We start from the raw sequence: 72,089 nt of genomic DNA on the forward strand, positions 1-72,089 counted from the left end.
CTTCCCCCTGAGCACTGCCAAGGCTGCTTCAAGCACCACTGGGGCTGCTGCTGCAACCCTCCCTGTCCCCAGGGCTCCCCTGCAGCACCTGGAAACCAACCCCTTCACTCCAAGCACTACTGTGGGAGAAGATTCCACCTCTGCCTCCCTCCATGTCCCTGGCACTCACTCTCCACCTGCCTCCCAGCTCTGTCTTCCCCTGCGAAAATTTGAATTTGTGAATCTGGAGTTCACAAATAGCGAGGGTTTCCTGTAGTCATCGTTCATGGACCCCTGGGGGTCTGCAGTCTATATCTAAGGGGTCCCCCTGAGATATAGACTGCAGACCCCCAGGGGTCCAGGACCACAGGTTGAAAACCATGGCACTAAGCCATACTTCTGGCTTGTCCCCTTCCTTCTGGTCTCATGTATTTCCTACATATCTCTTGCTTGTGGTTGTTTAGGGAGCCAGTTTCAAGGTGCACTAGAGAAGGACTTGTAAAATAGCAGAACTGTGGTATGGTGGTTAGTGTGCCATACCAGGAGATCAAAGCAATTCATATTCAAACCACTAGAGCAGAGCAGCTAGAGCCCAAGTCCTCTCACTTTCTCACTGAGTGTGTTAGCCACTGAAGGCAATGGATGGGAAATTTCTCTTCTTCTTCCTGAGTGTAAGTCCCTTTAGTCAGGGGTTTTGGTTAACTTCATTTCATCTGAGGCCACTAGGGCATCATATAGCCACAGATGTGTTCAGGGCCATGCATCTAGGAACAGAATTCCTCTGAGTGAAAAAGTCCCCAAAAAAGCAGGTAAATGACCAAATAATGATTACTTAGACAACCAGGAAAGTATAGAATGCCACCCACATTGTAAGCTACCGGCCTTAGTAATAGTTAAGTTATGGTATAACTTGTTATAAGTTATGTTTTAAGGTAAGTGATACAATATGGAGATTTTCTTCCTTTTGTTCTAAGAATTTGAAAAAGATCAACTATAGCATAAAGGCTCACATTCCAAAAGATCCATTCTGGATTCTTTTTATATCTAATTGTTGAGTTTTAAATCAGCGTCATGATTTAGCGGCTTGATTCATGATTCTTGATTGCTTCAAAGTTGAAACTGCAACCCAGTGATTGAGACTTGTTGGAACACACTATTAATTGTAACTCACTGGTTGGGAAGAAAAAGCATTAAAAATTCCTTTAGCAACCAATGCAGTGATTCTCAATGAGGTTACCACAGTACTTTGGGGTGCCTTGAGATCCTTTCAAGGATGCCACAGAGTGCCATGAAATGCTTTCACTACAAAGTGTTCAAATATGATTCACCAGATAAACCCAGAGGCTGTGTCCAGATGAGCACAGCCGTACAGTAGGTGGCATGGCAGACAGGTCTGCAGCACCACATGCTTCGTGTTCAGTTGTTCTCTGTGCTGCAGAGAGAATCAAAAAAAGAAAATGCTGAGTGGTGCATGCAGCAGCAGCATGCACTGCCCAAAGCTTGAGCTTGGCTGGCCAGAGCCATGCTCCACTGCTGGCCAGGCTCTATGTGGCAGGAGCAATTTAGCTGTAGCCCTGGGAGATTCCCCAGGATCCCAAGTAAGGCTGCAAGGGCCAGCCCAGTGCTAGTTGCCCCCATGGAACCAAACATCCACACACTTCTGGATGTGGCCAGAGATTTTAAGTAGGAATCCATAGTGTCAAAAACATTTTGATATGATAAGGTCTTTCTGAGTTCTATTCTACTATTTTTCTAGTAGAAAAAAATATTAGTAGCAGTAAAAAAAAAAAAAAAGTAAACATTGAGAACTATCGTATTCTAGAGGATGCCTTGATTCTAAAAGCTTTGAGAACCACTGATCTAGTGATCTCAGGGGAAATAATACACTCTTACTCCACATCTGGCCAACATCTGGCAGAGCAGAGACATTAGAGGCATCTCCTCAGCCCTTGGCAGCAGTACTGTCATGGAGATGAGTGTTGTAGACAAATGGAATAGGTAGGAGAAATGCTGAATGAGGGAGAGAAGGGTGCAGAGGTGGAGGGAAGACCAAAAGCACCTCTCCATAAGAAGTCTTTAGATCTTTAGACCTTTCCTGTTCTAATGGCCAAATAATATATTGGGAAATAATCTATGATGCATCCTTTCTACTATCCTTTCTTGTCTCACATGATCATGGGCTATAATGTGTCATCAGAGAATAGAGAAGAAATCCTTAGCAACTGATTGACTAGCCACAGGCCACTTGAGGTGATCCCAATTACTAAATACTTAGAAGCATTCAGGATGAACAAGCTTTTAAATCCCCTTAATCTAACAAAACTGTGCAATTATGATTACTGCATAAGCAAGATGGATAAGAAAAGCACAAAATGTAACATAAATTATTTGATCAGATGTAGTGATGAGATATTATGGTCTTAGAATAACACCTATCTCTATCTGGAGTACCTTATCTAAACAAATATTGAAAGCCTCGGTTGAAAAATCTCTGTTTAAACAAGCTCTATAGTCTGGGATATACCAGCACCTTTAGCTGCTTTATTTTGATCTTATTCCGTATAGCTTTTTAACATGTTTGACTATACAGAGATTAGACTGCTGCAGAAAGATTGATGAAGAAGCTGCATCAGAGAGTTTCTGCCTTATTTAAGCCAGAGTCCCCACACCAGCTATAGAGTTCTCCAAAATGAGGTCAGCCAGAGGCCAGATTGATCCTGAGGAAAGTAGGAAGCTCTTATTACCATACTTAAAATAGGATATTCTTATGGAACTGTAATGATCCATTTTTAGTTTCTTCAAGGTCTACAGCAAAATGTAAAACTGTCACAGAACTATTTTTAGATTATATACTAATAGCTGTAAATTGTATCTAACTCCTATTTCAGGGACATTGTTCACTGGAGGAGTTTTGCTTTCACCTGACATGAAATGATACATTTTGGGACAACAATTAAGGGTTCAATCCTTCAGATAAAGGATTTTTTGAGAGGCAGAGAACAAAAAGCTAACAATCAATAAATGTAACAGGTTTTTAAATTAAGAAAATCAAAAGTTTTTTGTACTTTTTCAGGTAGTTACATAGAGAATTGTCATATAAGAAGTCTGAGAGAGAATATTTGCTAAATCTATACTTTATAACCAATTAGAGAGTGAATAACTCTTTATACACTCTCAGTGGGTGAGCACAAACTACCTGCAGTGAAGAATCCTTATTGTGATGTTTTATTTCCTTTGCAGTGCTTCTAAATATATTCATTTGTCACCTGAAATACTGATTTACCATCAACTGAAAAAAAACAGGCTCTGATAAAGGTATGATCCTGAAGAAAAATTTCTTTTGTTCACTGGTTTGTGATGGTTTGAATAGCCAAATGATGACAGTTTTGTCACCTTGAATTCCATGTTGCATTGATTTTTACACTCAGGTACATACACACGCACAAAAAAATTAAGGTATTTTTAGATGTTTTAATGCTATATTTAATAAAATTCTCTTAGACCTCCGGGAGATAATGCATACATGCCATTTGTCCTGAAATATTGGCTAGCTTTTCATAATGACATGTGTGGCTACAGGAGGTGTTAGAAACACTGCCAGCCTGACACCTGCTCTAAGCAACAGACTCACCCTAATGTAATTTAATAAGATGTCTTTTGTTATTAAACCCAGACTTTTGTATTGCCAGCCAGACCTCTGCTGAGGTGGAAAATAGGTCCCAGAGGTTGTTCTCCTTTCTTGCACCTGTAGTTATTTTTAGGGGCCTTTAATATTTAAAAGTCTATTACTAATTTCAGTGTTGCCTGTACAAACCTGCTTTGTAGTGTTGTTGCCAAATTATCCCTTGAAGGCAAGTGCGGTAAATAATTTCTCAGTTCTGTTCCTAGACACTTGCCAAGGTCATTATCTAGCTTTCCCAGAATCCCTCTATTCTGACTTTGATTGTGAGTGGTAACTAAGAAACAGTTATGAGATGCAATCACAAGCTGTGGCAGTCTTATCAAAAGCTGAAGATGGTCCCATAGCACAGTGACGATGCCAGTGGCTCAGCTGCTCCTGCTTCCTTAATACTTCATTTATCTTTCGATTTGGTCAACCAACAGAGCAGCAACAAGAGCAAACATAAAGCAGGAAGCCTGAAGCAGACATGACAGCCAGAAAGAAAGGGGAGAAAGCCAGCTGGCTGGAGTTGATTGTAAAATCTCAACATTTAACTTTTTAATGTGTAATTATTCCTTCTTGTATGATTATATTGTGGTTCTCATCTCTGAAATTGTCAAAATAATTTGCATTATTTATATGTATGTCATTTATCTATAAAAAGCTTTTCTAGGATACAACTTACAAGTTTCAAGTTCAGAAGCAACTTTGTTTAACATTGTAACTTTATTTTTTTATAACACCATCAGAAAGGACTTTATGCATATAGCAAGTATTAATGAATTCACCCTCAAAAGCTTTTGGCTTATTCCAACACTTTTGCTGATCGGGCAAATGAAGACAAAGGTGTCAAGGTGAAAAATTTCAAACGTGGCTGACAAAGTCAGGCACTCAAATCCATACAAGGTGCCTACGAAGGCTTACATTTTGGACGTAATGGGAGAAAAAAAAACATTTATTCAAATTCTCATAAATAGTGGTGGTAGATTGCTGAAAATAATATAGACCTCTTAGCTCTAGTTCTATGCTTTGGTCACTATGCTTTGGTTCAATGACTTTGAATACTAATGTTATCCTAATTTCCATATAGTTGGGTATTTTGTAACTTTCAAAAATAAAGTGAGTCAGAATTGCCTTACTTTTAAAGCATTAAGCTAGTGCTATGGAGGACACAAGCCATATTAACTTATGAATTAGCATCTTATCATCCCTAAAATGGGGAGGGGGGAGCCACTGTTCAGAAATTCACAACAGGATTTATAAGTGCAGTCTAACTGCATGATTCTGTTATGATACAAGTTAACTGGATTCCATTAATTTTGACCCTGAATTAAAGACTTAAATTTGCAATAGTTCTATTCCTTTTTTATCACTACAGAATTACACAGAAGGGTAGGAAGCAGACTGCATGGAGCTGCCAGCTGCTTTGCCTGGCCAGAGATGGAGTGTGGGGTGGGGTGGAATGGTACCCCCTTACCTTGGGGGCCTGGTCTAGCTCCCCACATTACACCAGCCAGTGTACACCAGCCACATTACACCTGGGGAGGGGCAGGGGCATGAGGTGAGGGGCTTTCATCCCTTCTCATCCAAAATGTACATCTCTGGCCAGGCAAACCAGCTGGCAACTCTGTGCTGGCTGATCCTTTGCCTTTCCTGTCCCTTCACCTTCAAGAACACCACCTGCTCCACCAAACTGGGATCCAAGCAGGTGCAGTGTGGTATCACAACATCCCCAGCAATGCTGAACACCCTCTCACTTGAAACACTGGTTGGTGGACAGAACAGATGTTGCTAGACAACCTTGGCCAGATCCTGCCACATTTGTCTGCGGTTTGCCCAGTAGGCCAAGGGGTCACAGTCTAGTGGCTCCACAGCCTTACATCCTTGGTGAGATAGGTAGCCACTAAAGACTCAGAACTACCTGCCCGAGGCTGGGGTCTGGTGTATTTGGACCCCAGCATTGAAGCCATGCCCTTGGCCCACATTGGCAGTTGCTGGCATGGAGGAGACTGGCTGGTGCTGGTGCCAGTGGCAGTGCTGGTGTTGGGATTGCTGTCACAGGAAAGTGGAACCCCCACTCCTACATCCCCTTACCTTTGAAATTCCGCCTCCCTGACTTTGTTGACCAGCACCCACATCCAGTGATCAAAGGTTTTGGTCCTGCCAGTGCACTGGCTCCCCTTCACCCTCAGGTCACACATGCCTACCAGCGTATGGACTGTACTGGACTGCAAGAATTCCAGCTGTCTCCTGATGCCCTCCTTCAGCCGTCTCACCAGTGCCTGCACATCTGGTGACATCAGACTGCCCCAGCCAGGAACATCAGTCCCCTGGAACATCTCCATTTGGTTCTCAAGTTCCCTCGCTACAGGAATCACCTTGCTGAGGAGGGAATTGCCAGCACTAAGGGTCTCGATGGCCATGAGGAACGGTTTAAGGACCACCAAAATCTGGGAGATGGTCCCCACTCAACTCTGTTCAGAGGGCTACTAATCCTGATCTTCCCAAGCGAGTCCATCTCATGGATAGCCTTCTGTTGATCCATCAGCCTTTTGAGAATTGGGTATGTGGAGTTCCACCGAGTCTTCACATTGTGAATGATTTTGTGTAGCAAGATGTTCAGCTCTGCCTGTTTCTCCTGCAGCATCATGCCCCCCTTGATGCTGCGGTGGATGTAGCCCACCACCATCCTGCATTTTGAAATTAGCTGGCTTGCAGTACTAGCGGTGGCAGCACCATCACTGGTAACCCTGTCCCCCTCCAAGGCATCCCTGACTATAAGGTACAGCCTGCATGCCATACTGTGGTTGCCAACAAAGTTGGCATCATGGACAGCCTTGACTGTATTGTCCCCATTGTCAGTAACCATGAACCCGCGGATGACCTCGGCTTATGCAATGAGACACCCTGGCACCATGTAGTTCATGGCCACCATGATCTACCTTGCTGTGTGGTACTCATCCAGCACCTCGGCTTGGAGGAGAGTCCACTGACAGCCTGGCTGATCAAACCAGTGCCTTGTGAGGGAGAGGTGGGCCTGATCACCACCCCAGCTCTTCCAGATGTGAAGTGCAAGGCTACCCATGGCCCTGGCTTGCGCAGTTCCTCCCTCAAGTACTCCCTGCATGCCTCATATAGGGTGAGCACCACCATCCTGCTAAAGGTGGTGCATGCGGGCACTTGGTAAGATGCAGACACAAGCACCATGAGCTGCCTGAACCCTGGATGCTCAACTAAGGGGAAGGGCTGGCTATCCAGAGTAAGCATCTGGGTGATCTCACTGGCCTTTGCAACACACCTTCCTTTCTCTCCACCTTTCCCCTACCTCTGGCCTGCCTCTGCTTTGTGGGGGACGGGGGCTTTGGATTAAACAGGGGACTTCCCTTTGGGCACACTCACACTGGTTCCAAGATAAGCAGGAAGAAAGGCAAGGGGGTGCTGCCTTCTGAGATGCAGCAGCATTGTCATGGTGGCAAAGTGTTTCACGTCCTTGCCCTGGCTGATCTGCCTTCAGCAATGCTGGAAGATAGCAAACCTGGGATCACCTGCCAGCTCAAAATGCTCCCACACTATACTACTCACCCATGTCTGGGTTGCGGGTGAGGATGCTGCCCTATCCCCTTCCTCAGCAGGATAAGGCACAACAGCAGAAAGACTAGGAAGCAAGCCAGACAGCACAATACCTTTCCAATGCTGTTGCTCACTCAGAACCAGCGCACAAAAGGCACACCAAGCCTGCAGACAGAGGCTTTTATGTTGTTTCTATGTCCCTCCCCCAGACACTGTAATTGGAAGAGAAGTCAGATAGATATCATGCTCTCTAGCCAGCTAGACATGTCAGTCCTTCCCACCCTGCCCCCCACCCCGGTCCCCCTGGCTCTTCTAAGTTTCTGTTCCCTAGAAACACAGCCCTCTGAATCTCTGAATTGCCAAATCTTTTCTGAATCTCTTCTAAATTTGGAGGCTCCAATTTGATTCTGAAATGTTTAACCTTCTAGCAATTCAATTCAGTTTCAGAGATTTGACCTCTGAATAGATCCACATCATCTCTGAATTGGATCACAATATCAAGCTTTGCACAGCCCTAATATCAGTACCTATTCCTATATTTTAAATAAACAAACTGTGGGGAAAAATCTTGATACAGATAGTTGCATTCAGGTTGGATCAGGGTCTATGATTTAAGAAAAATTAAAATGAAAAAAACCCTGATTTTTATTTAGAATAAAAAATATTCCAGCTTCTATCTAATAACCTCTTCAGAGATATCAGTATACGTCTCTGTATTATAAAGTATGTATATGTGTCCCGGGAAGCAAAACAGTAAACAGGACTTACCTGCAGCTCTGGACAAGATGCGCATGAGGTGGAGGGAGGAGCCCGCGTGGCTCGTTAGCCACCTTTTTATTCAATTACACCCAGCTGGTGATGTCATGGAGGGACACCGACCACCAGGAATAAAAATGGTGGCCGCAGCTGTGTAAGGGGCGGATAGCCCCAGTGAGGAGCGGCAATCAGCCCCATCGGCAAGGGGAGTGTGTGTGACAGCGATGGCAAGCAGCGCAGAGCCAGGAGAGCCGGCAGAGACATGGATGGAGCAGAAACAGACCCCTCAGCTGGAGACTGCCCCGGACAACGTGGGAGCTGAAGGCACGGCTCTGGAGGATGCAGCGGGAAGGAAACTGGAGAGAAGCGCAACTCACAGGTGGGGTGCCGGAATGACGGCATGCAGAGACAGCTGCACCAAGGAGGAGAGACCCCAGGAGAGCCCCAAGGGGGTACAGTCAGGGTGGGTATCACTGCCAGGCAGCTGGGGTACCGAGCAGGAGGAGGGACCAGGGGAAGAGAGTGGCCAGGGACGGGCCAGAAGGGAACCGAGGAGGGCTCAGAGCAGACTGCTTAGCAGATAGCGAGATGCTGAGTCGTCACAATTTCTTTTGGGGTTGTTTTGTTTGGTTAACCCTGGCAAAGGGAGAGAGAGCTAGGGGAGGTGTGTCTGCAGATTGAGGCTGAAGGGGGTCCTCAGTGAGGCTAGAGTTTTCTTTGGATTCTCCGTTCCTTGAAGGGAGAGGAGTAGGCGAGGAGGGCTGTGGGGCCAAGCTTACTGGTGATCGCCATGACAGGGGGTCATGGCCACTTAGGGGAAGGCCTGGTGGTGTCATCCCACAGCTGGGGAAAAAGACCAGCAGAGGAGGGACACACCGAAGGTGGTGTGAGCCTGGGGTACAGGGGTGGCAGAGCCCCATGAAGTGACTGCCAAAGGATCCTGGGCCATGGAGTGTCCCGCGAACTGACCCCTTACACTGAGGAACATCAAGTCGTGGCAGGATATAATGGGGTTGGGAACATGGAGAAAAGAGAGCTACTCCAACATCGACAAGATCCCAACAGGTGTTTGACATCTACCTGCAAGGCTAAAACCATCCAAGAATGGGTAATCGAAGCCTGGCAGACAAAATATGTAAAGTCCAAGGGTGGATACAGAGGGTATGTGCAGACATTACACTGCGGTCTAAGTGAATGTAGATTGATCTAAACTCCTAACCATACAGAAGTTCAACACACATAGACCAGTCTACAAATGGTGCAACCAACCTAGAATGGACCTTGTTCAAGAAACACTGAATTCAGATCAATTCAGGTTAGACTGATGTATCAAACATTTGGACCATTCTCCTATTGATTCAAGTTAGCTCTGGCTGAGTGTGCAACCTCTCTCCCCAGCTCTGCCTCCAGCCTCTAGCCTCCAATCATCTGTAGGCAGGCATGGAGGGAAACCAAGGCATCTGTATCCCCCAGTGAGCCCTGGGACTTTGACACAGTGCCATCACATTCCCTAAACCCCATCACAAAACATACATGAATACCCCAATAGTGAGCATGACCAGGGGCATAGAATCCCTTTCTGAGGCATAGCACCAAGGACCCTAACTTTAGCACCTGCACACTACATCTCAGAGGGCAGACCCAGGCACCGTGTGACCTGAACACCAACATAAGGATTCCCCACACCCCCCCGCCCTTAAGCAAGGGTTGGTGTAGGAAGCTCACTTACAGAGAGTAAGGGAGTCAGGCGCAAGAACATTGGGCATGGGCATGCACAGAACTGACCCCATGACTTCTTTAACTTGGCCACTGGTATGTGAGCCCTATGCATCTGGGGTGCTGAAAACATTTTTGCCCCACAGCTACAAGGCTCCAGAGTACTAGGGATGGGGGAAGGGGAGGGGAGAGAGGGGGACACTGAACATCCAAGCTGATGGAAACTGAATGCACAGGATCAAGAAGAAAGCTCTGATACCTAAAGATGTGAATCGTACTGTTGTGTGCCTGTCCATTTGTGGTGGCGGGGGAAGGAGGGGCTGTGGGGGGAATGATGGGCACAAACAGGGCCTGGGTGTTGTGGGGGAAGTGAAGAGCAGGACTAGACCTGGGAGGGATGCGGGGGAGTGAGGAGTAGGGCCAGGGCTAGGGAGTTGTGGGGGGAGTATGGGGCATGAGCAGGGCTGGGAGGGTGTTGGGGAGGGGAATGAGGGGCACGGACAGGGCTTGGGGGCTGTGGAGGAGGAGGTAGGGGTGCAAGTGGGGGCAGTGGCAGAACTGAGGGGCAGGACCAAGGCTGTGGGAGCTGTGGGTGGGGGGGAGTGAGGGGCATGAGTAGGGTCAGGATGAGGGTACTCCATCTGCCATGGGTGTTCCACTGTTATTATTCTGACATCACCTTGCTGCCTACCTGCCAAATGCACAGAGCACCTTCTAGCCCCCCTGACTTCCAGAGGTGGGGCCTGGGGAAAGACATGGCTCTGACTGAAAGCAGCCAGCTGGTGATTAACCATCATTCTGTGACTTCCTGATTGGAGGCGGAGCTGGCAGGGAGCTACAAGAAGCCCCTGGAACTGAAGAACAGCCCAGAGCAGAAGGTGGTGAGCATCAACTCTCAGAGAGGTGAAAAGCAGTCAAGCTGCCCATCAGTTTTGATACTTATTTGGGATGGACTGTTAGGTATCCCAGGGGTGAAGCCCAGGGCCTTTGGTACAGATAGGCTTATGACTCTGCGAGGGTTTGAGACTATAATAAGGCATATGGAGGCTTAAGGCAGGAGTGTAGGGTATGGAGGAGCTCCCAATACAGATCCTTAAGGGTTGAGCTATCAAATCTTATCTCAGCAACCAGCAGAAACAATTCCTCCTATTTTTTTACAACAGTCATGGCACATTAGATAGAAAGAGGACAGGAATGTACTAGCCTGGACGAGAAATGCACAGGGACTCACTCCCCTCTTCAGGCTGCTACAGGCCTGAATCACCGATGCACCTATACCCTCCTGAGGTTGGTGTAGTGATGGAGTGACACCTGCTTTATGAGTCCCCCCATGACAGGGAGCCAGGTACTGGGAGAAATGTGAAGCCCCCAGGGGGAAGGACAGGGTGGGGAGCAGGTGGGCCATTCCCACATCCAGCAAGGAAAAGAGGTAGCAACACAATGGTGCCACTCTAGCACAAAGCCCTCTGTGTAAGCCTGTCTCCAGAAGGTGAATCCAACCCATTCACTTTTTTCCACCAGTCCACCCCAGCTCCTGGGGAACAATTAGCCACTACACGCCATTCCCATGGTCCCAGGCTATTTTGGCTGAAAACCTCAGAAGGAGGTGAGTCTGGTGCATGGTTGGATGGGTGTGGGGGCCTGTAAATCGCCTTTCCCTACCCATTAAAATGCACAGCTCTATGCTGCTAATTGCTAAAGAATTTTCTGTCTTTCAGCACTGCACACGCTAGCCATCCCCCTCCCTCCCTTCCTGGAGTCTACCAAGGTGCCAAACTCCCCCGAGACTTGGGTGATTAGTAGGCCACGTCATACTCTATAGGAAAATAACTGTACATGATTCCCACCTCCTTGACCTCTTTATCTCTCAGGACCATGCTCAGCTACTAGGAGAAGCTGCCTAGAGCATTGGTGCTGAAACAGCTCCCCTCACCTTTGCACTTACGGAAAGGCACTAAAAGCATTTATTGAGTTCTTCAGACAAAGTTTAAAAAATAGGTACAAGTGCTGTACTCTGCACTGCAGCCTGTTGGCAGTGCCATGGGGCCACTGTCAGGGACAGGAAATAACATGCAGCTATGAGAATCACCAGAATTACAGTACAGAAGGAACCAGACAGAATTCTTCCTTCTCATACAACCCTTCCCTCTCATTCCTTCCATCCCAGTTTAGACAGGCACTGATGTGATGGCAAGAGTCTCACATGGAAACCATTATCTCAGATGACCCAGTCTTGCTGCCAGGGTGACTTCCAGGTCATGCATCTAGAAAGATTTCCAATTAGCACTCAACAGTCTTCCCACCCCATCTTCCATCTGATCCAATCCTTGGGGAAATTCTGTGGAAGTCCGGTGACTCCAAATTTCATGGCACAGGCAGTCACTGTACTGACACCTCAAGGCAACACTCCCCCCACATGGCTGTCCCATCCCAATGCTGGACAGCACCCCTACCAACCCCAACCCCTGAAAGAGAAGCACCATCACCCATTACTAGTGCATTCAAAGCACAAGAATGGGGATGGAAAGCTACAGGCAGCACACAACAGGACTCTTCTTAGGCAGCTGGGGTGTGGAGAACACCACTTGCTCTGCTCAGGTCATGATGGGCTCAGCATCCTATCAATTGTTGTGGGGATCACAAACTTGTCTGTGGGTGTGAGCTCATCATAGTGGAAATAAAGGTAGCACATGAACTAGACTCTCAGGTTGAACAACAACATGGGTTTCCCCTGAATGTTTTCAAAGCTGACAGCCCTCCTCCAGGTATTGCCAGGGAACAAGTCAGATCCCTAATAATAAGGGAAGGGACAAGGGTGGCATAAAAAAATGTAATTGGGTGGTCCTGGAGTGTAATGCCCATTCTTCATCCTCTGGGAGAGGGGGAATATGGCAGGATGGCCTCCAGGGTTGCTGTGAACTCCCCTTAGCATCCCTGCCTACCGTGCCAAGCCTGGGTCTGAATGCATCCTCTGTCTCGCCCGCCACATCTTATTGGTAAATATTTAATGGGAGGCTGCCTTCCTGCCGTCCTTGGCATGGGGCCTGCCTTGCTTTACCGGGTCTCTATCTGATGTGCTCTCTCCCGCCTTGGGTCTGCTCGATCTGTTCACCCGCCCTGAAGCTTACTGCGTGCATGCCCTCTCCGCAGCTCACTGTGCACTCACTCTCACCAGAGCTTCTCAAACAGCTCACCCACTTCCGGGGCTTTTTCCCCTCACCGACAGTGCCCCACTGGGGCCTGTCTCTCTGTGCTCATCCTGCTTTTGCCCACCCATGCTGGGGCCTACGCTTGCGCTCCTCGCACTCCTCACCTGCACTTGGGCCTGTGCTTGCGCTCCTTGCGCTCAGGGCTCAGGTGGCCTCAGCCTTACCTGGCTCCAGACCCTTTCTAGGGTCCTATGCCCACTGGGCTTCTCACGATTGGGGCTCAGGCAGCCTTAGCCTTACCTGGCCCCGGACCCGCCTCTTCGGGCCTATGCCCCACTGGGGCTTCTGCCTACGCACAACACTGAGCTCTTCCCGAAGCCGCCCACACTGGGCTGGGGTTGGGACCCCCCAAAATGCAGTGCCTCCTGTGGCACTAGGAACACCCCCACCTTACAGGGGAGCTCCTAATGAGGCCTCCTCCACCTCTATAGTCTCGCCTGGTCCTCCGGTTCGTAATTACCACTATCAACCCAAAACAGAAACTCAAAGCCCCTCAACTAGAACATAAATCTTAAGCCAACCTGGCTAACCTTCTCTCATCCCTGTCAGGGTCCTCTCCACCCTGTAACCACACACTAACACACAACACCACCCTGCTAGCTCTAGCAGAGCTCTCGCTCCTTAGGCTGCCAGACGGGAACTGAACTCTGGCCTCAGCATCCTCTGTTTATAAAGGCCAGGCCCTGCTCCCTTCTGGCCAGCTGACACAATCAGTTGCTTTAGCAACTCACACCTGTGCTGCCGTCTTGAGTGGCAGCTAAGCCCATGTTACCATTATCAGTAGCAGGCACCTTAGTGCCCTGCTACAGGGAAATTGTGGAGCATGAGGGCATCATGGGCCCACATCTGGCAGCCAATTAGGGGTGGCCCAGGTGCTTGGGTGCTCTCAGAAGTCTCCAGAAGCATGGGGAACCCACAGAGTATTCTGGGAAGCATGCAGGAGTCTCTGAGTGTGCCTGAAGGCCTCTGTGAGTGCAAGATATGTGTGCCCCCTCCCTGCAAGAATAAATGTGTATACTGTTTTCTCCCAGTTGAAACTACATTGTTCAGAGAGAATTGTACAAGCTAGACTGATTCCTCTCACAGCCTTTAAAATGTCTGCATGTGGCCAAAGAGTAAGCGGAAAGGTGACTTTTGTCTTCTGTCTTCTAAACATATTTTCAAACAAGGATTTCCTTTTGTATATCTCTGGTTTTGTCTTTTGTTATTCTTATTCTGACTTATTCTTGTCAATTGTACCATCCAACTGAAGAACATGATTAACCCGTTTTTTTGTGGGGGGGAGGTCAGTCATATGAAATAACTTACTTCAAGCACATATTTTTAAAAAAAAGGTAATTCTCATTCAATACACTTTTATTAAGCTCTAAAAATGTCTACTTTCTTCTAATACATTGCATACCCATTAGTCAATAAACTATTAATATTTTGTTTCATGTAAAATTACTTTCCTGCTGGTTTTGCTGCTCTGGAACATATTTAGGGACAGATGAAGACCTTCATGAGAGACAGTTAGTGGCACAAAGCCCAGCTAAGACTCCAGCAGGAAAATGTGTATGGCTACAGTCTTCCATGACCAGATTATAACTACTGTTGGTGGGGGTTAGTTTCATCCAGTCCTATTATCATATACTTATTTTCTCAGTTTGTGAACAATAAACTGATGTAATCTGCAAGCCAATCAATATTATTAACATCTCAATCCTGTCTCCATTATCTGTCTAGTTTGCATCCTTTCCCACCCTTACCTGACAGATAAAGACTAAATACTTCCTAGAGAAAACAGTAAGCATATTTATTAATTTAACAATATCAACCACTTCTTTTCACACATCTCATTGCTAGACTGGAGATGAACCCAGGTATGATGAAAATAAATTCACTGTACAGGACTAAAACTTTCTATGCTCTCTCCGTTTTCTCATTTAAAGAATATTTTTAGGAATCACCCGCTATGGTTCAGGGGAATGGTGTAATTTTAATTACTCCAAAAGGAGGAAGATTCATTTCTCAAACTAGTCCACTACCAAAGATCTGTCAAGTCTGTGTTCCTTCCATATACCTCTCTGTCTCTGCTAGACCTTTTCCAGGGAAACCATTTAGGGATTTAAAGGAGAGAACAACAACAGCAACAACAAAGACTTAATTTAGCCTGGACCTTCTCACCCTTGCCAGCTTCCTAAATACACTCAGAGCAGTAGACACAGGTTGCTTTGGAGGAGCATTATAATTACCAAGGCAAAGGAGGCATAACACTACAAAAGTAGGGCCTGCATTGGTGATCTTCTTGATTTATATTCTTCTGCCTTTGGTGATAAGCAAGGATCCTGGTTTTCCATTTCCCACATAAAAAGGAGAAAAACATGGATTTCCCCCTTTTATCAGAGAAAATGCAGATTTCTCCTTTTAGCAGAGAAACCTGAGGATTCCCAACCTTTGCAAACAGCTCTTCAGGCTGGTTGAGCTCCAGCCTGCAAGATCTGTTTGTAAACAGGGCAGGAAATCTCCAGCTCTGCCTGAAGGGGAAGGGTGAGGGGGAAGGGCTGGGCCTTAGACTCTCAGTCAGCCATGGTTCACCTCAGCTCAGCTTCACTCTTTGCTCCTGGAGCCTGAGGTCAGTGGGGCTTGCAGAGGGTTGGGATGTTGCAGGTCAAGGCTGGGGGGTGGGGGCAGAAGCCTTGCCCCTACCTAAGCAGGCAAAGCAATGGGGGAGCCAGCTCCATGCTGCTTTTACTGCAGCTGCCTGAAGTTGGGGGGCAGGGAGTTTCAGACTTGGGTCCCTGGCCCCATAGCCCTAGCAGCTGGAATCCCCCTCCAGCAGGGCTGGGGGGCAGGGGCTGTGGTTTGGGGCAAGAGGCATGAGTATGGTGGGGGGCTGTTGTGGGAGCAATGAGGGGCACCAGCAGGAAAAGGGGGTCATGGAGGGTGAGTGAGCATTCAAATTAATTCAGGAACAGATTCAAAAAAGATCTAGTGATTCAGTCATAGATTAAATTGGCAGCTGACACAGCTGCCTCCAGCTGGTAAGTCTGTTGGGGTTGGGGGAGGGAAGGGACAAGGGGGAGGGAGGGATTGAGGCTGGGACAAGCTGCCCAGCAGGGGTGGGGGACCATGTTACTCAGGGAGAATGGTAGCAGAATGTGGGATGCAGGCGCAACAGTGCTGGAAGCAGAGCAGTGCTGCTCTGCTGCCCAGCTGGGGACAGGTGGGTGAGGAGGGGGAATGTGGGTGCAGCTTGCTCTGGGTGGAAGCAAGTATCCTGTATTGTTTATGAAGTAGAACACTTACATGTTGAGTTATACTCTGGAGAGGAAGGAAAAGTGTAATCTCATCTTAAATATCAATCCAGTTGCTCCTCCAAATGTTATGATTAGGGTGCAGTCTGGGAAAATGTTGGGCATTTTCCTACCTGGTTAATGAACTTTCCAAGAAAAGTAAACATAGAATCAGTATTTAGCACAGAATAAAATCTGCTATCTTTTTATGTCTCTGGAATAATGCCTTGGATGATTATCATCAGAACCCAACCTAAACTACTCATCTACTAGGCTGTTGTTATCCCTACTCTGTTGTATGTGTGTGAAACCTGGATGACATAAACAGAAACACCTGAAAGCCTTGGAATGTTACATCAGAAAATCCTCCATATCAGTTGAAGAAAAGAATGAATGCTATTTTTCTGGATTAAGCAAACCCCTCCAGCACTGCAGTCATGTCTGTATGGCACCACCTCCATTGGAGAGGGCATCTCATAAGGATACTTGGCAACCAGAATTGCCTTACTCCCAATTTGCAAAAGAAGAAATTCAAGGGCCAGTCTGAAATAATGCAATATTAACATCAATATCTTGATGATTTGAGCACTGAATCATCCTTAATGGTGCTGACGATTTTCCTATTTACTGGAAGACTGCCATCCCTTGTATTGAGGGATTGCTGCCACCACCAATGATCTGGGAAGAGAAGAGAAATAAAATCTAGTCCTGAATGAAATGCAAGAATTTCTTGGGAAAAATTAAATCAGAAGTAGCAAGAAAGTTATTTAATGCAATTGATAAAAAGTGATGTACTTTCTGTTGAAAATGTTGCCATATTTTCTTCTTCAAAGCATGTAGAACCTCTGGGTATTTATACATGTGGTCCAGGAGTGGTGGGGAAGAGGAGCACTCCCAAAGCTGCTGTAATTAAAGTGCCCAGAGGATCATGTGTATCAGCGTCCCTGTGCTGAAAAATGTCAGAAAGGGTACTTTAACTAAAGCTTGTTCAATGAGGTTTAGTTAAAGTGCCTCTGCTGCCATTTCTCAGCATGGGGACTCTGATAAAAGTGAAGTTGGAGTCTGCTGGAGTGCAGTAATTACTACACTCCAGCAGACTTGATTAATTCAATCTGCTCTGACCCACTGTATTTACAACACATCAGAGCAGCCTTGCTACACATGTATAGGTGGCCCCTGACTTTTCTTTGGACACTATTTTGAGGGTGAGTAAGAAGAGAAGTGAGTAATAGAATCTGGAAAGATAAGGAAAAGTAAAACTCTATTAACTTAAAGACCAGATTCTGCAACTTCTACTAGTGCTGAGTATCACCTGTCTTTCCAGGTCCATTTTGGCTTCAGTGGGAATATTTCTGGAGTAAGTTGCTATAAAGTGTTAATAAAGATGAAATAACCTGTTCTTTAATTACCGTTTGGCTCTGCAAAAATAGCAACATTTAGCAGTTCCTATCACCCCATGCACGATGTAAACAAACTGTCAGGTGGGATGAGATAGCATAGCTGCATATAGGATTTACCTGTGAATCTCATTCAAATGAGATACAGAATGTTACACGGGTGACTTAGATGTCTAGACCTTGCATAAATGTCACTTACGCATTTCAGCAGCAAAATAGAGCTCTGCACATAAAGGTGAAAAAAACACAGAAGCTGCACAAGGTCACAAAGTGAGACTATTCCAAGTTGAAAATATGACCTAGCTTCCTGAGCACTATTTTTCTGCTCACTATAAAGTGCAAATAAAGTAGAGCACCTAACTCTTGTATGTACCTTTGAAATGTGTCCCCTAATGTTCTAACAAATTATGGATCTGACATAAAATCCATCAGGAGTCTTTCCACTGTACAGTGTCAACTTGCTCTGTGCAGATGATTCACATCTGAAAGGCTTCTGTTTAAGTTAATTTGTTTTGTGTTATTATGATTAATTTTTAATAACTAAGGCTTCTTGCAGACGTTAAAAAAAAAGAAAAATGTTTTTTACCAGAAGCAGCAGCAAGTTACTTCAACCTGGCTCTGCACCATCTGTATAGATCAGGTGCTAAAGCAGGGCTTTTTGACACTTTTAGCTAAAGCTGACTTAATCATCTATTTCATGACAGCACCAAAAAAGCCTCACTAAAGTGACCGATCTATATAGACATTGGGTGAACCAGGTCCAACTAAGATGCTGCCTCTTCCGGGCATGCACAGGACTCAGCGCAGGAATGTTTAAAATAAACATTATTGTGGGGGGAAGGGTGTTCACTGGAAGCAGCCTAAATGTTCAGTCCTGACTCACTGAAGTTAGTAACTCTTTGTGTGGCTCCAGTCCAGGAAAACACTGTAACCTAGCAAAGCTCTTTAAGCACACTGGCAGTCAATACAAAAACTCACATGCTTAAAATTGAGCATAAGTCTTCATGGATTGGGGTACAAGAAGAGCAGGATATTGATGCATCACCTGGACAAAGGAGAAGAGGTTGATATAATCTCCTTGGACTTCAAAAAAGCCTCTGACTTGGTCTCCCATTAAGTTCTCATGGTCAAACTGGGGAACTATGGCTTTGACAATCTCATGGTCTGATGGCTTGGGAACTAGCTCTGTGGTCAGACCCAAAGAGTGATAGTCGATGGAACTGTGTCAACATGGTGCACAGTGACCAGTGGCATCGTCCAGGGCTCTGTACTTGGACCACTACTCTTTAATATATTTATAAACAATCTGGATTCAGGTATCAGAAGTGGACTGGACAAATTCACTGATAACACCAAACTATGGGGAAGTTTCATCCCACTAGAGGATAGGTTGGTGATTCAGGCCAGCCTGGATAGGCTTGGAGGTGGATGGATCAAAACCTGATGGCATTCAACAGCAAGAAATGCAAGGTGCTCCACCTCAGGGGGAAAAAAGTCTACATCATACTTATAGACTCTGCAGTGCTACACTTACTAGCACCACAACTAAAAGGTACTTGGAGGTCATGACTGACCAGAAGATTAACATGAGCCACCAATGCAATGCCATAGCAGGCAAAGCAAACAAAACCCTGGCTTGCATCTATCAATGCATCTCAAGCAAGACCCAGGAACTCATCCTCCCACTGTACTCAGCCTTGGTGAGGCTGCAGCTGGAGTACTGCATCCATTTCCTGGCTCCACAATTTAGGAAGGACATGGAGAAGCTTGAGAGAATCCAGAGAAGACCTGCACACATGATCAGAGGACAAGAGAACAAGTCTTATGAGGAGATGCTGAGAGACATGGGACTCTTCAGCCTTGAGAAGTGAAAGGGGGGACTTGGTGGCAGTCTACAAGTATATAAGGGGTGTGCACCAGGAACTGGGAGAGCATCTGTTCACTAAGACACCCCAAGGGAAGACAAGGTTTAATGGTCACAAAGTCTGGAAAGACTGTTTTAGTCTGGATGTAAGAAAAAACTTCTTTACCACCCAAGTACCCAGAGCCTGGAATAGATTCTCCACAGAAGTGGTGCAAGCACCAACTCTGAACACCTTTAAGATACACCTGGATGCTTATCTTGATGGGATCATTTGACCGCAGTGGACCTCCTTCTCCTTGGGCAAGGGGCTGGCCCAAATGATCTTGCAAGGTCCCTTCCAGCCCTAATTTCTATGAAATCTATGAAATCTATAATGCACTGTAATCCTTGTAATAAAGATTATTCTTGCTAAGGAAATGCTTAACATATGACAACCCTTTGTGGTACTCCTTGTGCAGTACTGTTGTTGAAAAGGAAACTAAATTTATATTTGCATCAGCTAGAAAAATATCCCTGAGAAAGCAAAAGGGTATTTTTTTTTATGTGTAGCTCTTATAACACATTAAATAATGCATAATATTTATTTAGTTTTTAATATACAATGAAGCATATTTGTAATATGTTTTAATGGAGTATATAAATTTCAATTCTCTGTACTGTAAAATGTACACAAAATGTCCTCCTTCTGTAATAACACTCTGCAATAATGTAATAGAACTGTCAAAATTGGAAACAGTGGAGGATGTATTCGTAAGGATTTCACTATTGCAAATCAGGTTTTTCTGGCTTGTACCGCCAATCTCTTCTGGATTTCTGCCTGTCACTGTTAGAAGAATTAAATCTATCTGAAACTCATTCTCTGCATTCTGAAGTAGGACTCAGTAGAAATAGAAACTAGTCTTAATTCTGAACTCTCTTGAAAATCCTTCATGGCAATGGAATGACAGTTGTACCAGTCTAATAGGAATCCTGCATATTTCTATGTTTGCCGGCATTTCAGTGAATGAATCTAAAATAGGCATAAATTTACATGCAGATTGGCAATCTCATACTAGAGAACCCTTTCTATTTTATTCTTGGATGATTTGTTGTTGTTGTTGTTGTTTAATACTTCATAATTTAGTAACCTTTATAACAATGAATAACTGCATCTTTGGTAAGTCTTCAATTAAAAATATTTTACCATAATAAACTATTTAATAGGGCTCCTGCCTGAGAGGCCTTGTGGCTTCAGGAAGGATGTCCAGCTCATCAACTTTAGAGAAGAAATGCCAGGAACAGAATTCTAAATTGTACATGACTTTCATTGACAAAAGCATTTGATACAATCAGTTCAGAGGGCCTTTAGAAGATCATGGCAATAATTGGTTTCCCAGAGAAATTCATTGCAATGGTTCAGCAATTCCATGATGGCATATTTGCTTGCATTGTGGATGATGGTGAGTCATTTGAACCATTCCCAGTGACCAATGAAGTCAAGCAGGGCTGTGGCCCCAGCCCTCTTCACTATGAGTTACTCTGCCATGCTTACAGATGCCTTTTGTGACTGTGACACTAGGATTGACATCAGATACTCAGAACTGACTTAGGATTGACATCAGAACTGATGGCAAGCTCTTCAATTTGAGGAGACTACATGCCAGGATGAAGTTATAGGAAGTGATTTTTCATGAACTTCTGTTTGATAATGACTATTCCCTGAATGCCAAATCTAAGCCTGCAGTGAAGTATGGACCGTTTCTCTTCCACTTGCGAGAATTTTGGTCTCACCATCAACACTAAGATAGAAGTGATGCACCAAACTACACCAGGAAAGCCTCACATAGAACCTACCATCACAGTAAATGGCCAGACCCCCCAGGCAATGGACAAGTTCACCTATCTTAGCAGTACACTGTCATGTGTAGTTTACACCAATGATGAAACCAATGCCAGAGTTGCCAAAGCAACCATGACATTTGGCAGACAAAAAAAAACGGATGGGAGACCAGAAGCATTAGTCATTAAATCAAACTGAAGGTCTGCAAAGACATTGTGTTGTTAACTCTGATGTATGTGTGCAAAAACTGCAAGAAAAAAATCCTATATTTTCTTTAGGCAGAAAAGGTTCCTTGTGTGAATCTGATATCTTTTATTAGACCAACTTAAATAGCTGGAAAACAATTATTAAGCAAGCTTTTGGATTCAAAAACCCTTCATCAGGCTAAAAAAGTTTCAGCAATTGGTGTGTTCTCTTCCTGGATAGAATGAAAAGTAAAGAAGCCAGAGGCTGGGCTGGTATGCATACAAGACAAGTAGTCAGTGAAAATGTAGATTGAGAAGTCAATGGGTGAGAGACAGGTGTGGGGGGTGGGGAAGAGAGAGAAGGGGGATGAATAGTGGAGAGTTACCTAGGGAGTCAGATGTCAGGCAGGTTATAATGTGTCATAAATCCAATGCGTATATTCAGTCCATGATTTTTAGTATCCAGGAGGTTGATGAAGTGGAATTCAGAGTCTAATCTCTGGGAAGTGTTTTGTAAGTTTCCTTTGAGGATCAGGACTTAGAGATTGGAAAGACAGTGGTTTTCTTGTGAGAAATAGGCCCCCACAGGTAACTGGGTATTCCTGTCTTTGATAGATTTCCGGTGTGCATTCATTCTGGTGCGCAGTTGTTGTTTGGTCTCACCTACGTATTTTCCATCAGAGCATTTAGTGCATTGGATGAGACATATTACATTTCTGGAGGTGCAGCTGTAAGATCCAGGAATGCTGATGGCTCTGTTGTGGGGTGTAGTAATTGTGGGGGTGGTGGAGATGTGTTGGCATCCTACACCCCTATATTTTCTTTGTTACTCAGCCAGGGATTTCCTGAGAATGTACAGAGTCTCCCTCTCTTCCTTTATGTCTTTTTCTTAGGTTAGATCTGTCATTGGAGGTATGTGTCAAAGAAAAATCTTTGATTTCAGCTGCCGATGGCAAAAAGGTCAAAAGGTTAACGTAACATATTTCGTCATCATAGTTCCGTATTCAGCCCTCCCCCAGCTTAAATGTAAAATACATGCACAGTCATTCTTGCATGAAATCTGAACAGAAGTAAGAAACACGCAAAGTCTGCTCACAGTTATAATTGGCAGTCCTGTAATTATTCAAGCCTGGTGTGTTGTGATTGGCTACTTGAAAATCTATAATTTTGGAAAGATTTCCGCCTTTTGCGGAGACCTCCACGCACACCCAGGAGACATAGTCAGCGGCCTGGCCAGTTGCTGACCCCTCCCCACCTGCGGCGAAAAAATTTCAGGTCTTGTATCTGAATTTTTGTCAACTCGTCCGTTCTCCAAGAGCTCACGAACATCTTTAAATCGAAGTCACCTGTACGCTTTGGTGAAAACCTGCACCAAGCAGTTTATGACCTGTGCAAAAAGAAAGCACGTGTAAGCTGAACTGAACTTCTCCTTTCTCACCGTGTAACCACGACTTCTTTCCTATGCCGCAATTCTTCTGTGGTGTAAGTAACAATAAATCTTTAACCAAAATGCATTTAAACTCCCTGACTCCTCTCACTTTTCCACCTGTATGACCACCGTATCGTACCTGCATCCAGCCGGTCGTGCCGACCCAGGCTCGCAGGTCAAGGGTACACCGGTCCTCGGATGCGACAATATGGAAGAGATATATAATACAATGAAGTATGGAACAATTATATAAAGTACCACTGTCACATCCTAAAAAAAGGACTTCAGTGTCACCATTCATCTGTTCTGCAGTACATCACCAGCCCATCTAATTCACTACTTATTTGTTGGTGTATACCTATACTGAGGTACTTCAGGGTCTCTACTCCTTTTAGCCAACTGTAATTTCTTCTTTTGACCAAATCCTCTATCTCTTTGACTACACAGGCATAATAATTGAAACCACCTCTGAGCCAGAGATTTTATCTTGTACTTTTCTATTCAGAAAATAAGGTTCTTTGCCTATAATTCAATGTAGGCCATGAGTAAGAGAATCTCATAGTTACTTGTGGATTCCTGCAGAACAGAATGTGTAGGAAGTGTGCATAGATAGCACAAATATGTACTAATGAACTACCACTGACAAATGTTATGGGATGCCCATTATAAAAAGAAGTAAATTATAAGTACTGTGATTGGATTGACCTTGCAAATTCCTTTTGTTATTTTCACATATTATTCTGATACATTTAATATAGATATGTAAAATATGCAAAGTTGTTTGGACAGTTATTTTTTTTCCAAGCAATGCTCTGGTATGACTGTGATTTAAAATTTGTGGTTCCATTTTTTGTGTCTACATTTGTTGCATGAAGGTATGGAAGGAAACATAATTTTGAGCGACTTTGAGCTCCAGTATTTGCTTCTATCTCATATCTGTTGGGGACCAGCCCCAAGGTCATGGTGGGCTGGGGTACAGATGGGATCAGGTGGGATTAGCGGGGAGGAGTCTGAGCAGTACAGGACACGTGCGGTTTCAAAAAGTATAGATTTTATTTACTTACGCCACTTCTGATATGGTAGCATAGGCAGAAAAGCTTGCTTGTTCAGCTAAAGGATTGAGAAATGAACAAATAAACAAAGGTTTCTGTTGGTTTACGGGGTTCCCGAGCCGAGCCCTTGCTTTCTAGCCCGGAGGCTAGGTGCGGCTTCCCAACTCGATAGTCTGTTGCTGGTCGACAGCTCATAAAAGGGAACAACGAACAACTGTAACGTGTCTTCGGTGATGGATGAACGACGAACTAGGTAAGGTGAACGGTCAACGGGATGAACGCGGACAGAATGTAGGTGAAGCTGGGTCGGTGATAACAATGATAACAATGCTGAGGATAAGCCGGATGCGTAGTCGGTGAGGTTGGAATAAAGTTCAGTACCAGGTAAACAATCCAAAGATGAAATCGATCAGTCGAAGGTAGGCTGTAAAGCCACAGCCCGGAGAGACCAGCAGAGCTCTGGCAGACGCACCAGGGCTCTAGGCCTAGGAGGCTCTCCTGAGGAGCAGTCCCTGTGATAGCAACCTCTGTTCTCATGTCGGCTCTGGTCTCCGCTGTGGGTGGAAACTTACAAGACTTTTATATGATTTTGGTGGCCAATCAGGTAGCTTTCTTCATAGAAATTTCTGGTTGAATTATGTCATACTTTGTGTAAGACTGAGCATGCGCAGAGTGTCAGTTTAGATTGCCTCATGGCAGAGCCATGATTGACAAGCCAGAAGTCACACAGGGGACACATGCTGGGCATGCTTGTCTGCCCTTTGGGGATTTTCCATGGCCTGTCTGTGCATGTCAACACTTTAACTCTGTGTTATCCAGCATTACATACAAATTTGGTTTTGACAATATCCAATATAAACAGGCTTAGACAGTCACAAGCCTTCTGCCAGCTGCAAAACTTAGAGGTTCTGCTGTGTTTCTGTCCATCAGCCACATTCAACGGCCAGTTGTCATAGGGAAGGCTAGTGCAAGACTTTCTGGCAGTTCTAGAAAGGGTAAAATAATACATTTTTAGAACCTTTGAAAAATTAAAAATATAGGGGTGAAATTCTATTAACTTTTATGTGCCTAAATGGCACATTTTTACCTGTGTAAATAACTTCTCTGGTACTTAATGCACTTTGTATTTCTCATCTTTACCCCTGAATTATGGATGTGTAAGTATATGTGCATAAACTGCACATTCTCAGTGGGCACATGTACACAAGTGGCCAACTGTGCAGTTGTTACTGTGCAGTCCTGGAGGTGCAGAGCTCATTTCTAACCCTACTGTGCAGTAGCAATGGGTTACTGCACACTAGCTCGATGTTACTGCACAGTAGCACAAGCATCAGGGTGTAGGTGACGTCCCTGTATCTCATCACTATGGCAATGTATCATCTTGTGTAGATGCACCCTGTAAATACAAAGTGGCTGGGCTGCACTGTTTTTGAAATTGACTCCCTGTGCAGCCAAGACAATAAGATACTTGAGGCCAAGAGGAAGAGTACAAGCTAAAGGTTATGTGGCTGGGTGAGATGTATGCTGCTCTGGTAGGAGCAGGCTCCGGCTATTTGCTCTTTATGAGACAGCTACTGCCCCACTACTCATTTATCCATTGACTATTCAATACAAGGGAGCATTAATCACCTCCCTAAAGAGTACTGGGTAATGCATGGAAGCACATGCTGGGAATATAGAATGATATCTATTCCAACTCCAAGTGGGTAATTGAGGTCCTATAACCCTACTCTCTTCCTTCCTGGATGAGTGCCCTAACTACTGAACTATTAGTGCTAAAATCTATTTAGTTAATAAATCCAACCACAGAAATAATAAGTGATTTGGTGATAATCACTTCCTCCTTCTGAAATCTAAGACTAAATCAAAATTTGCATTGCTGGATTCATTTAATTGGACCTTGCTGCTAGTACAGAAATGCTATGTATAATACCAGGGAGGTTTATACTGCGGTTGCTCGGGGATGCAGGGGGGCAGTCAGGAAGGCCAAGGTGGAGATGGAACTGGCACTAGCTTCCCAGATCAAGGACAACAAGAAGTCCTTTTCTAAATACACAGGGGGCAAAAAGAAGCTACTGGGTAACATGAGGCCCTTGCAAGACACGCTGGGAAATTTGGTCATCACACCAGATGACAAAGCTAACCTATTTAATGACTTATTTGCCTCCATTTTCCTGAGCAGGGGCCAGATCAACCCCCCCCACTGGGCTCCCCTCAGGCCTCAGGGGAGGGCCACTTAGGCCAAGGGTCAGGGAGGACCTAATCAGGGAACTTCTGGAGGGACTGGATGTATTTAAATCAGCTGGTCCGGACAATCTCCACCCCAGAGTGCTGAGGGAATTAGCTGAGGTCATTGTGGGACCCCTAGCACGGCTTTACAAGCACTCGTGGTGCTCTGGTGTGGTGTCAGAGGACTGGAAGAGGGCCAATGTGGTTCCCATCTTCACAAAAGGGAGGAAGGAGGACATGGGGAACTATTGGCCAGTTAGTCTTCCCTTGATCCTGCGTAATCTTTTTGAGGGAATTATTCTGGCACGTGTCCATGAGGGGCCAGCAGGGGAGATTATGGTTAGGGGCAACCAACATAGGTTCATTAGAGGCAGGTCCTGTCAGACCAACCTGGTGGCCTACGACCAGGTCACCAAATACTTAGATGCAGGGTAGCAGTGGACATAGTCTTCCTGGACTTTTGGAAAGCCTTCGACACTGTCTTTCACCCTGTTCTCATTAAGAAACTGGGGGACTGTGATGTCGACACCTACACAGTCAAATGGGTCACCAACTGGCTGGAGGGCCACACCCAGAGAGTGGTGGTGGATGAGTCATTTTCAACTGGGAGGGATGTGGGCAGTGGGGTTCTGCAGGGCTCGGTCCTCAGGCCCACGCTGTTCAACATCTTCATCAGTGACTTCGATGAGGGGGTAAAAAGCACCCTGTTCAAGTTTACTGATGACAGTAAGATGTGGGAGGGTGTGGGCATACTAGAAGGAAGGAATAGACTACAATCAGACCTAGACAGGTTACAAGGGTGGGTGGATGAGAATAGGATGGGATTCAACACTGACAAGTGCAAAGTGATGCACCTGGGGAGGAAGAAACCTTCAGGCTGGGGAACTCCCTTCTCATTAGTGCAAAGGCAGAAAATGATCTTGGTGTCATCACTGATGCCAAGATGAATATGGCCTGACAGTGTGGAGATGCAGTCAGGAAGGCCAACCACACCTTGTCATGCATCCACAGATGTATCTCAAGCAGGTCCAGGGAGGTGATACTCCCCCACTGTGCGGCACTGGTCAGGCCGCAGCTGGAGTATTCCATCCAAGTCTGGGTGCTGCACTTCAAGAGGGATGTGGAGAACATGGAGAGGGTCCAGAGGAGGGCCACTCGCATGATCAAGGGGCAGCAGGACAGGCCCTACGAGGAGAGGCTAAGGGACCTGAATCTGTTCAGCCTCCATAAGAGAAGGCTGAGGGGGCATCTAGAAGCCTGTAACAGACTAGTTGGAGGGGACCAGCAGGCATTGGGGGAGTCCCTGTTCCCCCGAGCACTACCAGGAGTGACTAGAAATAATGGTCACAGGTTGGTATAGGGTAAATTCAGATTAGACATCCAGAGGTCATACTTCACTGTCAGGGCAGCTAGGATCTGGAACCAATTTCCAGGCGAGGTGGTGCTGGCTCCTACCCTGGGGGTCTTTAAGACAAGGCTTGACAATCACCTTGCTGGGGTTGTTTGACCCCAGTACTCTTTCCTGCCATGGCAGGGGGTCAGGCTTGATGATCTGCTCAGGTTCCTTCCGACCCTACTAACTATGAAACTTTGAAACTATGAATACCTCTAAAGCAGTATCAATGGACCATGATAGAGTATACACTATTGAATGTAACAGTCATAACAATATTCTAAATTATTTCTCCTGAATAACTAGTTTGAAAACCCAGAAAAGACTTCAGTTGTGAAAGTTAGAAAGTGATATTTCTATGTTCATTTTTGGAGTAACTCTATGAAAGTGAATGGAGTTTCTCCAGGGATTAATGTGTCCCAAGATGTTATTTATTTTTTCCAAATCTTTTATTTATCTGACTGAACTATTCCCCATCCATTCCCAAACAGTGTTGTCAGAGTCAAAGATATATTTCTGTGATGCTCAAACTGAATTATGTCTGCACCCACCTTTGTCATTTAATGGAGAGAGACTAGCACCATTTTATATAACTATGTACCTAACTCCCTATTTTGACACATTACAATGGCATAAAATATAGCAAAACACTGTGGAAAATCAGGACCTATATATTTTCAAACTGATCCAAATTGGTGTTTGTAATAAAGAAAATCATTCAGTAAATTATATGAAAGTGTAGTATAATTTGTTACAAGATTAAGTGACTTTTGTGAGAGCCAGAAACATAATTTGCTTAAGAAAACAACTAAAAATGCATTGAAGAGTAGGAGAATAAAATTGGAAAGGACACCCTCAGTCACGAAGGTAAGTTTCTTGATATTATAGGTAACAATATCAGATCACCGCATTTATAAATTGATCAACTTCTGAATTAAAAGCAAGATGGGGTAATATGCTTTAATTGATAACAAAAAGAAATTAGCCAATTATTTGATTATGTTATGGCATTTTGGGGGAAATATTATGGGGAAAGAAGGGAAGGAAAATTTGATAAAACAAGATAGAGCTCCTAATAAGATCTGTTTCCTGGCTACTGTTTTTAGGTTCATTTAAAAAAGAGGGTCATGACAGAAGTAAATATGATCATGGTTTAGGAATTTATCTGGCCCTAAAAGAGACAGGTAAAATAATTTCTCATTTTTATATCCCATCTACCATCCTTATCTCTGTTTTGAGTTGGGAATCTATTGAAAACTGTTCCACCATGGTCTCATCCTATGTAAAATGCATATTAAGATGCATATAAGCATATTGACACATATTGAGAAGCACATAGATGCTGTATTGATATACAGTATGCACACACAAATACTGACACACATCCTACTACAACTAGGAACTAAAACCTAGTTGTAAGAAATCCTTTTGGATAAAAATTTAGTCAAACCTGGTACATTCTTGTAAAAAAGTTTAGCTTTGTCATATCTGTAAATTCCAACAGATAAATTTAATTGAAAAATTCCCAATTAGCTCTTGTAGACCTCTGAAAAAACACAAGTACTTCACAGAAGTGTATTTAGGAAAAATAAGAAGTGTGAGATATAAAATGTCACTGTATTTTGCATCCAGGTTATACTGGATAAAGAGCTCACAACTGTAAGAGAATTTAGTGGTTATCTAAGAGTCATGGTAAGAAAATTGGGAATTTGTTACATTGCGGCAACACAAATATAGAGTTAAATTATTAGAATTTTCCAGACTTAGGAGAATTACACACCTGCCTCTGAAGGAGGGGAAACAACTGACTTCATGTAGCTGAGGAAGTCTTTCATTTTCTAGTCATGGAATTGACATTATTTCAATGGCGGTCCTGTACTGTTTATGCAAGTAATCCCTCAACGTTTTGGACCCATAGATTACTATCAACCCCTAAACTGCACACTTACCATCAACTTTTAAATAAAGAGAAGAAGGTGAAATTTGTCATGGTGAGATTTACAACTTACCTCCATGGCCTCACATGGGCCACAATAGAGGAACTATTGATTTAAGGCATAGTCATATTTAGATTATTTTAGGGCAAAGAATCATTCATAGCAGTAGATGAAAATATTTCTGCACCTAGCTTTTTACAATGGTTAAAATGACGCAGAAGATTTTCAATATGTAGGAAGATGTCTTTCCACTCTTTTGCTAATTTTAAAGAAAAATGGGCAATGCAGTAGAGGGTGTGTATATGTTTAATGTTTTTAATAAGGACCTAAGTCTGCTCATAGACTTACATTCTGACTTCATATCTCAAAAACATGAACATACTGGGAAGTATTTAAGACAAATATTTTATGGTGGAAGTGTTATCCGTATAACATATCTTTTCCCAGCATCTAGCAATGTGACTTTTCTTAACCAGGTAATAGAGAAATTCCTACATTTCCACCCTTGAGCTTCTTCCAAGAGCAGAACATTGATTCTGTTACATTTGGGTAGAATTAACAAAATATTTTTTTTCTTTTTTTACAACTTCTTAGCTCTGTTTAGAGCATGAGATAGAAACCGGGTGACAAAATATAGCATACTGGACAATTTGGTTTCCACATTTCTAAGTTGCTCTGGGCAGAACCATTCTTGGCTTTGCTTTAAATTAAAGATATCATAACATTCATTAAACAAACATCTCATATATTTTCAAATTAAGATTAGAAGCAGCTAAACTTTATTAAGTCTTTCAGAGACTCAAGATGTTTCTATAATATTCAAAACAGATTTGTTTCCATATTGGGTTTTAAAAATGTTTTGAATAGTATGAACAATTCATTTAGTACAGATTAGGAAATAGTTTATTTCTGTTGCCTTTTTCTTTTTCAGAAAATAGTGAAGAGATTCTATGTGACCTGTAGTGGCCATATTCTGTTATTTCCAAGTCCTCTGGCTTTCTCTAAAATTCCAGAAGACCCATAAGAGCATCCTAATTGTTTTACCACTGGTATTTATATCTTAATGGCTTATCCAATAATATTTTGGAGTTTCTCAGTACCCACCATTTCGATTCAGAATGCTATTTATTTAGGTAAAGCCTAAACAAAGCTGTTTCACAAAGCTACAAGTGTAAATAAAAACCTGCCATTTTCATCTTAATTAATGGTGCTTCAATCAAGTTGAGGAAACAATTAAATGGAACTTTGAACACCTCATGGGAAGTATGACCTTTTGGTTAATCTTTATGGGAGCTATAATGTTTACAGTAATACCAGAAGAATTTAAAAACTACATTTTAATCAGATAACTGTGTAGGTAATTTTAGGAGTTTCAAGTATTTTAATGAGACCAGTAGACTGACTTTAACATATTAGAGAATAATGTAGATCATAAAAAAGATAGACCTCACAGAGGCCTAAAACAGAGACAAAACAAAGTAACTTAATAAGCATCCTTTTTAAAGGAAAATACATATTAGTATGGGAATTCCTTAGTTTTTCTTCAAATTCAAGAGCTGGAAACTAAATGGTGTTGAGCACCACAGCTTCTATTTATGAAATTTAACTTTGCCCTGAAGAATGTTAGAGACTTAGAGAAGTCTCTACTTTTGTACAACAACATAGAAGAAGAGATAATCTAAAAGTGAAAATCTCCACCACGTTCCAATACTTAATCTTCATTAACCTTATTTATTAAAGTAAAAAATAAGCAAGGGCACAACATGATCCACAAAATATGTAAACATGAGTGACCTTGAACGTTTACAGTTACATTTTACCTTCCATTCCTTCTTTATACCTTCTGGAATAATCATTTGGCCACTGACAGACATGCCAAAAAGCCCAGCGCTTTACCAGAAGAGGCATTGAGTTAGCTCCACCCAGCTCTCCAGTGTCTATATAAATTAGTTGCTTCAGCAATGCTTTTTGGCCCTTTTATCTAAAGATGACTTAATCAACTATTAGATAAAAGGGGCAAAAAGTCCCATTGAAGCACCAGCTCTATACAGATATTGGGCAAGCTGGGTCAAACTAATGGGATTTCTTGCATTTGGGCATGCACTGGGCTTGGCATGGGGGCACACCGAGCTGAAAGTAAAGTGCCATTTACTTTTCCACATCTGTAAGCACCCTTTGAATATAATTGATCAAGCTATCAGTAAAGTTGCTAACAATCCACTAAAAATTATTCAAATCCTATAGTGGTGAGGATGTCATAAAATGTGTTTAGAACAGACTGGTTTGTTTGTTTGTTTGTTTCAATTAAGTTTTATGATGATGGTTTTAAAAGCAAAATATATTCTTTTCATTAACACCAATGACACATTATAATAAACTATGTTGGAATTCATTTTACTTATCCCGATAACATAATAAAAACATCATTTTGTGATCACCTGATGTAAAAATTCATTTAACTAATGCAAATCATATTTTTTTTTCCTATTAAGCATACTGGTATTTTAAATATTCTCATGCTCTGTTCCTATTTGCTGTTCTCATAAAAATGTACCTAAATTCAGTCAATCTATAAGCTTCTGGGTCTCTCTGGATATTTAGGTAAAGGTGTGATAGGATCTGATGCACATTCCACCCTGTTGTGCCTGCTGGAATCACTGTTCTGGGCTTACCCTGCACTAGTAAGTAACAAGCTCCTGCAGCTTCAAGTTCTGTAACTAATGGGCCTTACAGCCATGGTAGTGTCCCATGGCTGCTGGGACTGAGAGTCCCACAGCTGTGGTCTATGGGTCCCAGCAGCTCCCCAAGTGCAAATTAAAGCTGGATAGAAACCAACCATAAAGTTATGACATAGTTTCTAGCAATAACTTTATAGCTAGTTGGACCTTTGCATGTGTAAGCAGTCTAAATTAATTGTGTGATTAACCCAGGTATTGCATAATACATGTAACATGTAGAGGGGGCCTCTAAAAATCTTATCCTTTCTCAATATCCATTATTGTATGCTTTTAATTCCATCACCATCAATTCTATAGATGGGCCTAACCTCCCTTAGTGCACAGGATGAATGGTGTTCTAGAAATGAATCTGTGTCAAGTAGAGAATAAGGTTGTTTGAAGGATCTACACCACATTTGCTATAGTTGAAAGGCATGTAATACATGAAGCAAATGACTGCAAGAAGAGAAGGATAGAGTAAGTTGAATGTTACCCTTGAGAATAGATTCTATCCCTGACATTATGACATTAACTGTAAATAATATTGTCTAAGTCATGCTTTCCAGCAGGTCTAAGTACCTTATTTTCTGGATAACAATCATGAGATAGAAGCATACAAAAATATAGCTGAGGTCAATGTTCTTTGATATATAACATGTTATATACCCCATTTAGCTGTTCAGTTTATCAATTTGGATCCTGCCTTATAACAACATTCAATTAATCTATGTTTTACAATACTTGGTATACAAGTAAACCAATTAGGAAAAATAAGTTCAGCCAATTTAACTAGTTTAAACTGTAAAGAAAACAAGTAGCATCTCTGAATCCACATTCTTATCAGAATCTTCATTCTTTAAAAATATTATCTGTGCAATTGGAATGATGCATAAGAATAGCTTTTTGCATTTACAGGGTGCATTTACACAAGTTTCTTAATGCGCAGAAGACTAATTCTACTGCAATTTAGTGTGGCAGGCAAGGCTCATGGTAATGCACTAATGCACGGTAGATATAGTCTAATGCACATGTAGCATCACAAAAAAACCTTTCATCTGCACTAATGTGCAGTAGCACTGATTACAGTGAGTTAAGTTAGTACCTGTCATTACAGGTACTAGGCTTAATGTGCCATAATTACAGCACATTAATTAATGTATAGATGTGCTGGACGGAGTATTATTTTAATTGAGATTGTCTCATTTGTCTGGCAAAAAATGGCAGAACAGTTAGATAGAAAGTCTGATTAATCCCCCATTTAGGCTTTGTTGGAAGCACTGAGGAGTAGGATAAATGCTGTGAATCGATCCATTACTTATTGTGTAGGTGATATACAATGTTAGGAGACAGTTATACAAGCAGTTTCTGGGAGTATCAGTCAGCATTGTCATTTAATCTGAACTCCATCAAAACATGTTAACGTGTAGTTTTATTTCATCAAACAGATGGTGTAGCATTCAGCCTTCAGGTGCTTGAAACATTGATGGACTTGTCTTCTTTGGCACATTTCTTGTTGTTCTTTTTCAAAGAGAAACGTTTTACATTAATTGACAGCAATTATACACTTCAGTTATGCATACAGTGCTCACAACACTAACTATGGAATCGGAAAACTTTATGCCTAGTAAGTGTCTCACATCCTTAAAATGTAATTGCAGTTTTCTCTTAGTTTAAGATTTTTAAGACTGCACTATACACTGGTAAAACAAAGATAAGTTTTTGGGACAATACACCTTTCCATATAGGTATGTGTGTATATATTTGTATATGCATGTACATTTAGTTCTATAGATAGGTAGATTGATAGATGTAAATATAACCCATTGTGTGTGTATGTGTGTGTGTGTGTGCGTGTGTGTGTGTGTAACAGACAGACAAATATGTCATTATACTTTTCTTGTTCCAAGTTTTATTTTTATATATACATATAAAACTTGGAACAAGAAAAGTTCTGAGTTCATAAAATATATGCTTATATACATATACATATGCATATATACATAGATATAGTCATAGATTAATAGATTTATAGATGCTAGGTTCAGTAGGGACCTCAACAGATCATCGAGTCCGACCTCCTGCCTAGGCAGAAAAGAGTGCTGGGGTCAGATGACCCCAGCCAGATGCCTATCCAGCCTTCTCTTCAAGACCTCCAAGGTAGGGGAGAGAACATATATATATACGTTCTCAGTAGGAGGAAAGGAGCGTGTGTGTGTGTGTGTGTGTGTGTGTGTGAAGCAAGCAAAGTATAATGACATATCTATCTATCTATCTATTTATCTATCTATCTACCAACACACACACATATATATTTCATTTTGCCTTCTCCAGATGTATGATATGTGTCATACTCTTGCCACCTGGTTCCATTTTTCAGTATTCCTCCATCAGTGTACAATGACAAAACATTTGCCCTAGATTTGCTGAGGAACGCAATTGTGGGGTGGTAGTAAACATAAGGAGCATTCTGGAAATAAGGAAAAATGTGGCAGAATAGGAAGAGATCTACACGTGCATTAATAAGCTGTTGTTATTGTCTATTTAGTACCTCTAATATGAGGTACTACATAAATGTGGAGTAGCTGGCACTAATGCATGGTAGCAATGGTGTATAGTCTTTTTAAGATACTTAATGTGCAGTAGACTAATTCTACCATGCATTAGCACATTTTTTTGCTGTGACACACTAATGCACAGTAAAATTAGTGTACTGTGCATTTAGTATCTCATGTAGATGAGCCCACTGACACCTAAATTAGTGGTCCACAAATATAAACTGCACCAACCATCAGAATAGGAGCACAGAGAGGAAAACGCTCATTTCCATCTTTGCCTCCATGTGACCTGTTAGTAGACAAATTCATTAACACAAAAACAAACAGAGAAATTGTAGGACATACTGAACCTAAAATCCTTTTGCATGAAATAGGATTAAAGCTACTGTTTAATAATTTATAAGAACTATAATCTAGGAGGCTATTATTTAGCAAATGGAATACCAGTTGTACCAATACGCATGGAATTTGGCAATCTTGAGAGCAAATTTTTGCAGGCCTATGTTTAAAAGGTATTCGATTATCTACCTGGAGGAAATCAGGATTCAGTCTGTAACTATATATCTTCAAGACTGGCTGGCTGCTCTAAAACTGATCAAGATAAGTACTGCAACCTTTGCATGGTAATTCCTTCCAAGGCTGAAAAAAAGTCAACGTGTGGAAATAGATTGGGTTTAAAAATTCTAAAGAATATTTATGGCTAGAAAATAATATTTAGAGGTTTGCTTTTGGACATTGGCTTGTAGGTAAAGCAGATTGCATTAGAACAATGGTCCAAGGGAATGGTAAGGGTTAATTGGTTTCTAAAAGCCTGTTTGTGACAAAGTTTCCTTCAAGGACCTCTGTGTCTAGAACCAGCAGATACTGTGTCTGAAGCCAACAGACAAGTGGGCATACACAGGTGGGGAAACATGAACACTATTCCATAACATGAGATAAGATGTCATTAGGTTACAGTGCCCAACTGCAGAGCCTTTGGAGTTTCCAGTTTTGGTGGACACACCAAATTAGGGGACCCAGTAAATGCCCAAATTAAGCTGGGTGCATGTGATGGTTTTGCGAAACAAAGGAGTATGTAAACAGAATGTAAACAGTATGATGACCACAGGGGCACCAATCAATAATGCCTGGAGATATAGTGTCATCAGAGGATGAAAAGAATACAAAAGGAGGGATTTCAGAGCAGTACATAGTCCCCAAGTGGGGAACCCGAAGCCACCATGGACAGCAGGCACACCACCAGTCCGTCTTACCTACCCCACAAGGGAAGGGTGGGCCTTGGCCTTCGACCTCCAGGCTAACATCATCTAACATTCAAGAAAGAACCTTCAGGGTGAAGCTTGTGTACAGGCCAGATGTACCTTCCCTCTATGACAGCCATAGGACTGGTACATATAAAATCCTGGGGGTTATTTTGTTTGTCTTGCCTGCATTCTTTTTATCTGCTATCACTGTGTATCAACAAAATTTGCCTATTATCAAATAGAGAAGTTGAGGTCAGTTTGAGGGTTTGGGCCTACCCAGAACAAGGTATCAAGGTCATAAATCCAGTTCCAACAAATAACAGAAGGGAGCTCCATAGCTTCCACTGCACTGGCTTCTGTATGGCCTGCTACAGACCAGCCTGAGATGCCTGGCATAGCCACCACATACAATGCACACTCTGTGCTGCGTACATTATGCCAGCCTTCACAAAGCCCCAGGGTCAGTTGAAGACCCATGCGCTGTATTTTTGACACCTCTGCCTTAGTCAGCATTTTAGGCATGATGGTGATATCTGTTTGTACTAAAAAAAATATTTTTACTTCTCTACTCTTGGATAAGTTGTGTTACTTCCTTCTCTGATACAGCCCTACACATAACTCACGTAAGAACAGCAATTTCAAATATCTTGGATACTATCCATAAACCTGCCAGATTGTGAATCTGGGAATCTGGCAAGTATATGGTACCATAGACATGTCTGTGGCACCACATAATGTAGGGTGGTGCACATAGGTACAACATGTGCTGCTCAAAACTGGAGCCTGGCTGGCCAGAGCCATGCTCCAGTTCCTGGTAAGATCTCCACTGCTGCAGCCTCAAGTGTCCCCCCAGGACCCCAGGTAAGGCTGCTGTGGTCAGCCCAATGCTGGCCCAAGTCTCCCTTACACCACCCAGGGTAATCTGATGTGCACCACAGGGTGCATGGCACAGGCATTCCCTGAGGACAACTAGCAGTGGCACGAGGTGTGCTGCTGCTTCTTGTCTCTGGGGAAACAAAAGTCCATGCTTGTGTGGACATGACCTAAGACAACTGGATTGCCTTTGCAACCAGTATGCACCCTCCCACCATTGATGAGAAGCAATAAGGAGCAGAGGTGGTAAGGAGCAGTGCCCCCCATCCCCAGCAACATGCCCAACAGCAGTGAGGAATAGTGGGAAGCAGCATCACCCAGCAGTGGCAATGATTGGCAACATCAGCAGTTGTTAGCCAAGGGAAACCTGGGGCTAAGAATTGCTTTAGCCCTACTGACTCCACTGTCCCCATGTGTGGGACTAAGTGAGAACTGTGAAGCTATTGACTATGCTTACCTATTAGTAGTGGGTTGAGGGGAGGCACTGATTATTAAGAGATTCTTGTATCTGTTTGTCAGCTTAACTTCCTTTTTTCCATTTCATAGATTTCATAGACATTAGGGCTGGAAGGGACCTCAGAAGATCATTGAATCCATCCGTCCGCCCAAAGGGCAGGAAATCAGCTGGGGTCATAGGATTCCAGCAAGATAAGCATCCAATTTACTCCTGAAGGTGTTCAATGTAGGTGCTTGAACCACCCCTGACGACAGGCTGTTCCAGATCTTGAGGCTTGGACAGTAAAGAAAGTCTTCCTTATGTCCAGCCTGAAACGGTCTTGCAATAGTTTGTAACAATACGACCTTGTCATTCCTTGGGGTGCTCTGGTGAAGAAACATTCCCCCAGATCCTGGTGGTCACCCCTGATAAACTTCTAGGTGGCCATCAGATCTCCCCTGAGCCTGCGCTTTTCCAGGCTAAAGAGTCCCATGGCTCTCAGCCTATCATCGTAAGTTCTGTTTTCCTGACCTTTGATCATGCATATGGCTCTTCTCTGGACTCTCTCAAGCTTCTCCACATCCCTTTTGAATTGTGGATCCCAAAACTGGACGCAGTACTCCGGCTGCGGCCTCACCAAGGCTGAGTACAAGGGGAGAATGACGTCCCGGGATTTGCTTGAGAAGCATCTATGAATACAAGCCAGTGTTTTGCTTGCTTTTCTAGCCGCAACATCACATTTCAGGCTCATGTTCATCTTGTGGTCAATGCTGACCCCCAAGTCTCTTTCTTCCATAGTGCTAGCCAGCGTAGCACTGCCAAGACTATAAGCATGCTGCAGGTTTTTTCTCCCAAGGTGGAGAACCTTGCATTTTTCAGTGTTAAACACCATCAGGTTCTCATCCACCTATTTGCTGAGTTTGTCTAGGTCAGCCTGGATTACCCTTCTGTCTTCTGGTGTGGATGCATTAATAAACCCTGTTATAGTTTGATATTTCTTACGAGTGAGGAAGTCTGTTCAATTGAAACACACAGGAAGAAAATATTTTCCCAGGTTTCTGCAGGGGAGCTCGAGCCAAGATAATCAATTTGTGTAAAACCCCACAGGCGAACCTGGCCCTTGTTGTTGCCATCTGGCAGAATGGCTGTATATGCTTATATGTATATATGTAGCTAATATATGATATAAATAGCCTTTGATTAAGTGAGCTCTTGCTCATGAAACTCTGCAACTCATTCAATTAGTATAAAAGGTACTTTTCTACCCTGCCTTCTGCCTAAGAAAAGATGTTGAAAGGACATTTGATTTGAACAACTAACCTTCAGACACTCTGCCTTAACCCTGTCCATCACCTGCATACATTTTGATACAGTTATGACAGAATTACATAATAAGTCTTAAAAAAGCCCCACTGTACCATAATTATATACCCCACTGCATGTAGATGTATATGTGTACCTTCCATTTGTATGTAATATGCTATGGATGTCACCCAAAAAGTATCTCCAAATTAGCATACATAGAGTCTTTATAGAGAGTTGATATACCTACTTAAACTATAAAAATAGCTGAATGGTCACTTTCTATTTTCTTTGTGTTTGTTTTTTTGTGTTTGTTTTTCTGAAATGTTTATTATACTAGTTTCCTTTTGGTGCTGGGGGGTGGAGAACAGCCTTTCTTGGCTTTTTGTCTCATCCACAGTTTGGACAACTTGGAGAAAACAAGGGAGACTAGTGAACAGTGAATAAGATGGTGGGGAGAACAGTATTTGCTATAGCAAGGATGAAAAATCTATGAATCAAGTTATTTGAAAAAGCCATGAGCTATAGCACCTCCCTGATGAAACAAAATTTGCCTGTTGGGTCTGGGGGCATCCAGCCTGCCTGCATTGTCCCTCTTAGGCAGCAGGCAGGGGTGCTCCAGGACCCTCTGAAGAGGCTTCCAAACCACCCCTCTCCTCAGCCCCCCTCTTCCTCAGCTCCAGGACTGTCAACAGGGGGGGAGGAGGGGAAGGAGAAGAGGGAAGCAAGCAGCACCAAACTGCCAGCTGGGCTTTGCCTACCCTGAGCTGGAGGAGAGGTGTTTATCAGAGTCCCGCACCTCACAGCCCCACCTCCAACTCAGCTGGGGTACTGGTAGGGAGCCAGGGTGGGTCTGCAAGATGAGGGGGCTCTGATCCATGCCCAACCCTTTTAGTTCTGGGGCATGAAAGCCCAGCCAGCAGCTCAGTGCTTCCTCCTCCTCCCTCCCCCCTCCCTTCCTATTGATAGTCTTGCCGGTGGAGCTGGGCTGAATCAGCTTAGTCCCCAGTATGTGAAAAATTAACCCTAGGAAACACAAATTCTCTAAAGCAGAGCACCTTGTCTGATACCTCATTTGAGGAGGCTTAATTTCTTGCACAATCAGCCTTTTTAAAAGTGCTCTACAGCCATGCACATGTGTCACTTTCAGGTGCCCAATCACACAAAAAATGTAGCTTGTGTAAGCACACTACATTTATCAAAGATTCTCTGCCTAAGGACCTAATACAAAGTACTTTGAAGAAAATGGGAAAACTTGCTTATGGTTCTGGATCAGGACAGAACTTCTCTAGGATGACCTAATAGCTAACATTTTTTTCTTTTCTTAAATAAGTTTTAAACAAAGTTTTAATTATGTGAAAAACAGGAGTGTCATTTCAAATGCTCTGTCCAAATGGTAATTTTAACAGCTTTTTTCTAAATGAAAATTCTTCCAGAATTTTCAACTAGGATGCTATTCTTTATTCAGTTTCCTTCATTTTTAAAGCAAATGTAGTGTTCCTGAATGTTGCTTCGTTTAGAGCTATGAAGATAAAATATCCTTGTTCTACCCAAAGAATAAGGATGACATGAGTGATAGCCATTGAAACCTCTGTATGCTACATCCATCCTTTTTCAAAGAGAACACCATTAGGTATGATAAAGCAGTTCAGTTTTCCTGTCTTTGACTTACCTATCATGACTGACAGGAAGATAGACAGTTATTATCCATGATGATGCCTGTCCCCTGAAAAAAATTAGTTGAGAAAGACCACCAGCTCATTTCAAACAAACCATTAAAGAAGCATGATATACTAAGTCACTGTCACTGAGTGTAACAGTTGAACTAAAGACTAAATCCCACTGCTGAAATCTTGAGTGCTTCTTACCTTACACTGTCTCTTAAAATGCTTGTGTGTAGAATTGTTGGTGCAAAAAAGATTACGACATTTCCATTCCAAGGACAGCTGCAGTTAAGTGGTGCAGCAAGGTGACACCTATGTATAACTCTATCTGTAACAAAGCAATAGGGAATGAAAAGCAAATCATAAATATAAAATAATGTTGCTATTGGATCTAAGTGAATTCAGATGAAAAACCTATTTAAGTACAGCATTTGGATATATTGGACAACAATTTTGTTTTTGAATTCTTTAAGTAAATTTCTTATTATACATAGAAGTATGTCAAAATATATTTAGCACATGTTAAAAACTTCAGTTTAAAATCCTATCTACATTCACATTATGAGGAAGAACTTTGTAAGTTTGTATATTCTCTAATGTACAGTCAATAAAGCTCAGTTCATAAGTTAAGGAATCTTGGTGGTCTTCAAGGCATAGTTCACTAAGCTAAGAAATATCAGTTTCTTATCTTTCTTTTAAATTTGGATTGCTTTCACATTAAAATACTAAGATCTTGTAGCATTTTTTATCTTATTCTATGCATTGTTTAGGGTGATGTCTGCTGTGATACTTAGGATTGATTTTTAAGTCACCCTTAACTAGCCTGAGCTTCTTGAGACACTCTTCTGTAACTATAATTTACCTTTTAGCTTCCAACAGAGGGTTTCAAATTGCAACTGGAAACTGTGTAGGAAATGATTTGTGGATGTCTCTCTCTTGAGCTCATTTCTGCTTATGGTAAATAAAAGAAAAACATGGATATAGAAGGCACAGAGGTCAGTGAAATGTGGAATTACAGTTGGCAAATTTCCTTTTCTTGAGACTGCATGCCTCCATGATCTCCAAATACAAATTGGAAAAGAATGGATAATAAAGAAAGCTCAAGTGGGGTTGATGTCAGACACCAAAGTTCATCCAGCCTACTAAGGGGTCAGGGTATTCTTCTGCCAGTGGTCCATGTGTAGTTAATCAATGTGTATGGGCTTGATGATGGTCAGCTAGGCGTAGTTTTAGATATATTCCAAAATTGTTATTGATTTCTCAAGGTCATAACACCCATGAACCTCAAAAAGTCTTTTGAACTTTGTATACTCACTCAGCTTTTATATATAGAATTGTTTCTTTGGTCATTACAGACAAATGGACTTTCTTTCACACATATACACACTTCTTTTATTTCCATAAAAAAATATAAAGCCATGTTATAAAGACATTTCTGAGCCCCTCTGAATCTTTAAAGGTCATTGGATTAGTTCCTTAAAAGTCAAAATGGACAGTGATGGATAATTTTATTTTAACAATTATATTTGGCATTTTGTAAAAGTGGCAAATGAAAAATACCCCGCCCCCAAAAAACCAACAACACATGAAAGATAGATTGCAGTTTATTTTTTTTCTTTTTAGAATTTAGAATATGGTAATTAACTTGGTATTTCTTTAAGGGGTGTTTTTGTTTATTAATTTGTTTGTCTCTTGTTTGTTTGTTTTCCATCCCTATTGGCTATCAGACACTTGCAGATGAAGCTTTAAGCAATCAGTCACTGCTTTAGATTGAGAAATGAGTTTAGACTACATTTGAAATTGGTAAGTTTATTTCTTCTAAGAATTAATAATTAAATTTTGCTTTTAATAACTCTCTAATATGTTATTCCAAGCTTTCCATTTTTCCTGACATTTTTCCTGACCTTAAGGGTATATATTGATTTAACTAGCTAGTTCTTAACATGTTTCCTACAATATTTATATGCTTTTGAATCTGTTGCATTTTTTCCTATATATTTCCAAAAATATTCATTCTTTTTCTTCTTTTTAAACTTTCCTCTGAAAAAGCCTACAGGAATTTTACTCCTTTTAACTGTGAAGTAGTTTCTCTGTTTGTCCATTTGGTACAGATATTCCAGGTACCAACATTTTAAAATAATTCACTTATTTCTACAATATAAAAAATGAGCAAAAGAGGAAATTTAGCCATGTTGTAATGGTATGGAATTTCCCCATTCCTAAAATGAGGATCATTCACAGATTCACAAACCTTAAGACTAAAGGGACCACTGTGTTATTTATATAGCAGTGGCCAGAGACAATCATCCTGTATTTCTTGTGTCAAGACCATATTTTGCTTTTGAGCTACAGGGTAATCTTAGAAAAATATCCAGGATGGGTTTAAATACTTCAGTTGATTCAGAAGCCATTACAATTCTTTGTAACTTGTTTCAGTGATGATATTCTTATTGTTAAAAATTTCTAGCCATAATTTAGCTGGCTTCGGAGTCCAGGCATTGCATCTTTTAAGACTTTTTTTTCTACTTTCTTCAAGAGCTTTCTACTGCCAGAAGTCATCTTCCATATGGGTTTATACAGACCACAATCATATTACCTCTTAACTTTGGGCTAACTAAAAAGAAGGCATTTAAGACAAAATTTAGAGGGCCTTGAGGAAGCCCCAAACTACAAACCAAACTTTCCTGCTTGGTGGCCACTTAACCCTTCTAGTCTAAGGAGGTTTCTAGGCACCTCCCTATTTGACCTGAAAGTTTCCTATGTGCTTGCACTTTTGCTTTCTGCACATGCCCCAAACTTCCCCAGTGAGAAAGAAGGCAACTGAGCTTGGATTCAAATAGGAATTTATTAGTACAAATCAGTTTTAATCAGAACTTAGGCTTCTTTCCCACAATGCATGGTTCAGCAAAGTCTGTTGTTGTCTTTCTTTGTAACAGAAGAATTGCCCTATTATTTTTCTGTAGTGACAAAAAAAATTAGGGGTGTTTTGCATTTAAAAAGGTTGAGAACCACTGCACTAATTATGTAGAAGGTGGGTGCCATCAGACCTCTACCTCAAAAGATGACTTATGCAACCAAGTCTCATTAGGAGTGTCAGGCTATTGATCCTAATCTTACATAAACAGTGACCTGTGGCCTTGAGTTAAGCAATTCCATGTGGGAATAAAGAGCTTTATGAACAAATTTGTAGATGACATGAAACTGGGAAGAATTGTGAACAAACTAGGGGAAAGAAGCACAATTCAGAAGAATCCTGACAGACTGGAAAACTGGGCCAACAGAAAAAAGTTCAATACTAACAAATGTGAGATGCTACCCCTCAGAAAGAAAAACCAAAAGCCCAAATACTAAACTGGTGAAAACTACACAGAAGCGGCTTTTCAGAAAAGTCATCATTGCCATCTTGCATCCTCACAACATCCAGATGGTGCTGCCACTGCTTGGTTCGTGACTGCTTATTCATTAGTTACCCTTGCTTATTTCACAGCTAGCCTCCTCTGACAGTCATTCCACTATCCACCACCCATGGATGACTGGGTAGCAGTACAGCTCTGCCCCATAGAGTAGTCCCTGTACCTCAAAAGCCATTTCTCACAGAAGGCTGACAGCAGTGAAGAAATCCAACATCACCTCAAATGTTTAAGTGGAGCCTTTGGATGCCTGAGAAAAAGACTGCTTGAAGATCACAACATCAGTTCATGGTATATGAAGCAATTGTGATCCCCACCTTGCTGTATGGAGCCAAAGCATGGACAATGTACAGGACACATCTAAAGTTGCTGGAGAAGCACTATCAGTGCTGTCTACGGAAGATCCGCTGAATCCAGTGGGAAGATGCACCCTGTTATAGAAGAAGGCAAAAACAGGGCCCTTTTCCCTGCATCTCTCAAGTGTATTTTCACATCCCCTGGAGAAGCAGGATGCTAGCTACACCTTTGTTTCCCTGCTTCGCCTGTGGGATGTCAGGGTTTTATGCAGTTAAGTATCAATATCAACCTACCTAAATCACAGTTTCATGATTTTTGCAGAATCTGCAAAAAATTGTGGTTTTCAAAGTCACCATTAAAAATTGGCATTTCCAGTGATTTTTGCACAGAATCACCAAGGGGAAAAAAAGAAAAAAGCTTACCAGAATACAAAGAAAGTGTATTCTTCTACACAATCACAGCAGGCATAAAGCATGTGGTTTGAGAGAGATCTACTTAGAGGCTGAGCTACTGACACAGACTCAGCAAAGGCACCAGTCAAGAAAGCCATCTTTTAAGAAGCCAGATGCAATCTTGAAGCCTGAAGATGAGTGAAAAGAAATCCAAGAAAGCTAAATACTTTTCAGCTCAGGATTGCATTAAGGGAGTTCCCTGTAGGAACCTTGCATACAGATGGTGGTAAATTGTTTTATTTATCATGCAGCATATCCCTGAATGTGTCAAGAAAAAAATAGCATTAATCTGCATTTGGAGTCTGAACTGCATGTAAAGTGGAAGGCTGCTTCAGAGACTGAAGGTCAGAGCAAGAAACAAGTGACCATATCCTTGATGTTTAAAAGCAAAAGCAAAAGCAGTCTGAAAAGAAAAGAGGCTCCATTCATGCTAGTGGAGGTATTCACAGCTGCCAACATTCATCTGGAGAGAATTGATAACCTTACATTAAGGGACCACTTGAACAAACACATGGCAAATGCTCCTGGTTCCCCATGTGCAAACAAGCTTCACCAAGATTATCTACCAGGAGTAACTGCTTGCATATTCAGTCTACAAATTCTGCATTGGCAGAATATGAATCAATCTCAATTGTAGCAGATTAAGCAACAGCTGCCCAAAATAACTATGTTCTGAACATTTTATTTGTACCTGGGAGCTGGACAGACTGTGACTTGTCTGTTTTTCAGAGATGGTTTGCCTCATGTCCGTCAATTATTCTACTGCTGCTTAAGCTGCAATGAAGGTTGTTGTAAACTATAGCTTGGAATTTAACAAGATATTAGCATTTCTGCTTGATAATGCAATGGATATGTGCAAAGCTTTCTGTGATGTGCTTCATGGAATGATGCCCAATGCAATTCATGTCACCTGCAAAGCACACATTCTTTCTTTAGTAAGCGACATCTGATGCACACATTTTTCTGATGTGCATAGCTTATTTTCCTATTAAAAAAAAACACATTCAAACATTGTACAAGCAGTAAACTTTAATATAGGGTGTCTATCACCAATCAAATCAGAGATCTATATGCCACTGTATCACTTCCACCAGAGCCAGTGCTTACAAGGTGGAATTCATGGTGTAACATAGTTTGTTTCCATGCAAAGAATTTAAAGCACTACCAGCAATTTATGTGTGAGGAGCTTGAAATCACCTGGCACACTGTGCACGCTTACACTACCTGATCTCTTAAGACAGGGCAATGTTGAAGATCAAGTTAAGTTTGTGCTTGAAAATGAGATCCAATTCATGGAGACTCTAATATGGTTTAAAAGTCAGCTGATGGATTTGAAAAGCTGGGTCAAAGATATGGCATCACAATAATTTTCAAACTGTCAATATGAAAACCAGAGGAGACAAGAACGGTTCCAGGCTATAGCTGTGAAGTTGAATCAGTACTACAAGTATGACCAGTCACTAGCACTGTGGTTTAAAAAACTGGTTGCCTGTGTTGTTCACTTTTTTTGTTTTGTTTTGGTTTTGGTTTTTTTATGTCATTTGGGTGCCTTTTCCGAGGTTTGACCCTCAGCTAATGGAATTAATCCCTATATGGCAGAAAGAGCATGATGAGGAACGTGCTGTTTATATGGACTTTGTCAAAGAGAGCCAGATGCCTTTGAGTGCGACTGTGTTTTGCGAGTCTGTTTCTGATAAATTTTCACATCTCTACATCTTGGCAAAATGCCACCTTACCATTCCAATCAATTCAGTGGATGCAGAATGTGTGATCTCAGTGTATGGACAAGTGTTCACAATGCAAAGACAGAGAACGTCAGCTGCAACTGCCAGTGGATGCTGCATGTTAGCATTTAATGACTAACATGAATTGTTTCTATAAAGGTTAGCATTATTTAGTATTACTAACTTTTTGTGTAGAAGACTAATAATAAGTTATGATGATATTAGTTACACTTCATATTGTGTATAAATTTGTATTTATAATATACTTCAATTTAGATTTAAATTTAATACAATGTGGTAATTTATTTGATATATCTGCAGACTTTGCTATTTAATTATGCTGAAGTTTTTGCCTCTCAGCCAATCAGCAGTTAGAAGCAGGGCTGCTGTGGCCCCTTGGCCAAATGGTGGCAGTGGGGCTTACCATGAACAGACTGCAAAGTTGGCTGTGCATGCTGTACGTAGTCTGTGAAAATCCCTTTGTCTCACCATGATTTAGGTAGGTCCCTAGGTATCAGGGTTGACTCTGTAGATGTACTAACAGGTTAGAGAAGGGTTTGTACAAAACAGTTTGGATAAATTTGACCCTGCCTCTGGGTTGGATTAGATGACATCTGGGGTCCTCTCCAGTGCTACTTTTGTATGTTTCATAGAATCATAGAATCAATGGGTCAGAAGGGACCTAGACAGAACATCTAGTCCCACCCCCTGCCATGGGCAGGAAGGAGCACTGGGGGTGGCAGGGCTCACAAGACCCCAGCCAGGTGCCTATCCAGTCTCCTCTTGAAGATTTCCAGGGAAGGTGAGAGCACCACCTCTCTGGGGAGCCTATTCCAGGCTCTGGCCACCCTTACCGTGAAGTAGTTCTTCCTAATATCTAACCTAAACCTATCCTCCCTCAGCTTGTGACCATTGTTCCTGGTGACTCCAAGGGGGGCCCTGGTGAACAGACTTTCCCTGAGTCCCTGCTGGTGGCCCTTGAAAAGGCTGTAGGCAGCCACAAGATGCCCCCTCAGTCTCCTCTTGCGGAGACTGGAAAGATTCAGGTCCCTCAGCCTCTCCTCATAGGGCTGGCCATGCAGGCCCTCAACCATACGAGTGGCCCTCCTCTGGACCCTCTCCAGGTTCTCCACGTCCTTCTTGAAGTGCGGCGCCCAGAACTGGACACAGTACTCCAGCTGCGGCCTGACTAGCACCGCATAGAGGGGAAGCAAGACCTCTCTGGACCTGTTAGTGATGCCCCTGTTGATGCATGACAGGATGTGGTTGGCTCTGCCTATTGCTTCGTTGCATTGGCAACTCATATTCATCCTGGAGTAAATCTTGACTCCAAGATCCCTCTCTGCCTCTGTGCTGCCAAGATGGTCAGCCCCTAACCTATAACCATAATGCTGGTTCCCTCTCCCCAGGTGCAACACCCTGCACTTGTCCTTGTTGAACTGCATCCTGTTCAGATCTGCCCACTTCTCTCATTTCTATGATTTTAATGTTATATGTAGAGGTAATACTATCTCCAGTCTTAAATTCCACTGCATATGCATGAAAAACTTCCCTTAGCTTTCATATGTCATGTCTGTGCTATTATGCAAATGATTCTCCACAAAGGCTATCTTCTAAATCAGGAGTACATTTAATGTTGCAGAGCACAGAGGTTAAGGTAATTAACATGGGGTCAGCCTAAGTGGAACTGTCACTCAACCATGTTAATTAACCTGCCCAAAACAACATTGTGTCTGATTTAGGACAACACAAAAGCTGTGTGGCATGCTTAACAACACTGAAATCAAATATGGTAAATTTAATGTAGAGACAGTGCCATAGCCACAACATTTCACTGGTAGCTATTGTTCAGTTGACTATCCATCCTGACTGTCAAATCCCTTTGAGAGTCTCTATTCCCCAGGCTACAGTGTCAGAAATAGTTTTATACTGTCTTCCAAATCCTTAGTAAGAATATTCAGCAGCACTGAAAGATTAAGAAATTTCTAGAGATCCCTATTACTAACACACCCTTTGGAAAATGGTTCCCCATCATTTAGGAAATTTTATTTTAATGAATGTATTAATTGTTGTGTTGCTACTTTGTCAGTTTTAAAACGAAAATGTAATGGGCTTTTTTCCCTACCTACTTTATCTTTTTAGACTCTAGATGCACTGTAACCTAATTCTGAGCCATGATTGTGCTTTCTTAGTATCTTATGTATGTTTATACAAGCAGGTCTGCCATTAATTGTCTCCATTATGATTCAGCATAATTATTAAATTAGGCAGGGGCTTGTAATGTAGAAATACACAATGTTGTAATGTGTACAAAGTGTTAAGAAATGATGTTCTACAATTCACACACACATATTTTAAGGGGTGAATCTTTTGTAATTTCAGAGTCAAATCTTGTACTATTAAAAGTTTTAAGTAGTAGTGAGTAGAATATCTGCTTCATCTTTGTCATTGAGTATTACCTGGGTTAATAATGAATTAAACCACAATGCTAATTCTAAAATGCAAAGACATGATTTTTTCCTTAGAAAATATATATAGGCAGAGATCTGAAAGCTTATTAAAATGAAAATATTTTTTAAAAATATCTACAATTAGCAGTTTTTTTAAAAGATATTAATTAATGTTCCTTTTTTAAATTCTCCCTTAATTTTTGGTCTAATTTGCATTTAGATCAGGGAATCCTTCCCAAGTAAAGTATAGGAAACAAACACAACAAGTTCTCTCATCAGAAAAGAGGGATCATTTCATCTGGAAATAACCCTCTCCATAGCGGCCTATTTGCCTCTGCACTTTCCCAAACTTGCCACTATATGCTGAAATATCAAAGAAATGGTCAACTCTTTTATAAGACAATTGATTAAAAAAAAAAAAAAGCAATAAGTAGAATCCCTCCAAACCACCAAAAATCTTTACTGTGACTTTGTCACAACTATTAGTCATTCAGACATGCACACTTCAATGTCAACTAGAGTTTTGCCACTAATTGAAGTTAAACTGTTGCACGCCCCTGATCATCTTTGTATTCCAGCTTGTACTTGATCAATATACTATGATGAAAATGTATTACTATGCTAACAGCAGGTTAAAATATCAGTAATGTGAACCTGTCCCTATGGAGTCAATAGTTAAACCTCCATTGATTTCAATGTCAGCAAGATCAAGCCCAAGTGGTTTGTGTTAAATTCACCATAAAACCAGAATCCAATATTAGTGTTTTTGGTATGTACATTTGAATTAAGAGAAACATTAAAATGCATTTAAGTTTTTGTTTCCTTTTTTATAATTATGTATTATCATTAACTGACCTTACTGTGGTAGTGCCAAGAACAAGTAAAAAAGGGTTCCCATTGTGGCAGGCACTCTACAAACATAGAAGAATAAATGTTTTTTTTCATTCCAAACAGCTTAGAGTTGAAATAGATTGGACAGAGGCAGAGATGAGGACAGGCAAGCACACAAGTAGATTAAGCAGTGTGATAATGGTAAATGCCATGCCATTATTTTTGTTTTAATGGGTCCAATTAGAAGATAATTTAATAAAGAAGAAAACAAATAAGGGAAATGGTTGAATGGGGTGGAGCAGAGAAAAAAAAAACTCTGAAGGACTAAGTTAGAGTGAGACTGAGGTGGATGCAGAGTGTTGGAAAAAAAACTGGTTATTAACACAGGAGACAGGTAAACTAAAATCTAAACTATAAAGAGTTTTCAGATTCTCAAAAGGTCCCTTTTTTATTGATTCTGTAAAAGCTTCTATGAGTGGATTTTCTCTGATGTTGCCCAAATACCACATGGTAGCAAAGGGGAATGTATGTAGATGTCATGTTTTCCACAATTTATTTTAAAGTTTTTTGTCCTTTTTGGTTAAAGCCAGAATCTTAAGACTGTTAAATAGAGTTGATCTCCTGCCAGGTGTTGCCATATCAGTCTCTGCACCCACTGATACTCAGGACCAGTGGCCCAACTGGACCCATGAGGAGAGGGTGGACCTCATCACCATCTGGAGGGATGTTGAGGTCTAGTGGCAGTTTAGCTGGGCAGCAAGGGCCAATGCCCATATTGATGCAGCCATGGCCTGGAAGATGTAGGAGCAGAGACATCAGTGGTCTGGGCAGCAGTGATGGGTCTAGAGGATACAGTGGGTCTGCATCTAGGACCACAACAGGTAGTCCAGGGCTTCCCACAGGTCCATGACTTTCATGTAGGAGCAAAACTGGAAGTGCTGCCAATGCTTCTTGGTGGGTGGGGGGCACAAGCCAGAGCTCCCCACGCCCCAGCCGGTGAGGGCCAATTTTAGGGTGGGGGCATGAGTCCTCCCATGCCTGTCCTACTTGTTACCTATGTGTTCTGGCCTCACCCAGCAGCTCAGGAAACCCAGGACCCAGCTACTCCAGCAGTGGGCTACTAATGATGAGGATAGGGTGGGGATGGCACCCACACATATAAACTGCAGCTGGCCAGCAAAGGGGGGCAATACCCTGGTCGCAAGGTACCTCACCACCCCAGGACACATTAGCCAGCCTCTCTACATCCAGGGACAGCTCTCCCTCTTTTCTCTACCCTGGATGGCCAACCTCCCCCCACCCCACCATCCAACAGAGCCTCCCCACCATCACACAGGGAGCCAGGAGGCAGTTCAGGACTTTATTGAGTGCCCTTCAGACTCCCAACTAGGCAGCCATGGACCTGACACATGCAGAGAAACTCACCAAAGGTAGCAGAAATTTCTTTCTCAACTTCAGGGTTCAAGCACTCATAGCATAGGCAGCTATCTTGAGGCAGCAGTGTACATTGCCAAAAAGTTCAGACCATTCTGGGGTGCCTTCGAAGCTAAAAACTTCATGACATGTTCTCAGCTGAACCCAGAGAATCACCACTATCAGCAGTAGCAGCAGGGTGTAGTGGGTAGGCAATCCTTGGAGCACTCAAACAGCTCATTGTAGTACACCTGGAGAACTCTTCACTCTTGGGATACAGCTGATGCATGGCAGGGACCCTGGGCTGAGGTGTCTCTTCAGAGAGGGCCCACTGGGAGGAAGGGAGGGGATCACCAGGTCCATGTCGCAGCTGGGAGGGAGCCCCTCTTTCCCAGAACCTTCACAGCCTTGGTAGCATGGGAGTGAAGAGCCTGGCCCATAGTGGGGAGAAGTGTGGAGTTGCTCTGGACCCGCTATGGCAGCTGCTGGCAGGAGTCAAATATTGTCCAGCCTGAGTAGGGTACTGGGAAGGCAGGCTGCCTAGGGGAAGTGGAAATTGGAACATCTGTTCCTACTGTGGAAGTAGGGAGGGAAGGCTCACCCAGCAGCTGCCTATGGAAGGGCACACCTAAGCAACTTACCATGGTACCTGAGCACCTGTGCAAGCACAACCCCTGAACTGTGGGTTAGCAGCACACAGCCCCTCTGTACAGTGCATGCTATCAGTAAAATAGTGCAAACTCTCACAAAGAGCCTCTCTATCCTTGTTCTGCAAAACTAGTTTCTGGATGCATGGGAGACCCACCTGCCACCAGTAGAAGGACATTGCCACCCTCAGCAGGTACATTCTACATGTATCAGCTCTGTCAGCACTGGAGCCAGGACCAGACAGCTCTCTTTGAGAGGCTGATCACTATCTTTGAGAAGCAGCTCAAGGAGGCTCAGGCCTGGCATTGTGAGTTCAGTGAGATGGACTGGGTGTACCTCACCTTTCTTCAGAGGCATTTTACTCTCCTGCAGAGGAAGGTGAAGGGCTAGGAGGAGCAGTGCACAGTGCTGTACTGGGCAATGAAGGCTACCAAGAATGACTAACACATCCTTGACATAGTGCTGGCCCTGGTGGTCTCTTTTGTACTGCCAGGCACTCTCACCCTAGCCCCAGGCCTGGCTAGCATCAGGTATTGCCACAGGCTTGCATCAAGCTCCCCCAGTGGACATGGGAGGAGGTGCAGTGCTAGCTGCAGGGTCAAGGGCCCAAGCCCCTGCTCCAAATCCTGGTCCTCAGTGGCTAGGCCCTCTGCCTCACTCACTGCTTGTCACTTGCCCCACTTCCCTGTGACCCCTTAATCAGAGCTCGCTGCAGTGGGGCCAGCTCCTGACATGAGCCCTCCTGGCTCTGGTCCTGTGGAGGAAGAGGGAGAGAAGATGCATGGGCTGGACAGCCCACATCCTTGCCCCCAGGCCAGCTCCTGGCCTTCCAGGCTTGCCGTGGTCTCTGAACCAAAGGTGGTGTTGGCATAGGCTGGAGTGCAGGGCACTTTTCTCTGGGCTCTGCACCATAGACACCTCCTCCCTACTGATACCCCCCTGATACTTCCAAGAAGACACTTGTAAATAGTTTCATGGGAATGCACATTGGGGGTACATGTCACGTTGGGTCTGCTGCTGGAAGAAAGGGAAAGTGGGGGGTCTTTTTTTGGGCAGGCAAAGCAACAGGGAGTCTGTTGTGTTCTGGAGGGAAATAAAGGTTTGGGTTTGTTGCAAACCGTCTTCAGTGTGAATGTTGTTGGGGTTGCACTGTGGGCCTGGGGTTTGTGGGTGGCTGTCCAGGCACTCTACTCCTAGGGGTGGAGGAAGAGGTAAGCAGTGAGCACTTCGTGGTCATGTTGCGCTGGTCATCCCTGTTGCAGGAGGCTGAGGAGTGTCCATGGTGCACTGACTACAGGGTCCTGGGACAGCAACCTGAAGGGCTGCGTCAGAAAGCTGCAGACTGCTCAGGCCCACAGAGGTGTGTGGCCAGGGCCCAAAGTACAGTGCTGCTTTTTACAGAGCAGGCCTGGCACCCAGCTGTCTAACCCAGACTCCATTGAAACATATCAATTTTTATGCTACTCTCCTGGGTCCCTGGGATTTTAATGCTCTTCAGAATGTTGCTCTTGCATACTGTAGCAGCTTCTCTCCTCTTCTAAAGGAGCTCCTGCAGGCATACCAGTTTGTAGTCTAAATCAGCCACACACAGTGCTAGCTACACCTTGCTGCTCAAACTGTGCTAGACTAAAAGCACTTTACCCTCCTAGCACAGATGCAGCTAGTTCAGTTACATGTTCTTTTGTGTCATTGGAGCAAAATCAATGCTACCAAGTACAACAAATGACACATGTACAAGGTGGTACAGCTGGTATACCTGGATTTACCTGAGTAATTTCTGGCCAACATAGTAATGTTGGTAACAGGGCTCACCTAACACATGCCTGACCAATGTAGCAGGAGTGTGTAATATAAACATAGCCCCAGCATGAACCCAGTGGTGTCAATTTTATGTTGGTATAGGCCTCTAGAGTTCCCTTTGGCTGCTGCACAGAACAGAACAGTGCAGCGACAGCCCTGGCCTAAAATATTTCCTCCCAGTTCAATTTGCTTCTGACCCAGACACATGTGTAAACACTGCACCAAGGAGTAGTTTACTGCACATTAATTTTCTGCACAGTAAATTAACATGCATTAATTGCATGTGTAGGAACACTCAGAAAGACCCTCACCAACTCAGCACCTAGTCCATATTGTTTTGAGGAGTCCTGCATCATCTACTGTAGCATTACCTCTAACAAAGTCCAAAAATAAACTCCCTAAAAAAATGTTGTTCACCTTGTCTAATTTCTCCACATCACCTCTACTGGCCTGGAAAGCAGGAAAAACAATATTATAACAATATTATGTGTCCTTATTTGACTTTGGCCAAGTCAAAAGAGGATAGAAAGTGATAGCTGCCTGCTTCTTAGAAATAAGTAATATAACTCCCTCTAAAGGCATATTTAAAGCCATTACAAGGTGTTTCTATGTACTCTTCTTGGTAAAACAAAACAAAAAAAGTATGTTTATGTGTGTGTGTATGCATGCACAGGCATCTCGTGCAACAGCTTTTTTTCAAGGAAGCCCAAAGATGCCACAAATCACAAAGATAATGGGGTAGATGGAGAACTGGACTATACTCTTCCTTTCTTGATAAGGAAGCATTATAAAACAGTATTTTTATACTCATATATCATATTTGTGATATTCATACATATAAAATATACACTTCTGCAACTGCTTTGTTTTACAGTTCTACAGTATTACAGGGCTGTATCAAACATTCCTCTATAATGCATGTGAGTAAAGAAGACAAGGGAGTGGCTGAAGTCTTGCTTCTCAGGGGTGGGCAATTGTTTGAGCTGCAGGGCCACTTAAATTTTAGTGAGCAGCTGAGGGCCATGCATGTGCATGCACGCACACACATAGATGTATGTGTGCATGTACATGTGTACACCCTGAAGCCAGGCCAAGCCTGGCATCAGAGTAGCAGCGGGAGCAGGATCATGAACCTGCCCAGGGCTACAGCATCTTGTCTCTGCTCCTCTTTGCATGGCTGTATGGGAACCTGTCTGCAGGCTGGGGGAAATCTCCCTGCCTCTTGGCCTCCCCCTCCCACCTGCTGCACAGACCCCAGCTGTGGGGAGCCAGGACAGGGGCCCCAGTTCCTCCCTTGCCTTTCCCCTCTGCTGTATGGTACTGGGCAGGAGAGGCTCTGGCTTGTGCTGGCATGGTAGGGGGCAGTGGTTGTAAGTAGCCCCACCCACCTGCCTGCCTGGCCCCAAAGGGCTAAACTCCATCTCCCAGGCTGGGTAAGTGACTGGAAGGAATGGCTCCTACCCAGCACAGGCTGGACCGGTAGCTACCACCTGTACGTGCACCAATTGATTTTGGCAGGCAGCAGCTCCTTCTCTGGTCTCCGCTAACACCATGGGACAGATAAAATCAATTGGCAGACTGGATATGGCCCACAGACTCTGTTTTGCCTACCCCTACTCTATTTCTGCTTTTTGCTGCCTCACATAAGTTTCATAGATTTCATAGGCATTAGGGCTGGAAGGGATCTCACGAGATCATTGGGTCCAGCCCCTCCGCCCAAGGGGCAGGAAGTCAGCTGGGGTAGGTCAGTTGAACCAGCGCACAAGTGTTGTGACAGATCACTGGTATGGATCAAAAGAAATTTACTCCTAGACAAAGGAGTAAGCAGGGGAGGAATTAAATCCCTTATCTGTGTGTGTCAAAACCAAAATTATAGTCAGGGATCCTGGTTTTCTCTGATGTAAAAAAAATATCCAACTTTCGGGTTAAAAAAGTAACCCCAAATCCACATTTTTCCGCAATTAAAATAAAATGCCAGTAATACATACACGCGCGCGCGCACACGCACGCACGCACACACACACACACAGAGCAGTGCTATATTCTGATCATGTAAAAATGTGGATTTGGGGTTACTTTTTTAACCTCAAAATTCGGGATTTGTTTTTCCGTGCACAGTTATTCAATCCTTTGGTCAGGGAACATTGGGGAACTACATGTTACAAACCACATGCATTGCACATTAAACTACACAGCACTGCTAATGTACAGCATCAGGGGCAAAATTTGCTCCCAGGATTTCCTGGTAGCGAAAAAACCAAAACAAAACACAGAAAAAGCAGCACAAACCACATCAACACAGTGTGCACCAGGACAAATGCACCAAACAAATGCAGCCTTGGGCTGCCTGCTCCTCCATCTCTGAGTGGTGTGCAGCCCCCACACTGATTCACATTGAACCTCATCCAGATGCAAAATGGCTGGTTCAGAACAGTGTGAATTGAGATAGGGAAGCAGGCAGCCCCTGGGGGGCGGGGGGTGGGCAGGCAGTGGGCAGGCAGCACTGGGGCTCTGCAGCTCATGGAAATGGAGGAGTAGATGGCCCTGGTCCTCCTTCTCCATGGGTCACTCCCTGGCTGGTCGGGATGCAGGATGTTTCAGGGCAGGGGCTACCTCCAGGCTAACCTCACATTGAGGTACCCTGTGCCCCAGTCAGCCTCCCCTTGAGAAATGGAGCTCATTTGGAGCAGCGCATCGGGAACTGGGAGATAGAAGTTTAGCATGGGTAATTAGCACACAATGGTATAATGTGTCCCACAACAAAGTGCACATGCAGGGGCATGCGCTGTGGCACAAAGTAGAGGCACAAATTTGTGCTGCTACTATTTGTGCCACTGCAAGCACACATCCCTTCTTATCTGGATGTAGCCTTAGAATCTACTCTGGACAGGGGAATGTGACTCCTGATTCCATCTGTCAAGACTGGATGCAATAAGAAAATCATAATCCTTTATGACTAGCTCTAGAAAAGGAGAATTAGGCTACCCTCAAGCTTTATGGAGCTTTTAATACAGGGTAGTTAAGTTTTAAACTGACAGAAGAAACTAGAAACTGCTTCTGCATATAAAAAAAAAGTCTATTAATAATTGGTATAATAGCTCTGAAAATCTAAGAACTCCCACCTGGTAATCAGGCTTGCTTTATAATAATTTATAAATAATGTATAACTATGATAAATGACAAATGTAGTCTAAGTGGAGACTACTGTGACTGGGGAAATGAAAAAAAAAGAGGTAAAAAGCACAATTACTAGTGATACAGAGGATTTTTTTAATGGAACTGAGTATGGATATTACCATAATTCTTTACAGAGATTTTATATCTTTGCAAATTCATTTTTTTATTTCTATAATACACCCTGTTCATGAAAGTTTCATTTTCCAGTAGTGTGGCTGATGGTTTGCTCCTGCAGACATCAGCAGAGGTTTTTGGGGAAGCCTGACAAGTGACCACCAGTGATCCTGGTTTTCTCTGATAAAAAAAAAAATCCCCAATTTGGGGGGATGAAAAGTAACCTCAAATCCACATTTTTCCATGATCAAACTGAAACACCACTAATACACAGATATATATGTAGTGGTGTTTCAGTTTGATCACAGAAAAATGTGGATTTGGGGTTACTTTTTTTAACCGCAAAATTGGGGATTTTTTTTATCAGAAATAACCAGGATCCCTGGTGACTATACAGTTTTGACATCTCTCTCAAACTTGGTTGATAAAAACAGAAAAAACTCTTTTGAGAATTCCTCTGAAATAAAAAATAGCCAATGTGGGTTTCTGAAAGGACTGATCAAAGCTCTGACAGGAAAAAAAGCAGCAAAGAAAAATGTGCTTACTCATAGCTCAGGAGAAGGCAGAGAGCCTTGTTGATCCCAAAAGGGCTTTATTGCAACTGCTAACACACACATAAAGATGGCTGACAACTTCCTACTGATGTCATGTCAACCCTCATCCTTACTACTACATCCCCATTTCTCAGAAACTTGAAGGATACCAAATAATTGCAAAATCATCTTGAGAGGAGAGGTTACAAGCATTTTCTCCTGTGTGTCTCTACCTCTCACATCCACACAAGAAGAAAATAATCAAAACAGAAATATCAATAAGACTTTTCATTTAAAGCAGATAGGTTCACAAATCTAGTCTATTTGGTGGAACCTTGCAACCTGCCACCCAGTTCTGTATATCATCACTAAGACAGGGCCACCAAACTATCTGAAAAGTCCTGGCTTGACATCTTGTACTACCCTACGCTTCATGCATTCTCTCTAGGATCTCTTGGCATAGGGCCGAAGATATTAGTACTCTGTTGTGGAACATGACTATTAAATCCCTGAAAACATGGAGATTTAGTTTCTCTTGTTGGTACCTTGCCAGCTCACATTTTTTTTAATCTTACTTGAGGCCATCCTTCTAAGCAGTGCTGCTTTATCTTTTGACAGAGAGGCTGCATACACCTGAATGTGGACATTTGGTTCCCCAGGGACAACTAGCAACAGCACACCTTGTGCCACTGCTACTCGCCCCTGGAGAACATGGCAGGTTATCCCCAGTGGGATAGGGAAGGTTGGGGCCAGCTAGCCCCAGGAGCCTTACCTGTGGTCCTGGGGGCCTCCTAGAACTACAGCAGTGCTGACCCTGCCACTCAGAGCCTGGCTGGCAGTCACAGTGTGGCTCCAGCAAACTAGACTGCAATTTTGGGTGGCGTGTGCTGTGCCATCCCGCTTTTTTTTGCACAGATTTTTTGACCCCAGAATCAAACTATTCCTCCTCCCCGCCTCAACCATGCTGCTACCTTGCAATATACAGAACATCTGAATGTGCAGTATGTGGTGCTGCAGACATATCTGCGGCACCACATACCACATGGCCATGCTTGTCTGGGTGCAGCCAAAGGATCAGCTTTTTAAGTTTCCTGGATCCTCATCTATAATGAAACAGATACAGGTATCCCCTCTACTATAAGGTCCACATAAGCAATGACATCTTGCTCTTGACAGAGGTCTTCTGGAGACAGTGATGCCTGCCTGTAATGGTGCCCTAGAAAGTGTATCAGCTGTCTACAAATCATTTCAAAGAATGGATACAATATTGTAGGTGAATTTCAGCATCCTGAAGTGAAATCTCTGAATTCTTGGTGGGAGTTCATTAGAGGTTTGACTCCTAACTGGGACAAGTATGGCTTATGATCCATTTTTAAAGTAAAAGGCAAACCAACAAGGAAATTTCTGAGTTGGTCACATGACCATGCTAGTGCTTCTTTTTCTATTTGTATATAGAGAGTTTCAAGTGGTGAGTGCTCTTGACACAAAGGCAATAAGGGCTCAATGGCCAGCTACTTGACATTGTTGTGACACTCTTCCATGTTCATAGAATGAAACATCTGCTGAAATATGTGTTTCTTCATGCTGGATAAGATTGTGCTAGTATCAGGGATGAGCTGAGTATTGATTTGATCTCACTGAAGGCTAATTCTTGTAAGAGACCCCAGAGGCATATGTTCTTGTCACTTAAAACTCTCCTAAAAGTTTTGTTAGTCTTGCCAGGTTTAACACAAAATGGCCCAAATATGCAGCCATTCCCAAAAATCTGCATCATTCTGGGACTTCCTTGGCTTCTTGTAACCCCTTAATAGCTACAACCTTTGCTGGATCTAGTTGGATTCCTTGTGGTGGGTTCCAGTGTCCCACAAACTTGAGATGAAGTGCACTTTTCATTAAGTATAAATCCAGCTTCTTGGAGTTTTCTGAGTGTTGCATCTACTCTTGTATCATGATGTGCCTTGTTGGTCTCGAAAACCAAAATGTAATCGGTATTACAAAGAAAACCTTCTAGGTCATCCAGTATCTGTGGTGTCCAGAGCTGAAAGAATTCAGGAGCTGATGAGATCCTGAAAGGTAACAATTTAAATTGGTATAATCCAAATGAAGTAATACAAATTGTTATCTTGGATGATTCAACAGCTATAAGACTCTACCAGAATCCTGCCCTAGCATCTAATTTTGTGAAGACTTTGGCTCCTGCAAGTTGAGCCAAGGTGTGTTCCACTGAAGGAAGAATATGTCTCTCTCAGAGCACATATTTGTTCAGCTGTGTCAAATCAACACATAGTCTAATCTTACCACGGAGTTTTGGCAAAACTACTATCCCAGAACACCAAGAAGTAAGTTATTCACTCTTCCCATTACTCCCATTTCTTCCATTCATGTTAGCTCTTCATTTACTTTCTCCACTAGTTGCAAAGGTACTCTTCCTGGTGTAGTTAATGCATATGGAACTGCATCAGCTTTTAGGCATATCTTATATTCACCTGACATTTTTCCAAGACCTGAAAAGGTGGATGGGCACTTGGTTCTACAGTATAGCTCCAATCATTTCTGGTCCATTATTTCATCCAGTAAATGGGCTAATTGTACTGCCTATGTGGCCAGTAAGCCAAGCAAGGGCACAGCAAAATTACAGATCACATATACTTCCTGGTCTATAGTTTCCTGCTTCAGTGTCATTTTTTCATTGAAGGATCCCAGTAATTAAAGGAATGTCATCTGGTCCCCATAACCTTTTAGTGGGAGGAAGAAGGATCACATCCCTTTGTTGGCTGTAATAAGTATCAGGTAAAACTAGCAGGTGAAACTCCCGCTTCTTTATCAAATGGAATTGACTGTTCAATGGTGTCTATTTCTGTCATCCAGATTCCTGGATCTGATGAAGACTCCATAACTTCTTCCAAAAACACAGTACAATCTTCTGAGTCCTGTTCTGTGATTTCATGGACTCCTGTGGTTGAGTGACAAACTAAAGCATAGTGACCTTTCTTTTTATATAGTTTACATATCTCCTCCTTAGCAGGACACTTAGCATAACCATGTCCTGGGATTTTACCACACCTGCAGCTTTGGCCCCCTTTCCCACTTGGTTGTTTCTGTAGGTGCTGGTAGGACCACCCTCTTTGTTCACTGTGCATGTCAACGTTGTGTATTTTTGGTTGTAATGTCTTGACAGTGTGCATTGAATTCATATTAGCTGGTACCTAATAGGACTTGGAATCACTTCAGATTTCCCTTTTATGTTGCTTAACTGAATCTGATTGGTGGGCTTGTATAACAGCCTTCTGTTAAATCAAGGTCCAGCTGTTGTCCCTGTGAGAGCTCTTCATTGTGAAAATCTTATAGCTGGTGTTGTGCTCTGGGGGAGTGGAGGGGTGCACCCCCTGGGGTCCTGTGACCCTTCACACTACTCTAGCCCTGGGGTGCCCTCCCCTTCTTACTCACCCACAATGCTTTAGATGTAACTATTTGGTTGGAAGGAAGGCTGCTTAACAGATCCCAAGGCAAGTCCCTGTTCCTCTAGGTGCCAACAGCTTCTTCCAGGACACAAGTTATGGCTTAAGGGATTGTTACAGGACTTTGGTAGGTACTTGGCTCCAATCTGACACTGGGCCACCTCTGGCCTTTATATCCTTGTCAAGGCCTTAGCCTTCCTGGCCTCAACCCCCTTTTTCTCTCACTAGTCCTGTAGTCTAGGTCCACTGTACCAGATCTGGCTTCTGGGTACCAGCCCTCCTTAGGCACTGTGCCTGCTTTAGTTCTCATTGGACCCTCTGGCCCCAAACTCTGCCCTGATCTATGTGCTCTGGTTCCAAGCTCCACCTTGATCCTAACTCCTGGCAAGGATCCAGATGATCATGTGCCCCTTGGGTATTAGTGGGACCTTCAAACCACTCCTTAGTCCCTTCCACAAGCCACCAGGCAAAATACAAACTGCACCCCACTGGCTCCAACTTAATTCTCCAGCATGCTGGTTGTCTACAATCTCCCATCTGTACTGAGTGTCATCCTCTGCCAGCCCTCTGCTCCTGGCCTCCCTCTGGGATACCAGGATCTTTCTCAGGCTTTCCTCATCAAGAAGTCTGCTGCAGGGCTCTTTTCCCTTCAGCCTCCAGGGCCAGACTGCCTTTTTCTGGTGCAGAGCCTGTGCTTATATAGCTCCCTGGCCCTGGCCCCTGCTGGTTACCTGCCTCCCTGTGCTACCACAGGTGCTTCCTGATTTGGCTTGCTGATTCAGCCTGGGTACTGGGTACTGCAGTGCTTCTGTGTAATGTTACAATCCCTGATGCTGCCACCACTGCTGGCTTTGTGGTGAGTGTTTACTTAGGTCCCATCCATCCTTGAGACTATTGCCAGGGACTTGCTCCCCCTTCTCAGTAATGGGGTAGAGGCTCCTTTACAGACCTACAACTAAGAAGTCCCTAATTAGTTCTTCTTTGAGCTCCCCATCTTGGCAAGATTCAGCTAATGTATTCAAAAGTATAATAAAGCTGTCCACAAGTTCTGAACGTTTCTTTTTATGGAAACTAAATATAGCTTTTAATTCATAAATCATGTTTATTTTGCCCCAAAAATGTTCAGTTAGTTCCTGTACTACATTAGCATGTTGCTTTTTCTCAGCCTTTGTAAGAAGCAGTGACATCAGAATTTCATCGGCCTGACCCAACCCCCTCCTTGAGTATATGAGAAAACTTACTTGATAAGGTTTATACTTTTTGTCAAGACCTGAATCTTTTGCAAAGCAGTTAAACCATCTGAGTGATCCAGGCCACATTCTGGGGCAATGGAAATCAAAGTGTTCTGGTGGTATAACTTTAACTGCCTGCATTGTCTCTGTGGCCTGCCCGTGCCCTAAGCTAAATTTAGCTGATGCTGGAGCTTGGTCTGTCATTTGGGAATCACCTGGTTGCTGACTGACATTTGTGTTCCTGTTGGTGGCAGTATTCAGCCACTTCTGACACCACATGTTATCTTACAGCTCAGGTAAAGGCAGGACACTTCTTGATCTCAAAAGGACTTTATTACAACTCCTATCACGCGCAAAGATGGCTGAAAATTTCCTACTGATGTCATCATGTCAGCCCTCAGGAAGGCAGCCAAACCTTACTACAAACAAAAAATGGTTCTCAAAATGGAAAATCACAAGATAACAGTAGCATATTGAATTATTGAAGTCTTTCAGGAGAGAGAACCAGGCAAGGGTGGAGAAGCAGAATGAAGGCATCATAGTCAAGGGGCAAGAGAATAAAATGAACTCTGTCATTGAAAGTATCCTGTAGCAAGCATGGTAACTGGAATTACAACCAAATTTACCAGCCTGTCTTCTTAAGGGGAAGACTGTAAACACATTATTAGAACTGGTGAGTAGCACATTAGTACTAACAAAAGCTGTGGAACTCTATGTATAAAGGCTCACTAAAGTTAGAAAAGGTTATACAACTCGACACAGTAAGTATCAATGCAGCACATTCCCTGAAGTATCAAGGTCGTATTATATCTCCCTCTGTTTGACTGCTGAAAGTGATTGTTCTTTTTGTTCTGCCTTTATTTAAAAAGCCTTAATTTGCCCCCATAAAGTATACTATAGTTTTCATAATTTCATATTTCTGTGACTTGATATGTCAAAGCCATGCCAATTTTACTTCAGTGATCTATAATGTGTGCAGGAATCATAAATCTCTACGCCCTACACTCACACACTGTTTCAGACAAGGTAGCTATTCACAGGCTAGCTATTCACAGGGTAGCTATTCCACTTTTAGAAAATAAGATCTCACCATTTAAAGTAAGAAATATTTCTCAGTATTCCACCAGGAAGCCCATTTTCAGTAGTATACTTGATTAGTTATACTATCAAACCTACAGTATATATCTTCTGGAAATATGCTGTAGTTTAGAATTAATAATAATGATGCTAATTAGAACAGTCATGTATAGTTCAACTTATATTTTTATTGAGCAAATAATGTCATATTCGATTAACAAGATTCTTGTCACCCACACATTCATTTTAAGTATAGGCTTAACCAGAATATGCAGAAAAATGTTAACTGTTAAAGAGTTGAAGCTTTGAACCCACTCACTACTAAAATCAGAGTAATGTTTGACTTCTATAATGCTATGCTGGTGTGAAACAAAAGAAAACACTGTTTCCACCTAATATTTCATGCTACTATATATTTTTCTGTCCACCTGTAGCAACACTTATTTAGGATACCGCCTCTATGTTTATTGTAAATATGGGATTAGATGTCCTTAGCCTGAGGGAGCTGACATCGACCTCTAACACTTCCCAGGCAAATGCCCTAAGTGTTACTCAATGGGCATGTCTAAATGAGATGCATACTGCACATTAGCCTAATAACATTGTGCAGTAGCATGTCAGAGCAAAAACCATAATAATAGCCTACTGTGCAGTGTTATTAAGTTAATGGGCAGTAAGTGTTGCTAAATAACTGTGTGCTGGCACTACTGTGCAGTAACTTTAGGTATTGTGCATTTAGTTAGTACGTTATTAAGCAAGTGTTTAACTAAATGGGCAGTGTCTAAGGAACATAAATGAATATGTAGATGTGCCCAGTGAGTTAGGCAGAGTGGGGTTCATCTCCACTGCCTGTTGAAGTTGGGCCGCTGTTCAGAAAGGATGAATGAGTCAGTCAAGACCCAGGCAATCAGCAAACAGAAGTCATTGTGTCTCTTTAACCCCACAAAGCAGACCTTCCTGTGAGAGTGAATGCCTAGGTACTTGGTCTGTGCTGCAAGAATTATGACTGAATTCTTAATCTATGCTTCTCTAATGGAAAATTCAAAAACAATACAGATAGAAGGGACCAGAACCCATGACTCCCCATTTCCAAGGGAATACATTTCTTGCTGGGTTACAAAGTTCCCCTCTTTCATGTGGACTGCTTTCTGCCCGGACTGCTTATGCATTGGTACTTAAGGAATAAGGCAGACTTCCAGACCCATAGTTTTTACTCTTCATTTGAAGCTGTACTGATCTATATTGAGTAATTAAAATGTACTAACAATTCCCTACAGTGGGAGAGAGCAAAGGTAATTTGGAGGTCAATATAAGTTTGTTTCTTTCATCTGCTTATGGGAAAAAATACGCATAAAGAACATCAACAATAGCAATAAAGGAATGAAATAAATAAATAACACACACACACCCCCAAGTGAGATTTCTCTCCCTTTCAAAGTTTCAACATTAAGTTATTCCTCATAACCAGGGTTACTTTTCAAATGGTTATGAGGTTCCTCAGTGGAAATACTTGCATATCTATAATTGTGATGTAGGTATTACTGTCTATAACTGCCATACTGACACTATTGGTTATCATGTATGATGACTGTTTTGTGTCATGTACCAGTCAGAACAGAACAGCAAGCTATATAACCATGAATATTAATTTCTATTTGTGACTGTCCTGGTTATTTTATTAAGTGAAAGCCTCTAGAATGAAGTAAAGTGCATTTAGGTAACATTATCTTCCATATTTCAGGTTTGTTGGTTGTAGCCATGCTGGTCTAAGTACATAGGCAGACAGAGTTCTTTGTGTAAATGTGATATCATTTATTAGAGCAACTAAATAGTTGGAAAAATTGTTCTATGCAAGTTTTACCCTTCTTCATGCATAGGAAAAGCTTGCTAGTTCCTGTATTCTCTCTGGTGGAATAGAAGCTTAAGTCAATATTCACAATGCAGAACTTTGAAAATGCAAATTGTGGCAGTGAGGCTCAGAGGAGATGGGAGACAATAGGCATGAGACAGGTAGGTGAGGGAAAGGGAAGGAATGTTGGCTTGGTGTTAGAATGTAGTTGGTAAAATGCAGAGAGGTTACCTGGAGTTATCAGATGCCAGGTAGATTATAATGTGTCATAAATCCAATGTCTGTATATAGTCCACGCTTTTTTTTGTATCCAGTAGATTTATGAAGTGAAGTTTGTAGACTTGTCTACAAAAGGTGTTTTGTAAATTCCCTTGAGGTTTAGAACAGAGAGACTGGAGAGAGAGAGTGGTTGCCTTATGTGCACCCACTGGTAATTGGGTATTTTTGTCTTTGACTGACTTTAGGTGTGTGTTCGTTCTGGTGTGCGATTATTGTTTGGTTTCTCCTATGTATTTTCTATCAGGGCATTTAGTGAACTGGATCAGATATCTTACATTTCTGGGGGGTGCACGTGTAAGATCCAGAGTTGGTGACAGTTTTGTTGAAGGGTGTAGTTATTGAGGGAGTGGTGGAGATGTGTTGGCAGGTTTTATATTTCTTATCCTGGCATGGTCTGGATCCATTCAGTGTGCTCTGGGTCATAAGAAGTTTGCTTCTGGTTATGAGATTGGTGAGATCTGGTGCCTCTTTAAAGTTAGGATGGGTGGTTCTGGAAAGATCTCTTTAAGAATTGTGTCTTCTAGTATGAGTTGCAATTGTTCTAAGATTTTCCATATAGGTTCCCAGGGAAGGATGGCATGCCATAACTAATGGTGTGTGATTCATGAGGATTTTAGTTTTGTACTGCAGCAAATTCTTCAAGTGGTATCTGAGTGGCTCTTTCAAAAGTATGAGCTATCTCTCTGGAGAAGTGTCCTTGTTTAGTGAAAGCCCTTTTGATATTTATGAGGTGACGATCATGGGCATTCTGCTCAGTGCAAATTTGATGGTGTCAGAGGGCTTGGTTGTTTATTAATTAGAATCATAGAATCATATAAAACTAGGGTTGGAAGGGACCTCAAGAGGTCATCTAGTCCAACCCCCTGCTCAAAGTAAGACCATCCCCAACTAGATCATCCCAGCCAAAGCTTTGTCTAGCTGGGTCTTAAAAACCTCCGGGGGAAGCTTCCACCACCACTCTGGGTAACTTGTCCCAGTGTTTTACTACCCTTCTAGTGAGAAAATTCTTCCTAATATCTAACCTAAACTTCCCTTGCTGCAACCTGAGATCATTGCTCCTTGTTCTGTCATCTGCCACTATTGAGAAAAGTTAGGGTCCATCCTCTTTCGAACCCCTCTTCAGATAGTTGAAGGCTGCTATTAATTCCCATCTCAGTCTTCTCTAGATTAAATAAGAACAGTTCCCTCAATCTCTCCTCAGAAATCATGTGCCTTAGCCCCCTAACCATTTTTATTGTACTCTGCTGGACTCTCACCAATTTGTCCACATCCTTTCTGTAGTGGGGGGCTGAAAACACTACTCCAGATGTGGCCTCATTAGTGCTAAATAGAGGGAAATATTCACTTCCCTTGATCTGCTGGCAACACTCCTACCAATGCAGCCCATTAGTCTTCTTTGCAACAAAGGCACACTCACACTGCAGAGTGACTCTGAATTCTAGCCCGACCCTCCAGTATATCTACTACCCCTCCCAGTTTGGTGTCATCTGAACATTTGCTGAGGGTGCCCTCTATGCCATCTTCCAAGTCACTGATAAAGTCACTGAACAAAACTGGCCCCAGGACTGACCCCTGGGGGCATTCAACTTAATACCGGCTATCAATGAAATATTGAGCTATTGATTTCTATCCTCTGAGCCCAATGCTCCAATCAGTTTTCTATCCACCTTACAGTCCATTCACCCAGCCCATACTTCCTTAACTTGCATGCAAGAATGTTGTAGAAGACCGTATCAAAAGCCTTGCTAAAATTAAGGTACAGTAAATGCCATGTTATCTGGCACTTCATTAACTGGCATGCTCTATTAACAGACATCCCGATCGACACTGGTCGACGCGGCAAAAGCGAAACCAGAAGTGGGACTTCTGGTTTCACTGCGTCCCATTTCAGGCCATGGCCTGGGGCAAAGCAGCCTGTATGGGGCCCCCCTTCCTGTCCCCTGACACACTGAAGCCAGGGGATGCGTGAGAGGGGTGGTGCAGTGCCTGTCCCCCAGCACACTGATGCACCAGATGTGGCGGGATGGGCATCTTTGCCCAACCAGGCAAAGACACTGTTAGATCCCGACTCCATGTGGTGCCCAATGACTAGGGAGATGACGGTCCAATTACCCATAGATCCTGTTACTCATTAGCCTGAGCAGAGCAGGGAGCAAATGCCAGCACACATTTCTCACAACAACTTTACTCAGAATGGAGACAGCTTCAGACTAGGTCTCACACCGATGGAATACGGGGAGCTGCCCTGAACAATAGATTCTTCCTACATTTATACACTTTAGTTTATACTTATTAAGATTTACTCTACCTCTGTCCCACCTTCTGTTCTGCTTATTTCTCCTTCCATCTCAAGCTCCACCTCTGTTTACTGTTTGCTTCATTAGCATGGAATTCCCTATGCATTTCATTGATTTACATGCATTTTTGCTATGAGAGCATGTCTAAGGCCATGAACCCTCTTCTTTTGGTCAATGGGCAGACTCTGGAGGTTTCTTTACCAATCACCATTCACCCTTTTGCATAGGTTCATCTTGGCTACATGTTATCTTTCATATTCCAATCTTTTTTCTTATCCAGGTTGTGCCTTTTTGGGCCTCTTTATCTTATCTTGTTCCTTGCTATAGCTGGTTCACAGCAAACAAATGTAATTGCTGCATTTTCTAGAAAAAAAGGTTACCAAAATAAAAAATGGTTACTTAATATAGACAAATCATATATATATATATATATATATATATATATATATATATATACGTTTCACAATAATCCTATTAAATGGTTAAAACTACTTGCTTAAGCATTTGTAATTTGATTTTAATACATCATTTTGCCTTGTGACCAGCAACCTTGCTGAGATACAGATTAAAGCCTTATTTCAGCTGCAAATTCAATGCAAATTCAATGCTCCCCAACAGTCTGAACGATGGTTACCCTAACAGAAGCCTCTCAGGTAACTGGCATATTTCATTATCCATCACCCCCCATTCCCCATGGGTGCCAGATAACAGCTTTTGCTATATGTCACATCCAATGGTCCCCCCACATCCACAGAGCCAGTCATCGCATCATAGAAAGCAGTCAGGTTAGTTAGGCATGACTTGGCCTTGGTGAATCCATGTCATTTTTTCCTAATCACCTTCTTCTCCTCCAAGTACTTAGAAATGGATTCCTTGAGATTCTTCTCCAAGATTTTTTCAGGGACTGAGGTGAAGCTGACTGGTCTGTAGTTCCCTGGATCCTCCTATTTCCCTATGCTAAATATGGGCATCATGTTTGCCCTTTTCCAATCAACTGGAACCTCTCCTGATTACCATAAATTGACCAAAGATGATGGCCACTGGTTCTGCAGTCACATCAGCCAACTCCCTCAGTACTCTGAGGTGCATCCCACCTGACCCCATGGATTTGTATATGTCTAGCTTTTCTAAATAGTCCCTAACCTATTATTTCACTACTCTTGACTGCTCACCTTGTGCCCAAACTGTGTTGTCCAGTGCAGTAATCTAGGATCTGACCTTGTCTATGAAGAAGTGAAAAAGGCATTGAGCACTTCAGCCTTTTTCTGCACCCTCTGTCACAAGGTTGCCTCCCCCATTCAGTAAGGGACCCACACTTTCCCTAATTCTTTTGCTACCGACACCTGTAGAAACCCTTCACTAGCTGCAGCTACAATTCCTGACTTAATCCCTGCTTGCTCAGGCAATGCTTTTATACTCTTCCCCAGTTATTTGACAAGTCCCCACTTCTTATAAGCTTCCTTTTCGTGATTTAGTTTACTGAAAAGTTCCCTGCTAAGCCAAGCTGGTCTTCTGCCATACTTGCTAGGCTTTCTGTGCACTGGAATGGTTTGTTCCTGCTCTTCCAGTAAGACTTCTTTAAAGTACAGCCAGCTCTCCTGAACTCCTCTCCCCCTCAGACTGGTTTCCCAGGGGATCCTGCCCCTGATGTGTTTAGGGTGATTGATGTGTCTAGGGTGATTGCTGTCTCTGTGTAGATAAGTATGTTGGTCAGTGGGTATCTTGCATATGGTGGTTTATATTTTACAATTCTGGATACTGATCATAGTGTCTAAAAAGGAAATATTGGTGCTGGAGTACTCATGAGATAGTCTGATGAGGGGGTGATAATTATAGAATTTGGGATGGAAATTAATCAGAGACTGTAGGTTTTCAGGATGAAGCTTTCATCTATATAGCTTAAGTATAGCGTGGGTTTGATGGTGAAATTCTTGAGGAATTTTTATTCCTTGTGGCCTAATAAAAAGGTTGGCATATTATGGGGCCATTTTGTTGCCCATAGCTGTGCCCATGGCCTGGAGCAAAGGTTGGTTATTGAAAATGAAGTTGTGTGTGAGGATGAAGTGTATAAATTTAGTAATATCTTTTAGTCTGTACTCTGAATTGTAATCTTGCTTTTGTAGGTATGTAAGGCAGGCTTGCATGTGATCTTGGTGTGGGATGTTGGTATTTTATCTGGAAACATTCATGGTGTCTAGGAGGGTATTGCTGGGAAGGTGGTCTTTGATTTTAAGTTTTCATAAAAAGTATGTTGTGTCTTGGAGAAAACTTGCTTTTTGGGTGACAAGAGATTTCAGGATGGAGTCGATGATATTTCTTCATCTAGGGGTTCCATGGTTGGATATTATGGGTCTGTCTGGATTCCTTTGTTTGTGGATTTTAGGGAGCATATAAAAACTCCCTGGGTTGGGTATGAGGGGATCAAGTTCTGTAGTTTTTTCTTGCAGTTCAAATGTAAATGATTTGATAGTGGTTTTGAGTTTTAAGGTGAAAAAGGAGGTGACTCTCCCTCTAGTTTTTCATAGCAGGTGGTGTCAGAAAGTTGTCTGTTGGCTTCTTTTATGAAGTCATCATGGTTAAGGATGACTAAACCTCCTCATTTTTCTGCTGGGTTTTTGTTTGTTTGTTTGTTTGTTTGTATCTACTAATTTTGCTTGTTGGATCTTAGAGATTCTATGGCCCTTATCTCTGAGAGGGAGAGGTTGTTATGGTGGTGTTTGTTGTTGATTATTTCATTGCTCATTCTTTCCCTGAAGTAGTCAAGCCTTGAATTTTGTCCACTGTGAGGTGTGAAATCTGACAATTTTGTGGGGGATAATTTTTTCCTTGATTCTGTCAAAGGATGAAGTGTTGTTGGAAATTGATTCATTTTAGTTGCGGAAATATTCCTTGAGACAGAAGCATCAGAAAAAAGTCTAGTTCTTCATATTGTACTATATTATTATGGTATTTTTACAGACAGAAATGAAGGCCTTTAGAAAGGACAGTGTGTGCATGGAGAGACTGATAATATGTGATGGTTGATTGGTTTTTTCAGTTTCATTGAGTAGGAGGTTGGAATGTGATAGGAGGAAGGAGAAAATGTTATTTGTGAGGGCTGAGTATGTGTATGCATGCACATGCGCTCCTCCTTCCCGCTGAGCAGGTAAGTCTGTGGGGGGAAGGGGCGGGGGAGAGAGGAAGGGCCATGGGGAAGAGGGGAAGATCAAGGCCTCAGCACTGAGAGAGGGAGTGGAGCAGGAGCAAGGGCAGGGGATGAAGTGAATGGAGCCCCAGCCGGGCTGGGTCATGGGATAATTGGAGCTCAGGTGGCTCGTACAGGGGAACCAGGAGGCTCCTGCCTCTGCATGCCCTGGTGGAGGCTGGGGGGCACATGAGCCCTGAATCTGTGCATGGGGTGGAGGTGGCTGCTGCTGCACGCTGGGCTTTGCTCCCTGCTGCAGCTCTCCCGGGAGTGGCACAACACCTTGTGCATCCTGCTACGGGGTGAGCAGGGGGAGCAGTTCAGCCCAGCAACTCCAGGCATGGGGTGTGGCATGGCATGGTGTTACATCACTCTTGGGGCAGCTGCAACAGGGAGCAAATCCCAGTGCATATTGGCAGCTGTCTCCACCCCACACACAGGTGGGGTGGTCATATGCCCCCTGGGCCTCTGCCAGTGTCTGTGCAGTGGTGGGAGCCCCCCAGTGTCCCTGAACAAGTCACCCAGGCTCCTATTGTCCCATGACCTGGCCTGGTCGGGCCCCATTCCTCCCAGATCCTGCCCCTACCTGTTCCGCACTCCCTCCCTCAATGTGGGGGCCTCGATTGGCCTCCCAGCTACTTCTCCTGTAGACTAAACTGGTACTTGCCTGCCATGCTGCTAGTGATCCACATGCCAGGCTGTGATCCTGGCTGTGTGTGTGCCCCCCACACCCCTTCTGCAGCTTCATGGAGCCCACAGCCAGGCTGCCTTGCGGCCTTACCTGCTGTCCCACGTTTGGGGGGATGCATCCCTTTTAGCCTGGGCCTCCTGCTGCCTATGTGGAATGTTGTAAAGTATCAGTGTTGTTTCTCTGAAGGTTGTTTTGTGGCTCAGAAAGTTGTTCCTGTAATTGGGTCAATTTCTTCTTTTTATGTTGGATGGAAGTTGTAAAAAAAAAATTGTCAGTGTCTTTGTATATGTTGTATAATGGTTGGGGAAATATCAAGGTTTATCTCTTTTAAGTTGCAGCAAGTGTTGAACACAAAACAACAACACAAAACAGGAGAACACAAAACATCAGAGTGTCCCTATGCCTGAAGAAGGGTGTTTGTGCCTGAAAGCTTGCAAAGTACAATTTTTTGAAAGTATTTAGTTGGTCTAATAAAATATATCACATTTATCCAAAGAACCCTGTCTGTCTTTAGGTAACGTTAAGAATTTGGAATGTCAGTATTTGAAAGATTTTAAGAGAAGATTAGACAAAAACGTAACTGAAATGATTTACATGGTGATGATCCTGCTTTGAGCTGATGGTAGATTAGATGATCTCCTAAGTCTTCTTTCAGTTCTATTTTTCTATGCCTATAAAAATATATTAAGTCTCAGTACTTGATACAGAACACATAATTATATATGTGTGTATGTGTGTGTTTGTGTGTGTGTGTGTGTTCAGTACATATACATATACATATGTGTTCAGTACACAGTACATATACATACATATACATAATTTTATATCTACTTAAAATTATGTCTTCAGTATCAAGTACTAAGGCAGTATATTTTAATATAATATATATACACAAACTACTAGGGAAAGAT

Source organism: Crocodylus siamensis, chromosome 1 (genome assembly GCF_052110815.1).
Source record: "Crocodylus siamensis isolate JL-2025a chromosome 1, ASM5211081v1, whole genome shotgun sequence".
Classification (NCBI taxonomy): domain Eukaryota; kingdom Metazoa; phylum Chordata; order Crocodylia; family Crocodylidae; genus Crocodylus; species Crocodylus siamensis.